Source organism: Nicotiana tomentosiformis, chromosome 11 (assembly GCF_000390325.3).
Source record: "Nicotiana tomentosiformis chromosome 11, ASM39032v3, whole genome shotgun sequence".
Classification (NCBI taxonomy): Eukaryota; Viridiplantae; Streptophyta; class Magnoliopsida; order Solanales; family Solanaceae; genus Nicotiana; species Nicotiana tomentosiformis.
In genome coordinates, this window is record NC_090822.1 from 45,292,265 (window position 1) to 45,353,212 (window position 60,948).

General features: G+C 40.0%; 3 protein-coding genes across 3 annotated transcripts; all 3 read left to right on the forward strand.

Moving 5' to 3' along the window:
- The first annotated feature begins 5,116 nt into the window (after positions 1-5,116).
- Positions 5,117-5,551, forward strand: LOC138901364 (uncharacterized). Its single transcript, XM_070189119.1, has one exon. It carries the CDS (start codon positions 5,117-5,119, stop codon positions 5,549-5,551), a length of 435 nt encoding a protein of 144 aa, XP_070045220.1.
- A 2,071-nt stretch (positions 5,552-7,622) lies between these two features.
- LOC138901365 (uncharacterized) lies at positions 7,623-8,179 on the forward strand. Its single transcript, XM_070189120.1, has 2 exons — positions 7,623-7,716; positions 7,902-8,179. The coding sequence occupies exons 1-2, from the start codon at positions 7,623-7,625 to the stop codon at positions 8,177-8,179; spliced, it is 372 nt and encodes a 123-aa protein (XP_070045221.1).
- A 28,665-nt stretch (positions 8,180-36,844) lies between these two features.
- LOC138901366 (uncharacterized) lies at positions 36,845-38,779 on the forward strand. Its single transcript, XM_070189121.1, has 2 exons — positions 36,845-36,886; positions 37,736-38,779. Exons 1-2 carry the CDS (start codon positions 36,845-36,847, stop codon positions 38,777-38,779), a joined length of 1,086 nt encoding a protein of 361 aa, XP_070045222.1.
- The last annotated feature ends 22,169 nt before the right edge of the window (positions 38,780-60,948 follow it).

The following is a 60,948-nucleotide window of genomic DNA, read 5'->3' on the forward strand; positions in this document are numbered from 1 at the left end:
TGTTTGGTTCCGGGAAGTTTTAGAGTGAATTAGAACACTTAGTTCCAAGGTTGGAAGCTTAAGTTATTAGAGCTGACCGAGATTTGACTTTTGTGTAAACGACCTCGGTTTGTGATTTGATGGTTCTAATAGGTTTGTATGGTGATTTTGGACTTATTGGGTGGAAATTGGAAAATTGAAGGTTTTGAAGATTCATAAGTTTGACCGGGAGTTGACTTTGATGTTATCAGGATCAGATTATTTTTCCGAGAGTTAGAATAGGTTCGTTATGTCATTTAGACTTGTGTGCAAAATTTGGGGTTATTCTGGGTTGGTTAGACGTGGTTCATCTTTTGAAAGTTAGAAGTATGATTAGGTTATTAAGCTTGAATTGAGATGCAATTTGTGGTTTTGATATTATTTAATGTGATTTGAGGCTTCGACTAGGTTCGTATTATATTTTGGGATTGGTTGGTGTGATTGGACGAGGTCCCGAGAGGCTCGGGAGTGTTTTGGATGAGTCTCGGATCACTTAGAGGCTTGAGGCAATCTGGTTCTGGTGTTTCCCCACCTGCGTGGTTCGGACCGCAGGTGCGAGTCCGCAGAAGAAGACATGAAGATGTAAAAGTGAAGGATGGTTGGACAGGAGAGGTTCGCAGAAGCGCGGAGGTTTGCACATCTGTGCAATAGCAGATGCGAAGTGAAGGGTGAGGATGCAGAGCAGGCCAGTTTGGAGCTATGCACAGAAGCTGACTCTTTGGCCGCACATGCGATATCACAGAAGCGGAGGGGTCTGGGAGTAAGTGATACTCGCAGAAGCGAGTATTTGGTCGCAAAAGCGACACCGCAGAAGCGGCAGATTTTGCCGCAGGTGCGAAAGCACTAGACAAAGTATATTTTATCGAGGGTTTGACTTATGTTTTCATATTTTGAGATCGGGAGCTCGGATTTGGGCAATTTTAAGCTGATTTTTACCACGTAGATTGGGATAATTTTGATTTTGGCTTTTTGTTGATCTATAGGAGAAAATGGAAATTTTGTGAGTAAATTTTGGAAAGTGAAAAATGGAGATTTGAACCTCGAATCAAAGTCTGATTTAGATGAAACTTGTATATTTGGACTCGTGTTAGAATGAGTGATCGGGATTTATGACTTTTGTCAGGTTCCGGGGTGTGGGCCCGTGTTGACCTTTTGGTTGACTTTTTGTTATTTGATAAAGATTGGAGCTTTGTTACTTGGAATCAATTTCCATAGCCGTGTTTGATGTTACTGAGTTGTTTTTACTAGATTCAAGCCGTTTGGTGTTCGATTCGAGAGGCTAGGGCTTTCTGGAGTATTGATTCTTGTGCTTTGAGGTAAGTATCTTGCCTAGATTTTGCATGATGGTATTTTTCCCATAGATTCTATGATTGCTATGTGTTGGGTATGATGCACGAACGTGGTGACGAGCGTATTTGCGTACACTATTATTATTCATGATCTGAGTAGACCTTAGGTTGTTATGCACCTTGTTTTTCTATCATGCCTTTGTGTAACATGTTCTCTCTACTTGTATGACTACTTGGGCTATTATTCAGGATAAAAATTATGTCTAGGCTATGTGTTTCTCTGTTTGAGACATGTTTGGGCTATTTTGCTCTATTGAGTCATTTTCCCTATTTGTAGCAAACGTTTTCAGTCATGACACTATATATGCGTGTTATTTTTACCATTTCTGTATACTTCTTTCATGTTATATAAAATGTTGTTGATTTCCTTACTTGAGTGCTAGGAGTTGAGTGGAATTGTGGCACATTGGTATATTTCGTGCGGTATGTTGATTTATGATATTATGAGATATTGGTATTTTTGAGTTTTGAGCGGATTGATGACTATGCTGGGGCCTTAGAACCGTATTGATATTGATATTGAGGTGACATGTACGACATGCCCCCTATTGGGCTAAGTGGTATTGATATTGAGGTCACACGTGAACCAATCCATTTGGGCTAAGTTATGATGATCGTTGACTTTTGATCCGATTAGCGCATGAGCTAGGATCCGCCCCTTCAGGGTCATGTCATAACTCATGGTCTTTTAGCCCTGTGATTGCAGGCACTTGGTATGTGCATAGTGATGGGCTTTATGCCAGGCACCCGTACAGTGCTGAAAGTGTGCTTATTTGATGATTTCATTGTCGATTCATTGATTTTGGCATTGTTACTTGTCATGCAGGCATATAGATGTATCTTTCTCATGCTAATTGAACATTTGTATCTTGAGATTGATGACATAGCTGATTTGATTGGAAAGTATGCCTATTTTTTTGTTAACGTGAATAAGTTAAACTTGTTAGTCTTGAGCTGCTTTCCCTTTATTGTTGTTATTATTATTATTATTATTATTATTATTATTATTATTATTATTATTATTATTATTATTATTATTATTATTATTATTATTATTATTACTACTACTACTACTACTACTACTATTATTATTACTACTATTATTATTATTACTACTATTATTATTAGTACTATTATTAGTATTATTATTATAACTATTATTATTATTAGCATTATATTACTATTATTATTATTATTATTATTATTATTATTATTATGATAATTATTATTATTATTATTATTATTATTATTATTATGTTTTTTGTTGTATCTGTTTTGTTGACTATTGAAAATGAGCAGCAGACTTTGCCAATCTCATTACTGTCTTCAGCCCGAGGTTAGGCTTGCTACTTACTTAATACATGGGGTCGGTTGTACTCATACTAGACTCTGCACTTTATGAGCATATCCAAGTGTTGTTGATAGAGCTGATTGTTAGAGAGTTGCACCAGGTTTCCTTTGGTGATTTCAAGGTAGCACTGATGTTTCCGTCTGCAGGCCTTGGAGTCCTTCCCATTACTTTTGTTATTACTCCCTCCGTTTCATATTATCAGTCGTGGTTACTAAAATTATTGGTCATTTTAGAAGTTCAAGACAAAATTAATTATTTTTTCTTTTTTACCCTTAGTAATAATTATCCTTGAAGACTACAAAAACCCCAATTATGACTATCTTTGTTCAAATACCAATGAAGAAAGATTAAATATTAAGACATGAATAATGGTAAAGTAGTAAAATTGCATCCTAATTGATTTTTCTTAAGGGGTGTATACAAGAGAATCATGACATATAATTTGAGACAGAGGGAGTACTATTTATGTACTTTAGACTGTATTGTATCATTATATAGACTGTTTTACTTATTTATTCGGTAGAGCTCATGTACACATTGACACTAGGTTCTCGGATGGTATTTCAGTTGTATTGCTATATTGCTTCAGTTATTTATCATATTCCTCTTTTGATACTTTTACTTATTGTAATTGAGGTTCATTTATGTATATTGGATGTTGGCTTTCCTAACAGACAGTGCTAGGTGCCGTGACATCATTTGGTGGGATTTGGGGTCGTGATAATTTGGTATCATAACACTAGGTTGTGTAGGTCTCACGAGTCATGAGCAAGTCTAGTAGAGTTTTATGGATCGGTACAGAGACGTCTGTACTTATCTTCTAGAGGCTACGAGACTATTAGGAAGCTCCACTTCCTTCATTCTTTATCATGCGAATTTGGTTTATCCTTAAGTCAGAATCTCTAGTCTTCTATTCTCTCATAGATGGTGAGGACATGATCGTCAAGTGCAGCTGGGCAGACGCTGGTACCCCAGGCTAGGGTCGTGAGAGGTCGCAGTTGATGCTGAGGTAGGGACGGAACACGCACTGCAACTAGAGCCCTTGCTCGTGCAGCTATTGCCACCAGTAGGTCCTGTTGAGGATCATGTTCAAAACTATGATGAGCCACATGTACCAACTCAAGTTCCCCAGGGCCTATTTGTTTCACCAGCTGTTAAGGATGCTTTGGTTTGTATGGTTAGGTTGTTCGAGAGTTTGTCTCAGGCGGGGGCATTTCCTACTGTACCAGATTATTCTTAGGAAGGAGGCAGAGCGCAGACTCCAGCTACACGTATCCTAGAGCAGGTGGCTCATAGTTATCATACTCCTGCAGTGTTACCAATTGGTGGAGTTCAGCCTACTATTGTCGCGCAACTTGAGGAGAGACCCGTGATGTCAGCTGATAAGCTGAAGAGGTTAGATAAGTTCACCAAGTTTCATCCTCCTCACATTAGTGGTACACCTTCAGAGGATGCTCAGGGATTCTTAGATCTTTGAAATGAGACTCTGCGCAATTTGGGATTAGTAGAGTCCAATGGAGTTGATTTCACCACCTTCCAGATGTAGGGTCCAGCCAAGAGGTGGTAGTAGGTTTATGAGATGAGTCGACAAGCATGATCACCTCCTCTTCCCTGGGCTTAGTTTTACAAGGTCTTTTTGGAGCATTTCTACCCTGCACTAGGAGAGAGGAGATGAGGAGGCAGTTTGAATACCATCAGCAGGGTTCGATGTCAATTACTGAGTATGAGATGAGGTTTATAAAGTTTTCCCATCATACTACTATTGTGGTTCCTACTGATGAGGAGCGAGTGAGGAGATTCATTGATGGTCTTCATTATGGTATTCGTATTGCTATGGCTAGAGAGGTAGAGACCGGAACTCCATTTCACCAGGCTGTGGAGATAGCGCGTCATATAGAGCGCATTCATATTGAGACCAGAGAGATGATGTAGGGTAGGGACAAGAGGTCATGAATTTTAGGTAGTTTCAGTGTTGCCTCATCTGGAGGTTGAGGTTGGTTTGGGGGAGGCCGGTCTAGCAGACCAACTTATCACTCACTGCCACCTAGTCGAGGAGCTACTATACAGTCTCCATTCAGTGCACTCCCAGCACAGGGTTCTCATCACACTCTATTTGTTCAGGGTTCATCAGTACTCGATTTTTTTGTGGATATTCTGGTTTATGGGGTCCGACTCAGGCCCCGCAGTCATTCCCAGTCAGAGGTTGCTATGAGTGTAGAGAGTTTGGACACGTCAGAAAGTATTGCCCCTATTTTTGTAGAGGTCCAGTGCAGCAGAAAGATCAGACTATGGTCCCCGCACTAGTTGCTACACCACCCGCTCAACCAGCTTGTGGTGTAGGTCATCTAGGACGTGGTCGTCCTAGAGGGGGAGCATAGTCTAGCAGGGGCTAGGCCAGATGTTATGCTTACCAGGGAGGATCGAGGTTGTTGCTTCTGATGCAGCGAGTACCAGTATTATTTCTGTGTGCCGTAGGGATGCTTCAGTATTGTTTGATCCTGGTTCCAATTATTCATATGTGTCATCATACTTTGATTCTTGTTTGGATATGCCTCATGGTTCTTTTGATGCTCATGTGCATATGTCTACACCTGTTGGTGATTTTATTGTGGTGGATCGAGTTTATTGGTCATGTGTGGTCACTATTTGTGGTTTTAAGACGAGGACAAACTTCTTATTATTGGATATGGTGGATTTCAATGTGATCTTATGTATGGATTGGTTATCCCCATACCATATTATTCTTGATTGTCACGCTAAAACTGTGACATTAGCAATGCCAGGGGTTGTCAAGATTGGAGTGGAAGGGTTCTCTTGGTTGCACTCCAAGTAGAGTGATCTCATTCTTTAAGGCTCAATACATGGTTGAGAAGGGATGCTTGGCGTATTTAGCCTTTGTCAGAGATGTTAGTGTTGATACTCCTACTATTGAATCAATTACAGCAGTGAGGAAGTTTTCGGATGTGTTTTCAGCAGACCTACCAGACATGCCACCCGAGAGGGATATTGATTTCCGCATTGATTTGGCACCAGCCATGCAACCTATATTCACTCCTCCATATCGCATGGCTCCAGTGGAGTTGAAGGAACTGAAGGAACAATTGCAAGAGTTGTTGGATAAGGGCTTCATCTGGCCTAGTTTTTCACCTTGGGGTGCGCCGGCATTGTTTGTTAAGAAGAAAGATGGATCTATGAGAATGTGTATCGACTATCAGCAATTATACAAGGTGACCATCAGGAACAAGTATCCATTACCACGCATTGATGAGTTATTCATCAGCTTCAGAGTGACAGGGTGTTCTCGAAGATTGACTAGAGATCGGGGAGTTACTAGTTGAAGATTAGGGCTTCGGACATTCCTAAGTCTGCTTTTCGGACTCATTATGGTCATTATGAGTTTTTGGTGATGTTGTTTGTGTTGACTAACGCCCTAACAGCTTTCATGCACTTGATGAATAATATGTTCCAGACTTATTTAGATTCATTTGTCATTGTGTTCATTGACAATATAGTGGTGTATTCCCGTAGTAGGGAGGAGCACGAGCAACCTTTGAGGATTATGCTTCAGACTTTGAGGGAGAAAGTTATATGCTAAGTTCTCCAAGTGAGAGTTTTGGTTAGGCTCCATGAAATTCTTAGGTCATGTTGTATCTAGTGATGGGATCAAGGAAAACCCGAAGAAGATTGAGGCAGTTCAGAGTTGGACCATATCCTCTACTACTATAGAGATCAAGAGCTTTTTAGGTTTGGTTGGTTATTACTGTCTCTTCATAGAGGGATTTTCATATATTGCAACCCCATTGGCTAAGTTGACTCAGAAGGGCGCTCCATTCAAGTGGTCAGATGAGTGTGAGGAGAGCTTTCAGAAGCTCTAGACAGCATTGACTAAAGCCTAGTGTTGGTTTTGCCTTCAGAATCAAATTCATATACAGTTTATTATGATGCTTCATGGATTGACATTGGGTGGGTGTTGATTCAAGATGGTATGATGATTGCCTACTCGTCACGCCAGTTGAAGCCCCATGAGAAAAACTACCCACTGCATGATTTGGAGTTAGTCTCTATTGTACACGCGCTCAAAATTTGGATGCATTACTTATATAGCGTGTCTTGTGTGGTGTGTATGGATCATAAGAGTCTTCATCATCTATTCAAGCAGAAGGATTTGAACTTTAGGCAACGAAAGTTGTGTGAGCTATTTAAGGACTCTATGATATCACCATCCTGTATCATCCGGGGAAAGCCAATGTGGTAGCAGATGCCTTGAATAGAAAGGCAAAGAGTATGGTGAGTTTAGCATTTATTCCGACTGGAGAGAGGCCTTCGGCTATGGATGTTCAGGATTTGGCCAACAGGTTCGTGTGCGATTGGATATGCCGGAGCCTGGCGGAGTCCTTGTTTGTGTTGTATCTCAATCTTCCTTGTTTGAGCGCATCAAAGCTCATTAGTATTATGATACCCATTTTCTTTTCCTTAAGGACACGGTGCTGCGATGTGGTACTAAGAAGATGACTATTGGTGATGATGGTGTGTTACGGCTTCAAGGCCAGATTTATGTTTCTAATATGGATAGGTTGAGAGAGTTGATTCTTGAGAAGGCTCATAGTTCACGATATTCTATTCATCCGGGTGTTGCGAAGATGTACCGCGATATGAAGCAACATTATTGGCGGAGAAGGATGAAGAAAGACATTGCTGGATATGTTGCTCTGTGGTTAAATTGTCAGCATTTCAATGAGCATCATAGACCTAGTGGGTTGCTTCATAAGATTGAGATACCAGAGTAGAAGTGGGAGCGCATCACTATGGACTTTGTTGTAGGTTTGCTACAGACATTGAGGTGATTTTGTGCTATTTGGGTCATTGTGGACAGACTGACCAAGTCGACACAATTTATTCCAGTCATGACTTTCTACACTTTGGAGCAGTTGGTTAAGAATTACATCAGGGAGTTTGTCTGCTTGCATGGTGTGCCTGTGTCTATTATCTCGGATCAAGGTACTTCATTTACTTTGCATTTTTGGAGAGTTGTTTAGGGTGAGTTGGTGCGTAGGTTGAGTTGAGTACTGAATTTCACCCTTAGATGTACGGGCAATTCGAGCGGACCATTCTAATTTTGGAGGATAAGTTGAGGGCATGTGTCATAGATTTCAGAGGCCAGTGAGATTAGTTTCTTCTATTAGCGGAGTTTGCCTATAACAACAACTATTATTCGAGCATCCGGGTGGCTATGTATGAGGCACTATATGGGAGGCACTGTCGTTCTTCGGTTGGTTGGTTTGAGCTGGGTAAGGCTAGATTATTGGGAACAGATTGGGTTCGTGAAGCTTTGGAGAAGGTGAAGTTGATTCAAGAGCGGCTATGTCCAAAACAGTCCAGGAAGAAAAGTTATGCGGATAGGAAGGTTCGTGATGTGGCCTTCATGGAGGGTAAGAATGTTCTCTCCGAGTTTTGCCTATGAAGAGCTTGATGAGATTTGGGAGGGAGGGAAAGTTGAGCTCTCGGTATATTAGTCCATTTGAGGTGCTAGAGAGAGTTGATGAAATGGCCTACATACTCGCTTTGCCACCCAGCTTAGTGGGAGTTCATCCAATGTATTATGTTTTCATGCTTCGAAAGTACTATGGGGATCTGTTACATATGTTGGATTTTAGCTTGGTGCAATTGGACAGGGATTTGACTTATGATGAGGAGCCGGTAGCCATTTTGGATAGGCAGGTTCAGAAGTTGAGGTCAAAAAATATTGCATCGGTGAAGGTTTAATAGAGAGGTCAACCTGTTGAGGAGGCGACTTGGGAGATCGAGCATGATATGCGGAGCATATATCCTCAACATTTTGATATCCAAGGTATGATTCTAAACTTGTTCGAGGATGAACGTTGTTTAAGAGGGAGAGAATGTAATGATCTGACTGGTCATTTTGTGTATTTGAGACATGTTCCCTTATTTGATGCTTCTCGTATGCTTTTTTTTTTTTTGTGTTTTGCGGGGATAGTTGGTTTGGTTTCGTGAAGTTTTGGAGTGAATTGGAATACTTAGTTCCAAGGACGGAAGCTTAAGTTATAAGAGTTGACCGAAGTTTGACTTTTGTGTAAATGGCCTTGGGTTAGTGGTTTGATGGTTCCATTACGTTCGTATGGTTATTTTGGACTTAGGCGTATGTCCGGATTTAGATTTGGGGGTTCGTAGGTTAATTTGGTTTTATTTGGCGGAAGTTGGAATTTTGAAGGTTTTTAAGGTTCATAGGTTTGAGTGGGAGTTGACTTTGATGTTATCATGGTCGGATTCTTATTCCGAGAGTTGGAATAGGTTTGTTATGTCATTTGGGACTTGTTTGCAAAATTTTGGGTTATTCTGGGTTGGTTAGATATGGTTCGGCTTGAGTTTTGAAAGTTGGAAGTATGATTAGTTTATTAAGCTTTAATTGAGGTGTGATTTGTGGTTTTGATGTTATTTTATGTGATTTGAGACCTTGAGTAGGTCTGTATTATGTTTTGGGATTGGTTAGTATGATTAGACGAGGTCTCAGATCACTTTAAGGTTTATGGTAGTCTGGTTCTGGTGTTTTTGCACCTATGTGGTTTGGACCTTAGATGCGAGTCCGCAGAAGCGGATATGAGGACGCAAAAGTGAAGGATGTTTGGACATGCGAGGTTTACATAAGCTGGGAGGTTTTTGCATCTGCGCAATCGCAGATTCAGAGTGAAGAGCGCAGATTTGGAGCAGGCCAGTTTGGAGCTATCCACAAAATCAAACTCTTAGGCCACACCTGTGATGTCGCAGAAGCGAGTATTTGGTCGCTAAAGCGACAGATTTTGCCGCATGTGTGGAAGCACTGGACATAGTATATTTATCGAGGGTTTGGCTTATTTTATCATACTTTGACACTCAGAGCTAGGATTGGGGCGATATTTGAAGCGATATTTACCACTTGAATTGGGGTAAGTATTCTCAACTCAGATTTGATTTGATTTTATGATTCCATCTTTGTTTTTGGCTTTTGGTTGATGAAATCTAAGGGAGAAAATGGGATTTTGTGAGTAAATTTTGGAAAGTGAAAAATGGAGATTTGAACCTCGAATAAAGTCAGATTTGGATAAAAATGTATATTTAGACTCGTGTTGGAATGGGTGATCGGGATTTGTGTCTTTTATCGGGTTCCAGGGTACGGGCCCGAGTTAGCGTTTTGGCTGACTTTTTTACTATTTGATGAAGATTAGAGCTTTATTATTGGAAAAAATTTCTAATGCCATGTTTGATGTATTGAGTTGTTTTAAACTAGATTCGAGTCGTTTAGAGGTTGATTCGAGAGGCAAGGACTTTTTGGAGTATTAGTTCTCACGCTTTGAGGTGAGTATCTTGCCTAGGTTTGACTTGAGGGTATTTTCCCTGTATATTCTATGCTTGCTATGTGTTGGGATGATGCATGTACGTGGTAACGAGCGTATTTGCATTCACTATGGTTATTCATCATACGGGTAGACTTTAGGCTATTATGCACCTTGTTTTGCTGTCATGACTTCATGTACTGTGTTCTCTCTACTTGTATGACTTTTTGGACTATTATTCATTGTAGAAATCATGTCTAGGCTATGTGCTTATCCGTTTGCGACATGTTTAGGTTAGTTTTCTCTATTGAGTCGTTTGCCTTATTGTAGTCATGCTTTTTCAGTCATGATATTATATCTACATGTTATTTTCACCAATTTTGTATGCTTCTTACCTTTTATCTCAGATGGTTTTTGTTTCCTTACTTGAGTACTAGAGTTGATATAATTTGTGCGGTATGTTGATTTCGGATACTATGAGATGTTGGTATTTTTGAGTTTTGAGTGGATTGATGACTGAGCTGGGGCCTTAGAGATGCATTGAGATTGATATTGAGGTGATGCGTACACCAGGCCCTCTATTGGGCTAAGTGGTATTGATATTGAGGCGACGAGTGCACCAGGCCGTTTGATACGATTAGCGCTTGGGCTAGGATCCGCCCCTCCGGAGTCAGGTGATTACCCATGGTCTTTGGGCTTTGTGAGTGCAGGCACTTGGTATGTGTTGAGTGATGGGCTTTATGCCAGGCACCCCTATAGTGTTGATAGTGTGCTTATTTTATGATTTCGCTATCGATTCGTTGATTTTGGCATTGTTACTTATCATGCAGGCATAGAGATGTATCTTCCTCGTGCTAATTGAAATTTTGTATCTTGAGATTGATGACTTACCTGAATTAATTTTAAAACATGCCTATTTTCTGTTAACGTGAATAAGTTGAACTTGTTATTCTTGAGTTGTTTTCCCTTTTTTTTTTTTATTATTATTATTATTATTATTATTATTATTATTATTATTATTATTATTATTATTATTATTATTATTATTATTATTATTATTATTATTATTATTATTATTATTATTATTATTATTATTATTATTATTATCATCATCATTATGATTATCATTATGATTATTATTATTATTATTAATATTATTATGATTATTATTATTATTATTATTATTATTATTATTATCATTATTATTATTATTATCATTATTATTATTATTATTATTATTATCATTATTATTATTATTATTATTATCATCATTATTATTATTATTATCATTATTATCATTATTATTATTATTATTATTATTATTATTATTTATTATTATTATTATTATTATTATTATTATTTATTATTATTATTATTATTATTATTATTATTACTAGTATTGTTATTGTTATTATTATTGTTATTATTATTATTATTATTATTATTATTATTATTATTATTATTATTATTATTGTTGTTGTTGTTATTATTGTTATTATTATTTTTGTTATTATTGTAATTATTATTGTTATTATTATTATTATTTATTATTATTATTATTATTATTATTATTATTATTATTATTGTTGTTGTTATTATTATTCTTATTGTTATTATTATTGTTATAATTATTATTCTTATTGTTATTATTATTATTATTATTATTATTATTATTATTATTATTATCATCATCATTATTATTATCATCATCATTATTATTATCATCATTATTATTATCAACATTATTATAATTATTATTATTATTGTTATCATTATTATTATTATCATTATCATTATTATTATTATTATTATTATTATTATTATTATTATTATTATTATTATTATTATTATTATTATTATTATTATTATTATTATTATGCAGTATCTGTTATTGTTGACTATTGAAAGTGAGTAGCGGACTTTGTCAATCTCATCACTATGTTCAATCCGAGGTTAGACTTGCTACTTATTGAGTACACGGGGTGGGTTGTACTCATACTAGACTCTGCACTTTATGTGCAAATCCAGGTGCTGCAGATTGAGCTGATTGTTAGAGAGTTGCACCGGGTTCCCTCTGGTGATTTCAAGGTAGCACTATTGTTTTCGTCTGCAAGCCATGGATTCCTTCCCATTAATTTTTTAATACTATTTATATACTTTAGAAAATATTGTATCATTATTCAGACAATTGTACTTATTTATTTGGTAGAGCTCATGTGCTCATTGACACCAGGTTCTGCGATGGTATTTCAATTGTATTGCTATATGGCTTCAGTTATTTATCATATTCCGTTTTGAGACTTTACTTATTGTTATTGAGGTTCATTTCTGTATATTGGATGTTGGATTGCCTAGTAGGAAGTCCTAGGCACCGCCACGACTTTTGGTGGGATTAGTGGTCGTGACAGATGGACCCTCAGTTCAAGAAAAGAGTAAGAAAAGGTAGTAGTAACAACAACAAGATAATAAGAAAATAAAGCTAAAGGAACAATATTTTAACGACCCGGCCAGTTGTTTTGAGTATTTTATCCTTGTTCCTCTATTTATTTCCTCCTCTATGTTCAACTGTTGTTATGTGATTCGCCAGGGTGGTTGATTTGGTTTCGGGAGAGTTTTGGAATGAATTGGGACACTTAGTCCCAAAGTTGGAAGCTTAAATTGGAAGAGTTGACCAGAGTTTGACTTTTGTGTAGACAACTCCGAAATGGAGTTTTGATGGTTCTAATAGCTTCGTATGGTGATTTTGGACTTAGGCGTATGTCCGAATATTGATTTGGAGGTCCGTAGATCATTTTTTGGCTTGAGTTGGCGAAAGTTGGAAACTTGAAGGTTTAGAAGGTTGGGAGGTTTGACCGAGAGTTTACTTTGTCGATATTAGGGTCGGATTTCGGTTCTAGAAGTTGGAATAGGTCTGTTGTGTCATTTATTACTTGTGTGCAAAATCTGAGGTCATTCGGAGTTGGTCTTATATGATTCGACATTAGTTTTAGAAGTTGGAAGTTCATTAGGCTTGAATCGATGTGTGATTCGTGGTTTTAGTGTTGTTTGATGTGATTTGAGGCTTCGAGCAAGTTCGTATTGTGTTTTAGGTCTTTTTGGTATAATTAGTTGAGGTCTCGGTGGCCTCGGGTCTGTTACGGGCGAGTTTCAGACCAATCTCTTCATGTTGGGACAGCTGATCAGGTGTCTGGTGCATGCTTCTTTGCGTTGGCGAGGAAGGGAATGCATTCGCGAAGCTTAGGAGGTCAGTACACTTAGAGAACGTGAGAGGGTGATTTTGTTCGTGTAGAAGGAAGGTCGGCTGAGGGGCACTGGAGGCCTAAGCCTTCGCGTTCACGTGGCAGGTCTCGCATTCGCGTAGTCATGTCCTAGCTGGGCATCGCGTTAGCGAAGAGTAATTTTAGCTGGAGGCGAAGCTGTGCTTCTCAAACGCGAGGCTTCTTCCGCATTCGTGAAGGGTGATCACCCGGGCAGAATATTAAAACCCAAATCGAAGGTTAGAGTTATTTTTCATATTTTGAGTTGTAGAGCTCGGTTTTGGGCAATTTTGGAGGGGATTTTCATGATTTGGATCGGGGTAAGTGTTTTTGACTCGGAAATATTTCATGATTCCATCTTTGTTTTTAGCATTTAATTAGTGAATTAAAGTAAAGAAATGGGTGATTTGTAGAAACTTTTCAAAAATGAAAAATGGAAGTTTGAAGGTCGATTTTAGGTCGGAATTGGATAATGATTGTATGGTTTAACTCGTTATTGAATGGGTGTTAGGATTTTGTAAGTTTGTCGGGTTCCGAGGTGCAACCTCGAGGTTGACTTTTTGATTTTCTTTAAAGATTGCAACTTTATTATCTAGAATAGTTTCCTATTGTTTCTATTTATAGTATTAAGTTATTTTGTCTAGATTCGAGCCGTCCAGAGTTGAATTTTCACGGAAAAGGCTTACTAGTGGGTTGATTTAGCTTGTTTGAGGTAAGTATCTTGCCTAACTTTGTGTGGGAGAAACTACCCCTTAGGAATTGGGTTGATTGTGCTATTTGTGTTATGTGAAAGCCTTGTACGCAAGGTGACGAGTGGGTACACGAGCTATATGTGGTATTTGACTGGTTTAGGCTATTTAGACTCTTTCCATACCTTTAATTGAATTGTTATAACATGTGACATCTTTCATTATTAATCTACTCTTACAATTGTTAATCTACTCTTACTTGCTTTAGTTGACGTTGTAGCACTTGTTCCACCTCTTGTTATATCTGCTCTGATATATTTTAGTAGAAGTTGTTATTTTCCTTATTCCCTTGTTACCTCTTTATTGCTAAATTACTCTTACTTGAGGTTGTTATTTCGTGGAATATCTTCTTGTTGAGTTATTGGTATTGAAGTTGTAAAAGTCGTTATCACATTGAGGTGAAGTTGTCAATTATTGAGCTATCTTTCCTTGTTGAGTATTCCTCATTCATCTTGTTGTTATTGTGATTATTGTATACATTATGATTGAGCCATGGCCTATTTGTTGTGGAAACATTAGTATTTTTGATATTTTGGCAAGTTGTAGTATATGGGCACTTGTGGTGCGAGTTGTGATTATATTGTGATATTGACACACATGCGGTAGTATAAGGATAGAGGTTGATACACACGCGGTGAGATAAGGTGGGCTTGATACGTGTGTTGCTAGTAAGGGAACTACTTGAAGCCACGCGGTGAGATAAGGTTGGCTAAAACGCGTATAGCTATTTCGGGAAAAATGATTTTCAAAACTAAATGTAAGGCTTATGCGGTGGTATAAGGAAAGATTGTGATTTAAAATGTGAAATATGGAAACGAGGCGGTACCTCGGTTGTGATTTCCTATTGTGCACACTATGTTAGGAAGGCTTATTGGTTGAATAGTTATTGTTGTTTCTTCATTGTCTTAATTGAAATTACCCATATTTATTTCCTTGATGTTTCATCATGTGTTTACTCTTTGTTACCTTTACTGCTTAAACTTTCGTTATTAGCATTATTGAACTGTTTACTTGTCATTTACTTCCTCGCTTTCCATATTTAGACTGTGCTATACTCTGTTAGTTCTCTTTTATCCTAGTGGGTTTCTTGACCTGGCCTCATTACTACTCTACCCAGGTTAGGCTTGATACTTCTTGGGTACCGTTGTGGGGTACTCATACTACGCTTCTGCACATTTTTATGCAGATCTAGGTACATCTGCTCGTGCCTGATACTAGTGATTGATTTGTTGCTTCTGGAGACTTCAAGGTATATTTGCTTAGCGTTCACATGCCTCAGTGTCACCTTTTGTTATCTTCTCATTACTGTTATTTCCTTTATCATATAGTGTTATAGTAAAGGTTTTAGAATATTCTGTAGAACTTATGACTCAGTTCCACTAGTTTTGGGAATTATGTTGTTGGCATTCTATTTTGGAAGTTAAGATGAGATTATCGATTTTATTTTATTATCTAAATCTTGATATTTATGTTAAGCTATTAATGAATGTTAGGCTTACCTAGTCTTAGAGATTGGGTGCCATCACGATATCCTAAGGTGGGGAATTGGGTTCGTGATAATTTGGTATCAAAGCTCTAAGTTCATAGGTGTTACGAGTCATAAGCAAGTTTAGTGGAGTCTTGCGGATCGATACGAGACGTCTATACATATCTTCGAGAGGCTACAGAACTTTTAGGAAAATTCCACTTCTTTGATTCCTTATGGTGCGAATTTGTTGATCTCAAAATGTGAGTTTTTGTCTTTCTATTCTCTTATAGATGGTGAGGACACGCACTGCTGGATCCGATGATCAGACACTTGCAGCCCCTTGCTAGAGTTACGAGAGGCCGGGGCTGGGGCAGAGGCCGAGGCCGAGGAGGGGCATATGGTGCAGCTAGAGTACCTACCCAAGCAGCGACCGAGGAGCCACCAATAGCTCTGGTTTGGGGGACATGCACCCGAGTCACCCGGTGTCACCCTTGCACTTCAGAAAACCTATCACAGTTTATGAGCTTGTTCGGCACTCTGGCTCAGACGGGATTGATTCCCATCGCACTAGCTACATCTCAGACCGGGGAAGGAGCCAAGAATGTAGAAAGTCAATACTCCAGAGCATGTAGGAGAAGGAGGATAGGGAGGCTAAGAAGTCTCATGGTTTTGGAGTATCTAATGGCTCCTACTTTGGGGCCAAGGTTCAGCATAGTAGAGGTCATTTTAGCCAACTAGTTTAGTCAGCACTTTAGATCTCACATAGTGCTCTAGCTAGCTATGGATTTTAGAGCACTTGCACTGGTCAATCATCCTTCAGTACACATTCTTCACGAGGTTCTTACAACGGTTATTCTATTCATCTAAGGCAAACTCACTTCCAGAAGCCACGTCCACAAAGAGGTTTTTATGAGTGTAGTGATACGAGGCATATCATGAGAGATTGTCCTAGATTTCTGATGAGTGACCTCAGTAGGGTACCTAGACTATGATTTTCGCTCCAGATGCTACACCACCTGCACAACCAGCTTGAGTTGGAGAATAGGCGGGTAGAAATCATCCTAGAAGGGAGGCTTGGCTCATTGTTATGCTATCCCTAGAAGGACTAAGGTAGTCGCATCAGATGCAGTCCTCACATGTATTGTTCAGGTCTATTATAGATATGCTTTAGTATTATTCAATATGGGTTCTACTTATTTGTATGTGTCATCCTACTTTACTTTATATTTGGATATGTCTCGTGCTTCTTTGGCTACTCCTGTTTATGTGTGTACACCCATGGGGATTCTATTGTGGTGGATCGTGTCTATTATTCTTGTGTGGTGACTACTGGGGTCTATGAGATGAAAGTTAATCTTTTGCTGCTTACTATGGTGGATTTTTATGTGATTTTGGGTATGGATTGGTTATCTATGTACCATGTTATACTTGACTGTCACGCTAAGACCGTGACGTTGGCTATACCAGGGTTTCCGAGTTTTGAATGGAGAAGTTCGCTTGGTCACATTCCTAGTAGGGTGTTTTCTTTTTTGAAGGCTCAACGGATGGTTGAGAAGGGATGCTTGAAGTACTTAGAATTTGTTAGAGATTCCAGTGCTGATACTTATATGGTTGATTCAGTCCCCGTGGTGAGAGAGTTTCCAAATGTGTTATCTGCAGACCTACTGGTCTTGCCACCCGATATGGATATTGAGTTTGGTAATGATTTGGCATCTGGAACTCAGACCATATCTATTCCACTGTATCGCATGGCTCCAGCAAAGTTGAAGGAATTAAAGGAACAGTTGCAAGAATTGTTAGATAAAAGTTTCATCAGGAAAAGTGTTTCACCTTGGGGTGCACCAATACTATTTGTGAAGAAGAAAGATGGTGCCATGAGAATGTCCATTGACTACAGGAAATTAAACAAGGTTACCATCAATAATAAGTATCCAATGTCGCACATTGATGATTTATTTGATCATCTTGAGTGTGCTAAGGTGTTTTCCAAGATTGACTTGAGATCGGGGTACCATCGGTTGAAGATTAGGGATTCGAACATTCCTAAGACGACTTTCAGGGCCCATTATGGGCATTATAAGTTCTTGGTGATGTCTTTTGGCTTGAGTAATGCCCCAGCAGCTTTCATGCATTTGATGAACAATGTGTTTTAGCTTTATGTGGTTTCTTTTGTCATTGTGTTCATTAATGATATCTTGGTATATTCCCATAGTAGGAAGGAGCACGAGCAGAATTTGCGTATGTTGCTTCAGGTTCTAAGGGAGAAGAAGTATATGACAAGTTCTCTAAGTGTGATTTCTGGTTGGATTCGGTGGTATTATTGGGCCACGTGGTGTCTGGTGATGGGATTAAGGTGGACCTGAAGAAGATTGAGATAGTTCAGAGTTGGCCCAAACCTTTGACACCCACGGAGATATGGAGTTTTCTAGGGTTGGCTGGTTACTATCATCTCTTTTGTGGAAGGTTTCATTTATATTGCAGCTCCATTGACTTAGTTGACTCAGAAGGGTGCTCCATTTAAGTAATCTAACGAACATGAGGAGAGCTTTTAGAAACTCAAGACTGCCTTGACTACAGCTCCAGTTTTGGTATTGCTTTCAGGATCAGGGTCATACACAGTTTATTCTGATGCTTCGCATGTGGGGCTTGGGTGTGTGTTGATGCAAGACGGTAGGGTTATTGCCTATGCTTCGCGTAAGTTGAAGCCCCATGAGAATAACTATCTGGTGCATGATTTGGAGTTAGCTATTGAAGGATTATGATATCACTATTTTCTATCATTCGGAGAAGGCCAATGTGGTTGCAGACGCCTTGAGTAGGAAGGCAGAGATCATGGTGAGTTTAGCCTTCATTCCAGGTGTGGAGAAACCTTTAGCTATGGATGTTTAGGCATTGGCCAATAGATTTTTGAGATTGGATATTTCGTACCCGAGCAGAATCCTTGCTTGTGATGTATCTCGGGCATCCTTGTATGAGTTTATCCTTAAGGACATGGTGTTATACGGTGATGCTAAGGAGGTGACTATCGGGGATGATGGTGTGTTGTGACTTCGAGTTGAATTTGTGTTCCTAATGGCGATGGCTTGAGAGAGTTGTTTCTTGAGGAGGCTCATAATTCGTGGTATTCCATCCATCCAAGTTCTACGAAGATGTATCATGACTTAAAGCAGCACTATCAGTGGAGGAGGATGAATGACACTGTTGGGCATGTTTCTAGGTGTTTGAAATGCCAACAGGTCAAGTATGAGCATCCAAATTTGGGTAGTTTGCTTTAGAAGATGGATATACCAGAGTGGAAATGGGAGCACACTACAATGGACATTTTGGTGGGAATTCCACGAACCTTGAGGAAGTTTGATGCCATTTGGGTCATTATGGATCGGTTGACCAAGTCAGCACATTTTATTCTGGTCATGACTTCCTACACTTCGGAGTAGTTGGAATACCCATTTCTATCATCTGAGACTGCGGCACTTCTTTTACATCACACTTTTGGAGATCCACTTAGGGTGAGCTGGACACACAGCTTGAGTTGAGTAATGCATTTCACCCTCAGACGGATGAGTTCTCCAAGCGGCCATTTAGATCTCGGAGGATATGTTGAGGGAATGCACGATTGATTTTGGAGAGCAATGGGACCAATTTCTACCTTTAGTGAAGTTTGTATATAACAACAGCTACTATTCGTGTATCCAGATGGCTTCGTATGAGTCATTATATGGAAGGCAATGTTATTCTCCGGTTAGTTAGTTCAAGCCTGGCTAGGCTAGGTTATTGGGAATAGACTTGGTTCGTGATGCTTTAGAGAAGGTGAAGTTAATTCAAGAGAGGCTTCGCACAACACAGTCTGGGCAGAAGTGTTATGCTGATAGGAGAGTCCTTTATGTGGCATTCATGTAGGGTAAGAAGGTTCTTATTTGAGTTCCACCTATGAAGTGCGTAATGAGGTTTTGGGAAGAAGGGCAATCTGAGCCCGAGGTTTATTGGTACTTTTGAGGTGTTGGTGAGAGTCGATGAGGTTTCTTATCGACATGCTTTACCTCCTATCCTTTCGGGAGTTCATCCGGTATTCAATGTTTTTATGCTCCAGAAGTATCATGAAGATAAGTCACATGTCTTGGAATAGCTGGTGGCTATTTTGTATAGGCAGGTTCGGAAGCTGAGGTTGAAAGATACTCCATCGGTGAAAGTCCAATGGAGAGGTCATCCAGTCGAGGAGGTGACTTGGGAGACTGAGCATGATATGCGGAGCAGAAACCCTCACCTTTTTGGCACTCCAAGTATGATTCTAAACTCGTTCAAGGACAAATGTTTGTTTAAGAGGGGAGAATGTAACAACCCAATCAGTCAGATTTTGTATTTAAGTCTCGTTTCCCCATTTGATGCTTCTTGTATTCTTGGTTATTGTTTTATGACTTGCGGGGATAGGTGGTTTGGTTCCGAGAAGTTTTGGAGTGAATTGGAACACTTAGTTCCTTTGTTGGAAGCTTAAGTTATAAAAGATGACCAAGATTTGGCTTTGTGTAAACGATCTCAGATTCATGTTTTGATGGTTCCAATAGGTTCGAATGGTAATTTTGGACTTAGGCGTATATTCGAATTTGGATTTGGAGGTTCTCTAGGATGTTTTGGCGCTATTTTTTGAAAGTTGGCAATTTGAAGGTTTGGAGAGTTCCTAAGTTTAACCGGGGGTTGACTTTGATGATATCGGATTTGGATATTTGTTCTGGAAGTTGAAATATGTTCTTTTTTTTTTATTTGGAACTTGTATGCCAAGTTTAGTTGTAATCGCAATTGGTTAGGCTTAAATCGGACGCTTGGTTTGAAGTTTAAAAGTTCTTAAACTTAAGAGAAGTCCAACTTGTATTTTGGATATTGATTTGTTAATGTGATGTTATCGTATGTATTTAGAGGCTTTGGATAGTGTTCATTGACTTGTTGGTATTACTGGACGGGGTCCCATATGGCTCGGGTGAATTTTGGACCACCCAGAGCATTTTGGAAGTTACAGATTTTTGCTTGTGTCAGGCCCTTCTTCGCGATCGCGCAAGGAGTATCACAATCGCGGAGGGCATTTTGGTGTTGGACAAGTTTGTTCTTCGCGTTTGCGACATTCGCATTGGGTTATGGCTGAGTGGTCTTCAGATTCCCGATAGGGAGGTCGCGTTCGCGTAGAGGTGAGGCAGCTGAGGGATTGACTAGAGCTTGGCCTTCACATTTGCGGGAGGGTGCTCGTGTTTGCGAAGACCTTGGGAGATTTTGCATCGCGTTCGCGAGGTAGGAGACGCATTCGTGAAGGGTTATTTGAGGCTGTTGCATTTTGTGCTTCACGAACACGAGGGAGTGGTTGCGTTCGCAAAGGCTATCGCTGGGCAGACACATTTAGTGTTATAATTTTGGGATTTTACCTATTCTCTTATATTTTGAACCCTAGACTTCGAGAGATGGAGATTTTGGAGTGAAATTTCACTACTACGTTGGAAGTAAGCAGTTTTCACTTGGATTTAGTTTTATATCTTGAATCTCCATGGATTTTTACACCTAAAACATTTTTAAAAGAAACATTTGGGGAGGGTTTGACTACAGCTTAAGAGACTAAAAATTTGGGATTTGGGTGTCAATCTGGACTCGGTTTTGGAATCTAATTATATATTTGAACTCGTGGGGTTATGAGTAGTCGGAATCTACCCCTTAACTCGGATTTTGACCGTGTGGGCCCGGGTTAATTTTTTTGTTTTTTGACGTTTGGAGATATGATTAAAGATCAAAGCTTTATTGTTTGAGGTTGTTTCCTATGGCTTTGTTTGACGTTATTGATCTATTTTTAGCTAGATTTGTCTGGTCGGAGGTGGTTTTTAAAAGAAAGGCAATTTTGGAGGGTTGATTTGGCCCATTTGAAGTCAGTATCTTGCCTAATCTTATGTGAGGGAATAACCCTTAGGATTGGACCTTATTTGTCTAATCGTAATGTATTTAAAATGACGTATATGCGAGTTGACGGGCGTATAGGCAGGTGCTATGCATAAAAAATTACCGTATTAGACTCTAGGCTTATTCTATACCTTAATTTGATTGTGTGCTCCCTGTGATACATGTGTAATCTTTTGTATGACTATGTGAGCGTAATCGTTCATGCTAGAGATCACGTTTTAGTATTATTATCTCCTAATTAGTCAAGATGGGCATTTGTGGAATCTTTGCTAAATTGATTTAGCCATAATCGTGTCTTATATCTTGAGCACGCATCCGCACTTTAATCTTGTTATGCTCTTTTGAACCTTATTGATGAATTGTGATATTATGTCTCTTGATGATACATTATTATCTTGAGTTTTCTTGATTATGGCACATATGGTTGGGGCGTATATTATTATTGTGATGATCTGTGGGTGTAAGAGTAGCATTCTTGTTGATTAAATATGGAGTATAAGGGAGGAATTCTTGTTGATGAAATATGTAGTATAAGGGTGGCATTCTTGATCATAAAATATGGAGTACAAGGGTGGCATACTTGTTGATAATATGTAGAGTACAAGGGTGGCATTCTTGTCGATGATCTGTGGATTATAAGAGTGGCATTCTTGATCATGAAAGTGAACTCTTTATCTCTGATCATGCATTTTACAAGATTTCACATTGCTTTTAACTTGCTACTCCATGCCTCTATTATTGATTGATAATTCTTTTGTCTAATACGATTTACTTGTGATGAGCTAATAACTCGTGTGTTGTTGAGTTGATGATACTACACCCTGTCATATTCTTGTTGCCAGTTTTTTAATATATTGTACAGGTTCTTTGACTAGTGAGTATCACAGGACTTAAACCTCGTCATTACTTCACCGAGGTTAGTCTTGATACTTATTGAGTACCTGTTGTCCCATACTCATACTTTGATATCTTTGAGAGGATTCAAGGTAGTGCTGCAAGGACGTCGCAGACCCTTGGAGTCTCTGTTTCTTCATTTCTTACTATTGTATTACTTTTAGATAGTATTGTACTTATTGAGACTCATTATGTATTCAGTTTAGAGCTCATGACTCTGTACTACTTGGTTTGAAGGTTGTATTGTCTATCGCCGTTTTGGCTTATGTTTATCACATATTCCACTATTTTTGTTAAATCAGACTTACCATATCATGTTCTGATAATTTAATATTTTTAATGTGATTGGCTTACCTAGTTTTGCAGGTTAGGTTCCTTCACGACCCTATTGGTAGGTTTCGGGTCGTGACAAAACACCCAGCTACACATAAGGGACTGTCAGGAGAATCTCCTATGCACACATGCTATGCTTCGAGGCTACGCATGCTTCAGGCTGGTTAAATGTGCTGAATTGGAAGAGAGAATAGAGAGAAAGGGTTAGAGTTTATGAATTGAAATTAAATCTTAGAGAGAAGGAGGAGCTCTTCCACTATGAATACACTTTAAGGTATGTATTTATGATACATCTATGATTGTACAACACCATTTAATACTTTATCATACATCAGTCATGGATCAAAAATCATAGGATTTTATCAAAATTTTAAGAATCTCTATAAAGAACTCAAGCTTAGGTTTTGAAGGTAAAAAGTAAAATCTCTATCCCATGTTATGAAGTATGGAATAGTTTTAGGGAATATTATGAAGTAGGAATCACTACTTGAAGATGACTAATACTAGTTCATGAATTGGGAATGTATGAACTAGAGTTCCAAGAAAGAAGAAGGTGAATAATGAAATTGTAAATCTAGTTAAGATGTTTGGTAATTCTAATGACTTTAATAGATTAATTTTTGTTAAGTGTTGAATGGTAAAATATGAATTAGGATCTAGAATTCGAGAATGGAACTGATTAAGGGCAAAATTGGACCATATGGGTGAATTGGGCTTGTTGAAGACTTGTAACCATATTGTGAGCCTTAAATGAGTATTGATGGACATCTTTGAATTTTATGACTTATATGGAATATATAATCATAGATATCAACTTATTGGTTACGTTTGGACATTCTAGTCAATGATGGCATGCCCTTAGAGAATTGAGAGCTTGCGATTGGTATTAAAGCGAGAGCGAGGTAAGTTGATTAAGGCTTACTATTCTTGAGGGGTTTCTCTAAAGGCATGGTTTAAGTCAATACGTGAGATTAATTATAAATGTGTATCCATACTTATGGAGAAATGTGGAAAAGAATTTTACCGTGGGTTTCTAAGTTGTGTTGCACATGAAGTATTATGTTATTTTATAAAAATCAAAATTTTAAAAACTTATTGTCAAAATAATACTTGAGAAAATGTTATAACTTTTATTAAAACTTAGGTATTGATGAGAGTATAATATATTTGAGTGATAAATTTAAATTTTCATGAAAATGTATGTTTTTCTGAAACTTGATAAATGGAATAACACTAGTTGTATCTTTAAAAGATTGATATTAAATTGCTAAAACTTTAATATAAAAAAAGTTATTTATTTGATTTTGTTCCAATTGTTTGGTTTTGCATATGAAAATCATGATTTGATAAAAATAGATCCTTTGAGGCTATTAGGCTATGAATCTATTTTTGATGTATTAAATATTATTAGAGTTGTATACGGGTAAAACCGGGCTCATGGCGCACCCCAGCTTCCGACAGGTTAAACAAAGCTCGAGACATGATGGGGAGGCACCAGAATCAAGGCAAGGGTCTCACCGAGTTAGAGTCCGGGAGCATGACGCCTGCCCTCGAGAATATCAGGGTCATAAACCGGGATCGGTCCACATCCCAAAACACTTTGGAGAGCATTATCAGGCAACCAAGAACGACCAACAGAAGGCCGTAATATTCGCGACCGGTCGGGTATCACGACACGTATCAATGGATAACCGGCAATCAGTTAAACATAAGATTTTTTTACCTTTTACAGAATGGTACCTAGAGTAGGATTCCCCTAATATAAAAGGGGGGTCTAACTATTCATTAAACACGTTGTAACACACATTCAAAGCAATATACTAGTATTTTCACTGTCATTGAAAGCTCTTTTTTTTGTTCATTTGTACTGGCCATTCTGAGCTCGGATCGGGGGTGAATATTTCACTAAGGTTGGAATCATCCTCCTCACGTAGTTTGAATTTACTATATCTTTATTTGTTCAATCTAACTCAATTTATCGTTTTGTATCAAATTAATCCGCGTATCCTTAAAATCACTTATAAATTGAATTGTTATCTATTTTTTAGGATAAACAGTTTGGCGCCCACTGTGGGGCTAAGGATAATAGTGGCAATTTGATATAAATTTCCCTAACGAACCCTATTTTACACTTGTTCTTTGAAGTGTCTTTAATTTCAGGCCAAAGTTCAAAATATTGAACTCCCAATCTGCACCTCTAAATGTGGATGCTGAGTCTGGTTACCACGGCAAGAACAACAATGTGGTACCCAGCAACGAGGTGCCACCTTCCGATCCCATCTGAGTTTCGGTCATGGACCCGAGCAACACTAAATCACATGCGGCCATCAATGTGAATCTGCCTACCAATCCTGAGAACAACGTCCGCGGGGGAGTCCGATCGGCAGCCCAAAATACACACGACGGTGAAGGTGATGGGATCAAATTGCAAATGATCTTTGAAATGCTACAGGCCCAACAGGCAGCTATAGCCCAGCTGCAGAACAAAAGTTGCGCCCGGGAAACAACTCACAAAAACGAACAAATCACGGAGAGATCGAGTGAAGCTGAACCTGGGACTAACCCCGAAATCATAAAAAATGCTTGAGGAACTGACAATATGGGTAGAATCGGGAGAAAATAAAATCGAAGATAACGACAAAAAGATGAAAACTTACAATTCCAGGGTCGACCAAATCCCAGAAGCCCCACCGATATTGAAGGGCCTAGATTCCAAGAAGTTTGTGCAGAAACCTTTCCCTCCGAGCGCAGCTTCGAAGCCAATCCCAAATAAGTTCCGGATGCGCGAAATTCCTAAGTACAACGGAACAACCGACCCAAATGAGCATGTGACCTCCTACACGTGCGCCATCAAAGGGAACGACTTGGAGGATGACGAGATCAAGTATGTCCTGCTGAAAAAGTTCAGGGAAACTTTGTCAAAGGGAGCTATGATATGGTTTCACAACTTACCCCCTAATTCTATTGACTCGTTTGCTATGCTTGCAGACTCCTTCGTGAAAGCACATGCCGGGGCCATCAAGGTCGAGACTAGGAAGTCAGACCTTTTCAAAGTAAAACAGAGAGATAATGAGATGCTCGGGGAATTCGTGTCCCGATTTGAAATGGAATGAATGGACTTGCCTATGGTCACAGATGATTGGGCCATTTAAGCCTTCACTCAAGGACTCAATAATCAAAGCTCATTGGCTTCACAGCAGTTGAAGCAAAATCTGATAGAATATGTGGTTGTAACTTGGGCCGACGTATGTAATCGGTATCAATCAAAAATTAGGGTCGAAGACAATCATCTTGGGGCCCCTTCCAGGTCAGTTTATCCCATCAGAGCTATTGATAGATCCAAAAGAGACATTGATCATGAACCATGATCAAATAGGGACCGGTATCAACCATACAACGGAGACCGAAGAGTTAATAGATCTGGATGAAACCCCATAAGAAGTGAAAGGACAAGCGATCGAGTTCAAAATAATCGGGGACTCATGAGCAATAGCGGTTTTGACAGGCCCATCGGGCCTAAGGAAGCGCCAAAGTTATCGGAATACACTTCAATGTCGATGTTACTGCCATCGTATCTGCAATCGGACGCATCAAAGACACCAAGTGGCTTCCAATCCGATCCGATCCCAAAGGGAACCCAACCTAATATGTAAATATCACGGCACTCATGGCCACAGAACGGAAGATTGCCGATAATTGAGAGAGGAAGTAGCCCGGTTATTCAACAACGGACATCTCCGAGAATTCCTGAGTCCCCAGGAATCTAATAAGCCGATCGAGTAGGAGGAACCTCAGCACGCCATTAACATGATCATCAGTGGGGTCGACGTCTCCCAGGGGATGATGTTAAAGCGGACCAAAGTGTCCATCACTAGAGAAAAATGGACTCGAGATTATGTGCCAGAAGGAACCTTGTATTTCAACGATGAGGACGCTGAAGGCATCATGCAACCACACAATGATGCACTAGTAATATCTGTACTCATAAATAAATTTCGAGTTAAACGCGTGTTATTTGATCTAGGTAGAGAGGCCAATATCATTAGATCGAGAGTAGTAGAGCAGCTGGGTCTGCAAGATCAGATTGTGCCAGCAGTCCGAGTTCTAAACGGATTCAATATGGCGTGCGAGACCACTAAAGGGGAGATAACACTACCGGTGAACACTGTCGGAACCATTCAGGAAGCAAAATTCTATGTCATCGAAGGAGATATGAGATACAACGCTCTATTCGGGAGGCCTTGGATTCACAACATGAGGGCAGTACCCTCGACAATGCACCAGGTGTTGAAATTCCCAATGTTAGGAGGGATTAAAACAATTTACGGAGAATAATCGATCGCAAAGGAGATGTTCGCGGTCATCGAGATGGTCTCGATATCTGCACTTTCTACACAAAAGGATCCGAGTTCGGTCGCCAAGGGAGGTACCAAATAGTAATCGCCGACACCGACACTGGCCAAACTGGAGAAGCAGGGGACGAATGAGGACGATGACTATAGAGTTCCCAGATCCTTCATAGTCCACGATGATTCCGACGCCACCAAATCAATGGTCGAAGAACTGGAACAAGTCATATTGATCGAGCACCTGCCCGATCGTAAGGTATACCTGGGCACGGTATTAAATCTCGAGCTCAGGAAAAAACTCATTAAATTCCTTATGGCTAACACAGATTGTTTCGCTTGGTCCCACCTCGACATGACAGGGATCTTGTAGGAGATAACTACCCATAAGTTGAGCTTGGATCCGAAGTTCCACCCAGTCAAACAGAAAAAGAGGCCTCAGTACGAATTCAAGAATGCATTCATCAAAGACAAGGTATCTAAACTCCTTAAAATAGGGTCCATCCGGGAGGTTAAATACCCAGATTAGTTAGTAAAGGTAGTGGTAGTCCCTAAAAAGGTAATAAATTAAGAATGTGTATAGACTATAAAGACTTGAATAAGGCATTCCCCAAGGGATCTTTTCCTCTGCCCAACATCGACTGCATGATCGATGCGATGGCCGGCCACAAGATCCTCAACTTTCTCGATGCCTATTACGGGTACAACCAAATTCGGACGGACCCGGGTGACCAGGAAAAAATGTCCTTCATCACTAAGTACGGTACCTACTGTTATAACGTAATGCCATTCGGACTAAAAAATGCTAGTGCCACTTACCAATGCCTAGGAAATCGAATGTTCAATGAACAAATAGGAAAATCAATGGAGGTTTACATTGACGATATGTTAGTTAAGTCCATGTGAGCAGAGGACCATTTGAAATATTTGTAGGAAACCTTCAACATGTTGAAGAAATACAATATAAAGCTAAACCCGGAGAAATGCTTGTTCGGAGTCGGGTCCGGAAAATTTCTCGTGTTCATGGTGTATAACTGGGGAATCGAGATCAACCACGATAAAATCTAGGCCATAGAGGACATCACCGTGGTGGACAATGTCAAGGTCGTTCAAAGGTTAACCGGGCGCATAGCCGCGTTAGGCCAATTCATTTCAAGGTCCTCCGACAAGAGCCATTGGTTCTTCTCGCTATTGAAGAAGAATAATAATTTCTCGTGGACCTCAGAGTGTCAACAAGCCTCGGAAGAACTCAAGCGGTACCTTTCAATCCCGTCTTTGCTCCATACTCCGAAGGCAGATGAACAGTTGTACATGTACATGGCGGTATCCGAGATAGCGGTAAGTGGAGTCCTAGTACGAGAAGAAGAAGGTACACAATTTCCGATCTACTATGTTAGCAGGACTCTAGGCGAGGCCGAAACTAGGTATCCTCACCTAGAAAAATTGGCGCTCGCTTTGCTAAGCGCCTCTAGGAAGTTAAAACCATATTTTCAATGCCATCCCATGTGTCGTGACTACTTACCCATTGAGGAACATAATGCATAAGCCCAAACTCTCAGAATGATTGGCCAAATAGGCCGTTGAAATCAGCGGATACGATATCGAATATCGACCCCGAACAGCCATCAAATCTCAAATATTGGCGGACTTTGTGGCCGACTTTACTCCGACCCTAATTCCTGAGATCGAGAAGGAGTTGTTGTTGAACTCGGAGACCTCCTCCAGAATCTGGACCCTCTTTACGGACGGTGCCTTGAATGCAAAGGGGTGTGGGCTTGGCATCGTGTTGAAGCCATCGACGGGTAATGTAGTTATACAATCTATTAGAACGGTAAAATGGACTAACAACGAGACAATCTATTAGAACTGTAAAATTGACTAACAATGAAGCTGAGTATGAGGCCATGATTGCAGGTCTTGAACTGGCTAAAAGCCTGGGGGCTAAGGTGATCGAAGCTAAGTGCGATTCCATCCTCGTGGTGAACTAGGTCAATGGAACATTCAAAGTCAAAGAAGAACGGATGCGAAGGTACTTGGATAAGCTACAGGTGACGTTACATCAGTTCAAGGAATGGACCTTGCAACATGTACCTCGGGATCAAAACAGCGAGGCTGATGCTCTTGCTAACTTAGGATCATCGATGGACGATGATGAATTCAACTCGGGAATGGTCGTACAACTCATGAATTCGGTAGTGGAAGAAGGTCACACCTAGATAAATTCGACAAGCTTAACCTGGGACTGGAGAAACAAATATATAGATTACCTGAAGATCGAAAAACTACCCTCGGATCCTAAAGAATTAAGAGCTATGCATACAAAGGCGTCCCGATTTAGCTTGTTCGAAGATGGTACCCTATTCAGGAGAACATTCGATGGCCCACCCGCCATATGTCTAGGAACGGGAGATACCGAGTATGTTTTGAGGGAAGTCCACAAAGGCACCTGCGAAAATCATTCGGGCACTGAATCGTTGGTTCGGAAGATAATCAAAGCCGGCTACTACTAGATTGACATGGAAAAAGACGCGAAGGAGTTTGTGCGAAAATGCGACGGATGTCAGAGGCATGCCTTGATGATTCATCAGCCTGGGGAACTACTACATTCAGTGTTGTCACCCTGGCCATTCATGAAATGGGGAATGGACATTGTCGGCCCCCTGCCATGGGCACCCGGTAAGGCTCAATTTATATTATTTATGACTGACTATTTTTCTAAATGGGTGGAAGCCCAGGCATTTGTGAAAGTCAGGGACAAGAAAGTTATTGATTACATTTGGGACAACATAATATGTCGGTTTGGAATGCCGGCCGAGATCATGTGCAACAATGGGAAGCAGTACATCGGCAGCAAAGTAAGCAAGTTTTTCGTGGACTATAGGATCAAAAAGATCCTATCAAAACCCTATCACCCTAGTGGGAACGGGCAAGCAGAGTCCACGAACAAAACCAAACTTCAAAGCCTCAAAAAGAGGTTGACCGATGCCAAAGGAAAATGGAAGGAAATTTTGCCCGAAGTCCTATGGGCATATCGTACGACCTCAAAATCCAGCACTGGAGCCACCCTATTTTTGTTGGTCTATGGTGCCGTGCCGAAGCTCTAATACTGGTCGAAGTAGGGGAACCGAGTCTCAGGTTCCGATACGCGACCGAAGCGTCAAACAACGAGGCCATGAGTACGAGCTTGGAACTGTTAGACGAGAGATGCGAGGCTGCCCTAGTTCGGTTGGCTGCCCAAAAGCAACGGATCTAGAGGTATTACAATCGAAGAGCCAACCTCCGATATTTCAATGTCAGGGACTTGGTGTTGAGGAAGGTGACACTAAATACCCAAAACCTGAATAAAGGGAAGCTAGGACCGAATTGGGAAGGTCTATATTGAGTTATCGAGATCACCGACAAAGGATCATACAAACTCGAAGCAATGAACGGTGAGCGACTACAGAACAACTAGAACATAACCCACTTGAAATGATACTAGTACTAAGGTACGACCTCATTCATTTCTTTTATTTACATACATTACGGATTGGACTAAAACTTGCAGATAATGGTCAAGGAACGATGCAACTTTTAGGCCTGAAAGCATGCGTGACACTCTTTTTCCCTTGAACCGGTTTTGTCTCAAATGGGTTGTAAGGTTTTTAATTAGGCAACAGTGGGTTGTGCTAAATTAGAATTGAAGACCGGCTATGGATCGAAGTCAAGGATCACATCGAGAGTATCCAAGCCTTCTCTATGATCGGCCTCGAATACTGGGGGCCATCACCCTCGGATAATATTTTAGCAAGGATAGAAACTTTATGCTCGAACAGTCTGGGCTCGGTGGATAGGATTTATTGTAAGGGCCAAACGGTCAAATGAACCGTGCCCATATAGACCACTCAGGCCATAGCACGAAGCTTGTACACATTTGCAACATTGTATGTTGTGCACAGAAATGAAAGAAAGTTTCTATCTTACAGATAAATATTTTGTCACTTAAAAACTACTACATTTTTGTTCCTTAAAGACATCGAGCCCAAGGGCCACCCCTATCCAGATCCAACGGATCACCCTTACTCGGGGACTGTCGTCCAAGGCAATCTCAAACGGCTCGGGCTATCGAAGCTCGGTGGCACAAAACCTATTAGACAGTGCCCGAACTTTAAAGGCTACAGCCATCCCTACTCAGGGACTGTTGTCCTGGGCAAGACCGGATGGCTCGGGTATCGAAGCCCGGGGTAATAAGCCCATTGGGCAACACCCTAACTTAAAAGGCTATGGCCGTGCTAGAACGGCTCGGAGACGTCTGAGATCCGTAACCAAAACATAAGGCCTTCAAAATTTCTAAATAGGTTCAAAGGCTACCCTCGGCAAAATTATAACCTAAAAAATTCTAAGTAAGCACTATAGGGAAAGCTTCTGGTCATTTCAAGCCCTAGTGAGTCTTAACCGAAATCACATCAAAAATGAGCCTTGTTCGAACCTCCGAACAAGACCGTATTATTGTGTGCTAAGGCATTTGAGATCTTTGCAATCGTAAAGAAAAAGCACAAAAGGAACAAACTTAAAAATTGTCAGAGGGAAAAAAGAGCCTTGTATATATACATAAATCTTTAAGAAGGCCAAACGGCCTCAACAAAAAATACCAAAGTACAAAAATGAAGAAAAATCTACAAGGCACCTAAGAAGCCTGATCTTCGCCAGAGCCCGCTTCGCCGGAGCCTGCCTCATCACCGAGGCCATCAGGGTCTTCTCCATCCTCGAATCTGCCTGAACCCTCAAAATCTTCCTCGTCCTCGGGGTACGCCAACTTCTTGGCCTCAGCCTTGAGCTTCTTAGAATTTTCGATCTCGGACGATAAATTGAAGCCCCAGGCATGAAATTCCTCGAGAGCCTCCTTCGGGACTGCCACTTTACATATTTTACAATGGCTTTCAGGTGGTATTTGGCTGCCTCGACATTAGCTTTGTACAGGGCCACTATCTCTTCAGCATCGGCCCTGGTTATTTTCGCAACTGACTTGGCTGCTTCAAGCTCCTTGGCGAGGGTATCCCGTGCAGCAACGGCCGAGCCCAGTTGAGACTGAAGGTCTTTGATTTTTTGGGACAGGGCCTCAGCTTTCTCCCTCATCGCTCGAAGTTGGGCCTCCGCCGAGGCCAGCTGCTCTCGGGCAGTCTCCTTTTCTGAAGCCAATTAGTCCATTTTGCACTTCCACTCTTCGACCATGGCCTTGACCTCATCCATCTCGCCCCGGAGTTGGTCGACCCGATCAACCTTCTGCTGGACCGGCGGATTCTAACCGTTAGTAACTATGTCTAGCTCTTCATCACTAACTTCAAATATTTTTACCTATTCCACCAGGTCGGCGTGTTCTTTCTGAGCTGCGTCTAACTCGGCTCGAAGGCTCTTGACTTCTCCTTCACTTTGCTCGTTGAGAAGCTTATACATGTCTCTCTTCTCAACAAGGTCTTTGACTTCGGCCTCAAGTTGGCTCAACTCATCCCGGTATCAGAGGAAGGTTTCATGGTGGAGCACCGAGGCCTACAAATATGAGAAGAGATATTAGAATTATCAAGAACTAAAGTTGAAAAATAAAAAAGTTGGGTAACACCTTACCCGGTTCAGCGCCTGTTATGCTTTGTTGAATAGGCATGGCACATCTACCTCATTCATTTTTGCCTAGTTTTCATCGGTTACCAGCACTGGAGGTAGCTAGCTACCTCGACGGGGATAGAAAGAACTCGGGCATCCTTCTAGGCGGTGATGATGATTGATCGCTTCCGTCCAGGATTCGTGCTCGGAGCAGAAAACCGGTTGATCAACCTCGGGTTCGGCCTGCCAACCTCTGAGAATGGACTTTTCCTCCGCACCTCTAAGTCACCTAATCCGGTGAAGTCCTCCAATGTGGATGAGTCTACACCATCAAAGAAGCATCAGAGGGGATCACCCGCTCCATGGACCCCCTCATTAGATCGCTCCTTCATCGTTCGGGATTCATCAAACATCGATTCTATGAACGAAGGCGATCCCAAAATATCTATAACGCCGGGCGGGGCAGATCTGGCATCTCGAGAGTTTTTGGCCCTCACTTCGGCATCAGCCTCACAAACTTGAGGGGAATTAGCTTCCGTTATTTCCCTCTCGGCTTCCATCCATTCCTCGAGGACAGACGTTTTGTGGGCCACAAAGAGTTTATCCTCCTCGGTCTCATCCCTGAGCCGAAGGAGTGAGTCCAAGTCAAGCACTCTAGAGCTGGAGGTTTCCTTTAGCTTACGAACCAGCCTCCTTCTCGGTACTTCTTTCTCCTAGCTCGGGGAACTCAGGGCCCTCCTCCTTTTCATCTCCCGTGCTATGGCTCCGAGCTGCCCCGAAGTAGAGAGATCAGCGGGCTGATCCTCACCCTCTACCAAGGGCTTGAGATCGATGGTCTTGGATAATCCTGCAGAAAGGGCAGAGTCAATGAGGAAATAAGTGTTGAAAAGGAACGTCTAGAACTGCTTATTCGGAGAGAAAGATCTTATCATGAGAACAGGCTTCCCAGTGGCCCTTAGAGAGCTCGCGCCATGAGTGTTCGGCATAAGGCATCTACGAACAAATGCCATTGATCCACACCTTGAGCCGAGGGATGGCGTTTGGAACTCGAGCAAGGGTTGCACCACAAAAAACATAGGTGAGAAAAGGGAAGATAAAACATAAAATTTACGCTCGGAAAGAGGTGTACTTACGTGATACATTCCACTTCTTGGGAAACGACCTCCACTCAGCGGGTATCGGGTCGGCGGTATTTACCTGGATGAAGCGTCCTTGCCAACCCCGATCCCGGTCCTCGTCGATGCTTGAGAATGGGGCTTTGCTGGCCCAACGTACAAGCTTTATCATGCCCCTCCCCCCGGAAGATTCGGGGACTGTATAAGAGGAACAGAAGATCGATGGTGAACGTGCACGAATCAATTTTATTCACAAAAAATCGAAGGAGGATCACGATCCTCCATAGTGATGGGTGAGTTTGCCCGAGGCACATGTCGTACCTCCTGCAAAAGTACAAGATGACCGCATCTACCGGGCCCAATGTAAAGGGTTAAGTGTAAGCACTTAGATATCCCTCAACATGTGTAGTGATATCGTCATCATGCCCAAGAATCACTGCGTCCTTATCCATCCAGCCATAGTCCTTTCGAACAGTAGGAAGAATGGCCTCAGTGATGGAGTAGATGTACCGAAACTCCGCCTCGCACCGGCCTTGAACAGAAGAAGGTTTTTCAACCTTGAAGTCATCATTGACCGAACATCCCCTGGGGAAGAACATTCTCAAGGGGGCTCGGGTTCTGATTCATCAGCGGCCACACTCGAAGTGGACTTCTCGAGAACGACCACATCAGGGGCGGTCTCCTCGGCCTCAGTGGTCAGCCATGAAGAAGAAGGAGCATTTGTTTTGGGAACGAATTTGGAGGTTTTGGTCATTATTACCTAGAAATGCTTGAAAAAGGTACGGGAATGGTTCAAGGTTGAAAGCTCAAATATGTTGGCTTGAATAGAAAATGGGTGAAAATATTGCAAAGTACTGAGGAATCTTGAGTAACGTAGGTAAAAATGCTAGAGTATAAAAGAGGCTACTGAATTTCTAAAGCACGAGGGTAGAGGTTTGGACGTAAAGTAAAAAATGAACAAAGTAGGGGATATTTATAGGGGGCTCGCGATGTTTCTCATCTAGGAACAGCCAACCGACGTCTGGCACGCATTTGAAGTCATAATGACATGACTGACGAGATGTTACGGGTTTTTTTTTCACTTCTGTCATGGCGTATTAAGGAAGGAATCAAAGAGCTCATGTCATTTCTCGTCAAAATTACTCTCCGACAAATGAGAGGACTATCTGTATACGGTTAAAATAGGGCTCATGGCACACCCCAACTTCCGACAGGGTAAACAAAGCTCGAGACATGATGATGAGGCACCGGAATCAAGGCAAGGGTCTCACCGAGTTAGAGTCTGGGGGCATGATGCCTGCCCTCGAGAATATCGGGGTCATAATCCAGGATCATTCCATATCCCAAAAGACTTTGGAGAGCATTTTCAGGTGATGGTAGGCTATAATCTCATGTTTTAGTCGATTATTACACTCTAATTTACTGCACTTTAATTGAGTTGGAGCTTTAATCGCTAGTGTTTTGCACTAATTGTGTGTTTTATGCCTTGTAGGAGTGATTCCAAGCTATGTAGATGTTATAGAATGAATTCAAGTAATTTGGAGCTTTGAAGTCTGAGTAAAAGCCCAAGGAATTAAGCCGGTATCATTTTCGGGGATCAACGGATGATAGTTAAGAACGAACGAAGAATCGAGTAGACATCTTGCGCAGTGTCCAGTAAAATGTATATAACATATCGCTCAAAGATCTGTTTGGGCTCTACAATATATCATTAGAAAGCTATTTATAAGGGCTACAACTTTTATGTTTTACGTCATTTTAAATTCCTAACAGAACAGTGTAAAAAGTGCACGGCAAGTGAGCAGTCGTGCAATGGCCGCGCATATGGGGTAGAACAGTGTGAAAAGTGCGCGGGCACACTTCCAGGTGCGCGGCCGCGCACGTCCAACTCCGAAAAAGTGTCCTATTTCGCATAGAAGAAGGTGTATTTGTTTGGGCCCGACCCTACTTGGTATATATACATGGAAAAATGGTGTTTTGAGGACTTTTGACCTAATTTAGACCTAAGGAACCTAAGGAGAAGAGGGAGAAGCAAGAGCACAAGGATTTCACCATTCATCCTCACTCAAGACAAGGGTTTGGATGTTTTATGTTTTCCTTTGACTTAAACTTAATTGTGATGAATTTCTCCATATCCATGGAGTAACTCTTCCTTAGGGATTGATGGATTTGGTGTTTTGAGAATTGTTTGTGGATATTAACTCTACTTTATGTATCGAAGCATTTTCTGTGTTTTTATTGTTACATATATATTCACTTGTTTATGTAATAGAAAGAGGCATAATTTGTGATATTTTGGATTATCTTATTGGTTGAATTCATTTATTCTTGTTAGTAATCAAAAGAGGCTAGTTGAATTAATGTTTAGACCTAGTTAGGAGGATAATCGAAAGAGGTTCTCCTAAGAATCAATCCACTACGAATTTTTGCATATCTTCACCAAGCTTAACTTAGTTCATATCGTAAGGTTGAGACTTAATCGATAGAGGAGTTTCTACTGAATGTTTGAACATAATAGAGTGAATTCGAGAGACTCACTTGAACCATAAAAGTGAAGTAACTAGAGTTAATTCCCAAACAAGTATCTTACACATATTCAATCAGCCCCTATTTTCTCCCTTTGATATCTTCTTGCTTACTCTTGTTGCGATTGTCATTAGCCAATAGCTTAGACTTTTAGTAAATTTTAGTTTTAAATCACACAACTCTAAATTGTTGATTATCTTGGATATCAATTAAAACTAGAAGCTACGAAAACACTGTTTAAATCCAATCCCTGTGAATATGATATTTTCTATACTATATTCGACTAGCGAGCATAATTTTGTATTGTGTTTTTAGCTCCTTAAATTTTGGCGTCGTTGCCGAGGATTGGCAATCAATAGTGTTGGAAATAGTTTGTAGTGCTAATTCAGGAATTTTTCTTTTTATTTTGTTTTTCTCTTTTTACGTTTGGTGTTCCTTCACTGTGCGCATGCTACAGGTTAGATTGGTGCATGACCCGATCTTCTGGGAAGGAATTGTTACCATACTAGCCAGAAAATTAAAAGCAACTACGACAGCTGAGGAAAGAAATAAATCTCCCCACAAAAACCAAGAAGGTTGGGCAATCCTCAACCAAAGAAGTTATGGCGGGAGATGAGGATAATGTTGATTTGGCGGCAAGAGAGGTAGCCCAACAAAGAGAAAAAACTGCACGAGATGTGGAGGAGACAACTCTTTGAAATGCACAACTTGTCTATGAGGAGGAGAGGGCTTGAAGAATTGCAAAGAATCGACCTGCGGGTGCAGACAAATTCGGAAATATAGCTCCCGGTGCTGGGAGACCAATTGGCGATTATGTTAGACTGGTCTATAACCAAGGCTTATCAAGGGTGAGACCACCTCCTGTTGCAGCAAACAATTTTGAGCTGAAGCAAGGGTTGCTTCAAACCCTTCAAAACAGATGTGTCTTTAGAGGAAAGATAAACGAAGATCTAAACAATCATCTGATGGACTTCGAGGAGATTATGAACACCTTCCAATATAATGGTGTGTCACAAGATGCAGTCTACTTAAGGGCATTTCCCTTCACTCTCAAAGACGATGCAAAGCACTGGCTTTGAAGCTTGCCTAATGGATCGATTAGAACATGGTATGAGATGACTAGAAAATTTCTTGACAAATATTTCTCATCCGCTAATACGGGCAAGTTTAGAAGGGAAATCCACAACTTCTATCAGAATGAGACTGAAATAGTGTTTGAAGCTTGGAAGTGGTTCAAAGAAATAGTGCGCAAATGTCATCATAGTGGAATAGAACTCTGGATGCAACTCTAGGATTTTTGGGATGGATTGACACCAACTTCACGCAGAACATTGAGTAACGCAGCTAGAGGTTCATTGATGAAAAAGACTCTAGAGGAGATAGTCACTATTCTAGATAAGTTATATGAGGATGCAAATCAGTGGCCCTCTGAAGTTGTTGAAAGAAGAAGTACGACTAATGTTCACCAAGTTAATGCTAACACATCTGTGTAGGTACAACTTGATGCCATGGCAAAGGACATAAGGATGCTAACTTTAGCTTCAATACACAGTGAGCCACCTGCAGCATGTGACATATCTGGAAAAGGACACCCTACTCATGAGTGTCAATCCTTGATCGAGGAAGTTAATGTTGTTGGTAATTACAACCTCAATGCAATGGGTCAGAAGAACCTCGGATTTTCATGGAGTTCACCTGGGGGTATAGCAAATATATGGCAACAAAATAACTCTAGATTTCAAGGAGCTCCTGGTTTTGTGAATCAGCACAGGCCGCAATTTCAGTCTCAACAGCCAATTCAGTATGGGTTAGAAGATCTGATGAAGTCATTCATTGTCAAGACAGATGAGAGATTAGATGCTCACGGTGCAGCTATTAAAGAACTTGGGAAAGGTTTGCGAAGTTTGGAGAGACAAGTGGGACAAATTGCAACTATATTAACTGAGAGAATCCCAGTTACTCTTCCAGCTGATACTGAAAAGAATCCCAAAGAAATGGTAAATGTTGTGAACGTGAGAAGCGGACAAGTGTTGAAAGATCCCACTCCAATTCACAAAGAAGTTGCGCCTGATAAAGAAAGTGGGAATGAGCTGAAACTTGAAGATGATGATAAAAAGACTAAGAAGAAGAAAGGCAAGAAGGAAGCTGAGAAAAAGAAAAATGAGGAAACTTCAAGAAGGGGGGAATCCAATAAAGAGAGCAAGCACATGCCTGCTTTACCTTTTCCCCAAAATCTCTATAGAGAAAAGCTGGATAAGCAGTTTGAGAGATTTTTAGATATGCTGAGACAGGTTAATGTAAATTTGCCATTCACGGAAGTTCTCTCACAAATGCAAGCTTACGCAAAGATCTTGAAGGAGATCCTTATAAAGAAGAGGAAGATAGAAGAGACCTCAGTGGTCAAACTTACAGAGCATTGCAATGCAATATTGCAAAATAAACTCCCACAAAAGTGTGGAGATCCAGGGAGTTTTACTATACCTTGCTCTTTAGGCACTCGTAACTTTGATAAATCTTTATGTGATACGGGTGCCTAAATTAATCTAATGCCTTTGTCAATTTATAGGAAAATGGAGAAGGAGATTAGAGAGATAAGGTTGGTGCCAATATCTTTGCAGCTGGCAGACCAAACGACTATAACACACGAGGGGATGCTAGAAGATGTTTTGGTGCAGGTGGATAAGTTCGTATTTCCTGTAGATTTCATAGTGGTGAATATGGAGGAGAAAAAGGAGGCCTCCTCATCCTAGGAAGACCATTTTTAGCAACGGGTAGAGCTATACTGGATATACATGATAGAAAACTCAAACTTAGAGTGGGTGAGGAAACGGTGAGTTTTGAGATGAATGTAGCAACTGGAGTGAAAAAGGAGAAGCCAGTTGCAAGTGTCGAGTGGAAGCTGAAGAGTTCAAAAGAGAAGGCTCAAGTGATTGAGAAAGATAAGTGTGGGGTGTACCCTAAGAAGGCTAAGAAGAAGTTGTCTGCATGGATGTGTGCACTAGTTCGGGCGTGTAGAATGGAGCCCGACTTCGACTCAGACCCAGACTGAAAATTCAGGGAAGTTTCCTTTACCTTATGTTTTTTAATTATGTGTCATGGGTACATGACACAACTTAAAGTGTGGGGTAGGGGGATATTTGTATGTTGTATGTATATGTATTTTAGTTTTTGTTAATTTTAGTAGTTAGATATAGAAAAAATTGAAAAACATAAAAAATTTATAAATTTTTGATTTTTCCCGATGATGGATATCATTCGACGGGTTTCTTGAGGGAATTAAAGTCGAAAGGAAAATGCAAAAATATTTTCTTTTGTAGTTAGTGTAATAATTCCCCCTTGGTTTTTCTTTGTGCCGCGATTCTTTTTCAAGGGTTTTGTTTGAACCGGGTGTAGTTAGTTTTTATTTTTGTTAGAAGTAGGAAACCTTATGCTATGATATGAAATAGAAACAATATCTCTTGACTTGATCATGCCTTGAGAATAGTGAGTGCTTTGGTTGTGACGCTTAGGCTCAGTGTTTGACTCTTGTATGAGTGCCTTAAATTGTATGATCTCAACTTTGCTTAACTGCTTTGACTAGGGTGTCTTGATGATCCAATCTTGAGTGACTTATGTGCCATGTGTGTGAGAGGTTTAGTGTATTCTGTGCATTGCATTTGATGTCTAGAACTTGCCACGTGTGTTTGCAAAGCGAAATAGTAGTTTTTTAAGTCTTGGAAGTAATTTAGGCATTTCTTTATTGAACCAGTTATCTGTTTTTACCCACCAAATTGGTATGTATCGTAGTTAACCTCGTTGAGCCAATAATCTTGTTTCTTCGGCAATCACATTACAAGCCTTACTCATTTGTTTAAATTGACCATTTTTTTTAACCATTTGCCTCTCTTGAGCACTTAAAATTGTATAAACTTTATAAAAGTTGAAGTGTGGGGTGATTGGGTTGGCTTTTGAGTGGAACTATTGAAATAAGGAGAAGGTGCACTAAATTGAAAAAGTAAGAGCCGAAAAAGAAAAATTAAAATTTATGTAGTTGTATGATGAAAATTGATCTTTGATAAGTGGTAACTCTTGATGTATTTGTGCTTAAAGAAGTTGGGAGTTAATGTATATTGATGTGAAGGTGGAGTATTGGTTTGACATAAGTGTGGGCTTTTGAATGAAATTGTATGTATTAAAGTGCTTAGGGAGGTGAAGTCACTCTTATATCTAAATGTATCCTACCCGTCCCGCAACCTACATTATAACCAATTAAAGTCCTACTTGATCCTTGACTGAATGAGCTTGAATTAGTAGAGTAATACACTACGGGAAAGCCTATAGTTCATCTTTCGTGGCATATGAATGTTTTTCCCGAGAGTGAGTGAATTATTTCTATCTTGAGTTCCTAATTGTTCTTAATTTTTATAGTGTATGGAACTACTCTCTTTTGTTGTGTGAGGACACTTGATTCATGAAGGAAAGGTAATGTCGTTGACCTCTATGTTAGAGTAAGTGAGTAAGTTATGAATAATGCGTGGTGCTTGTGAGTCAATTCTTGAGGTGAAGATGTTACACTATTGTGCTTAGTCTATTTTAAATATTCTTGGTATGATAAGTTATGAGAGTTGTTTAAAAAGGTCGTGTCATTATGAAGTGTAGTTTGATTACTCGAGGAGGTGAAATGGCTTATGTGTGGGGTATTGATGGTAGGAGGCTATAATCTCATGTTTTAGTCGATTATTACACTCTAATTTACTGTACTTTAATTGAGTTGGAGCTTTAATCGCTAGTGTTTTGCACTAATTGTGTGGTTTATGCCTTGTAGGAGTGATTCCGAGCTATGTAGATGTTATGGAATGAATTCAAGTGATTTGGAGCTTTGAAGTTTGAGTAAAAGCCCAAGGATTTAAGCCGTGATTGTGTTCGGGGATCAACAGATGATAGTTAAGAATGAACAAAGAATCGAGCAGTCATCTTGTGCAGTATCCGGTAAAATGTACATAACCTTTTGCTCAGAGATCTGTTTGGGCTCCACAATATATCATTGGAAAGTGATGTAAAAGGGCTACAACTTTTATGTTTTAAGTCGTTTCAAATTCCCAACGGAACATTTTCGGTTGAAGTATTGAAGCATTTTCGGTGTTTTTATTGTTGCATATATATTCACTTGTTTATGTAATCAAAAGAGGCATAATTTGTGATGTTTTGCATTATCTTATTGGTTGAATTCATTGATTCTTGTTAGTAATCGAAATAGGCTAGTTGAATTAATGTTTATACCTAGTTAGGAGGATAATCGAAAGAGGTTCTCCTAAAGATCAATCCACTACGAATTCTTACATATCTTCACCAAGCTTAACTTAGTTCATATCGTAATGTTGAGACTTAATCGAGAGAGGAGTTTCTACTGAATGTTTGAACATAATAGAGTGAATTTGAGAGACTCACTTGAACCATAAAAGTGAAGTAACTAGAGTTAATTACCAAACAAGTATCTTACACCTATCCAATCAACCTCTATTTTCTCCCTTTAATATCTTCTTGCTTACTCTTGTTGCGATTGTCATTAGCCAATAGCTTAGACTTTTAGTAAATTTTAGTTTTAAATCACACAACTCTCAATTGTTGATCATTTTGGATAGCAATTAAAACTAGAAGCTACGAAAACACTGTTTAAACCCAATCCCTGTGGATACGATATTTTTTATACTATATTCGACTAGCGAGCATAATTTTGTATTATGTTTTTAGCTCGTCATGAGGAAACCAAGCACGATCATTCGAAGGCCGTAATATCCGCGACCGGCCGGGCATCACAGCATGGATCTCGTCACGTATCAATGAAGAACCGATAATCAGTTAAATAGAAGATTTTTTACCTTTTACAGAATTGTACCTTGAGTAGGATTCCCCTACTATATAAAGGGTGGTCTAACTATTCATTAAACATATTTTAACACACATTCCAAAGAAATATACTACTATTTTTATTGTCATAGAAAGCTCTTTTTCTTGTTCTTCTGTACTGACCATTGTGAGCCTGGATCGAGGGTGAATATTTCAATAAGGTTGGAATCATCCTCCTCACGTGGTTTGAATTTACTATATCTTTATTTGTTCAATCTAACTCAATTTATCATTTTGTATCAAATTAATCCGCGTATCCTTGAAACCACTTACAAATTTAATTGGTATCCGTTTTTTAGGGTAAACAGGAGTTACTAGTGGAGTCCATCAAGATTGATCGAATATTGAGTTTATTACCATAGAACTACACATACCGGTGTAAAGATATATTTCAAGGCTATGACGAGATTTTTGGGATAAAGTTCCCTATTGTAACTGCAAACGATCATTACTTACGGTAAATTAAGTCGACTAGTACAGCACTATGGGAAGTCGCCCGATCAAACATGGTCAAATACTTATTGCTAGGTTGATCACATATTGGTTGTTTATTATGCCTGTGTTGATACAATACTCCTCATAAAGACAAAAGAGGATTTTTCTTATGTTTAGGCCTAAGAAGACAAAGGTGATTCTAATGACTTATTGCAATTAAATGGCTTTTATGATTTTTAATAAAATCGTAGATTGATATAAATGCTTTAAAGGTTTATATCATAGTTTACATTTCACTTGTCTTTTCATTAAAAATGATGAAAAATATGAATTAATAAAACTGCTTGACTCTTGTGGGATGTGCTCATGCGCCTCCAACTCTTTCTGTGGGTCAGACAACTTCCTTAGGTCAGCAGATATCATATTGATCTCTACTGCTCCCGCAAACGATGATGTCTCGATTCCCATTGGAATTGGAATTATCCACAGCAGATCCGAAAGCTTTAGAATTTGTCAGAGAATGATGGACTTCTTACTGCTTTATATTAAACATTGGTTGTATTATATTTGTAAAGTCTTATCCCAAGAACTTGAGTAGAAAGAGTCTATAATACTTATTGTGTAGTGTGATGATGTACTCAGTCCTCCCGTGTCTCCTCTCATGTCATGCTTACTTTACATATTTTAGAACGACTCTTTTACTAAGGTATATGGTGAGACACCACTTCTATTATGTGGTAGCTATCAAGTTGTATCTTATTTTCTTTTAGTTCGGAATTATCCCAAGTATTTAGTTCTATTCTTTGATAGAGGTTCCATAGATAGTTGTGTTAGATGGTATGATAGAATTGTACATGACATACATGAAGTAATATTTATTTTATATCGATTTTATTATTCTTATGAAATGCTTCATGTATGATTTTGAATATAAAAAATATTTCATTATTTGATTTGAAAATATATATAATTTTCAAAGGCCATTCGCAATTAATTAATCATGCATATGATTAAGGTATATTATACGGGTTGCTTCACTTGGGTCGGATAGTATATGGGGTGTTGTCACGAGAATTTGGGTCGTGACAAATCCATAATGAAAATAAAGATAAAAAAGTCAAGAGAAAGATAACTGATATCATTTGAACCAAATAGAGATATTAATATTAGTAAGAAAAATAAATAGTTAACGAGTCATAATAAAACTAGCTAAATAGGAGATATTAACCTAACTTTGTTCCAATAGATTATAATAGAATACAAAAAATGAGGACAACATTTCATTCATTGTAAATCAATTTTGAGTTTGGGCTCCTCTTGTTATTTTTATTCCCTGTTTCTTTTAATATTTATATTTTCAAATTGCATATTTTATTTCATTAAGGCCTTTGTCAAGCCTCAAAGGCCAGTGAGCTTATTTAGGTCAGACTAAAAAGCCTCATTCTTAAGTGGACTCCAAAATTTTAGCCTAACAATATCAAATTAATATGCTATGTCAGGCCAGTCTAATGGGCCAAGCCCATATAGACCTTCTTATTCAGGAGTTCAAATCTATGCTTAGGTTTCCATTTGGAGTTCATTTAGGTATTCAAATTATCATATTAGTAATTCTATATCTTCGGCTTAAAATCCTCAAATTTCATCGTTAAAATCAATATTTACAAGTTAATAATTAATGAATAATAATTATATAATATTAAAATATTGTTGAGAATATTTGTTTTTGGTAATTAACTTTTTATTATTTACCAAAATGTCTATTTACAAGCAATATCTCAAAAACCTGAAGTTGGACAAATGGCCCCAAGCTTCATGTAACTCATCTCACCACCTCTCTTTCCTTGTTACATGGCTTGGACTTTAATCTATTCAGTGTTCTATACAGCCTTGGCTTCATACATCCTCTACAATGCACCTCTTGGATTATCATCCTAGTAATATATGTACTAGTTCTCTTCTTTTGTTGAAAAATTCTATAATTCCTTTCCAGCCAAATATGATATACAACGGCTGTTAAGGTAGTCCTATAAATCTCTTCTTGGGCATGCCTCCCATTTGCGTGTGTAATAGCCTAAGAAATCTCCTCTTCCAATTCCTGCTCTTGTCTGGTCATCCCTTTCCATGAGATTACCTTCTGCCACACATTAGTTGAGTATGTGAATTCGAAAAACAGGTGTTAGTGGCTTTCTAGAGCATCTTCACATAGTGAGCATGTTTGGGACGTTATAACACCCCACTTGCTCAGTCTATCTCTGGTATACAGCCTGCTCTGGAGTGCTAGATACATGATGAACATCCACTTTGGACATCCTTGGTTATTACATGTAAGTCGCCTCTAAGTTACTTTAGGGAAATCACTACGAAGCTTGTTATATACCTCCCTTATAAAATAGTTTTCAGCATGTAAGACCTATCTTTTGTTGACCCCTGCTTCGTTCAAATACTTTGCAGCTTGCAGCGCCTTCTTAATTAGCCAAGAAGCTTGATTTCCTGTTATTTCCCAAGGCACTTTCCCTTTTATATAGTAAGCATGAATCCACAAAATCCACAATCTCTCCTTCTTTTGGCAGATGTTCCATAGGTGTTTCAGGAGAGAAGCCTTATTTCATATGAGTACATCTATAATATTTGGGCCTCCTGCAGATTTTGGAAGACATAAATTGTCCCACGCCACCATAGCCTTCTTCTTTGTATCAACCTCCCATGTCCAGAGAAACCTTTTACAAATATCTTCAATCTTATGTAGCACTATTTTTGGCAGGGGGGAAATTTGAGCCCAGAATGATTGTATGTCTATCAACACACTTTTAATTAGTTGTAATCTCCCTGCATATGACAGAAATTTGGTAGTCTAATTGGTCACCCTTCCTATCATCTTGTCCAGCATAGGTTGGCATTGCCTAACTGATAGCTTCTTAGAGCTTAAAGGAACTCCTAGGTACCTAAAAGGTAGTGAACCAATAGAGAATCCCAAGTCTTGGATAATTTCTTGTTGGGTTTCCAGTGATACTCCCCCAAAGTATATGCTGCTTTTAGTCTGGTTTGCAATGAGTCCTGATACCTCAGAGAACTGCTGAAAGCAACAATATAGCATCTTTACTGAAATTGCATCACCCCTACAAAATAGAAGCATATCGTCTACAAAACTAAGTTGCACTATGTGGAGCCTCTCACATCGAGGGTGGAAGTTAAAATCTGGCTTCTCTTTCAGGGTCTTCAAAATACCTGTTTCAAAGTAGTCCAATACTGTAGTTGTTACATTGTCACCTATAGTAGGCCATGCCTTCTTAAAAAAGTATAAGTCAAATCCATCTCCTCCTTGTGCCTTCATGTCATCTATTTCATTCAGAGCTTGCATTACATCTTCCTTAGTGAATAATTTTATTACCTGAAGTTGTTGGCTCCTGTTAAGTCTGATCCCATGTTGTAGAACACCAGGGTGCATAACAGGTAAATTGGTAGAGGAAGACCCCAACAACTTCTTATAGAAACCCATTATTTCCTTCTATATCTCCTCAGCATTGTTGATCATTTCACCATTCTATGCTGTGAGTATTCTAATATGATTTTGTGCCTTCCTTTCATATTGGCAAATAAATATGCAGTGTTTGAATCCCCCAATTTGATGTTCTGCACCCTTGATTTCTAGTTATATATGCTTTCTTCAATGAGGATGCATTTTTCTAGTTGTATTCTGAGACTCTTTCCTTCTCAAATTGTTCTGTACTCACATTAGTATCCCTCATTTGGCTCTACAGGTCTTTCAGATCATCTCTGAGCTTGTGTATCATCTCAGTAACATTTGTGAATTCACTGGTATTAAGAGTTTTCATTGCTTTTCTAGTTGCCTTTAAATTCATCCATATGTCGTGCCCCTTTTTCTCGTAAAATCGGGTTTTGACATGTGACAACTCTTTGAAATGGGTATTAAAAGAGAAGAGTCGCCACCTAACAATTTTTAGGTGTGTTAGGGAACCTATTTGTAAATAACTTTGTTTAATTAGTCTATGTCACCAAAGATCGGGTGAGGGCTAAGATTACCTCGAAGAGAAGGTGTTAGGTACACTTCGAGGTCCACAACTATGGGTCCTGGCCGAAATTTACGCTATATGGGATTATTGGATTATAATTGTCCTATGTGATCATGTAAGTGAAGGAAGACAAGGAATTCAAATGTTCAACTACAATGTAAATAAGTGTAAAGCAAATCGCACATGTGAAAGAATTAAACTTTATATAAATGATCAGTACAGGTCTTAGAGGTTACAGGATACAACCTAATGATTCTAAGTTTAAAGAAACAAGGCGCGAACAATAAACATTAAAGGAAGGGGGGTCCTAAGTTTTTTAGCCTAAATGATCGCCCTGTACAACATAAATAATACTTCGCAACTCCCTTAAGGTAGGGGTTGCTCATATTATTTAGCGGGCACACACTATCATCTCCTGCTACCCAATTACTATGTAAAAGTTGTTTACCTAAAGCTCTCTAGTTCAATTCTAAGTCGTGTCCTATGCGTGCACTACCCGTCCCATGCCTATGGCCCAGGAGGCTTTGGACCTACCATTTAGGGTTGTTCTAGGCTTACTTAGGGTGCTCAAATGATAAAACTAGGCGCACATTCAAAATATATAGAACTACACATGAAATCACTAAACGGCTTAAGTTAGCCACCATACATAAGCAACAAATGCACGCAGGCAGATTTTGCATTAGGCAGTAGACAAATTCAGAAATTAAGGCGCATTAGAGTCATTAAGTCCTATAGACATAGCTTCTATGTGATCCCAGTTCAAGACGTCCTACAAGCATTGCTGTTTTTTTTATTATCGAATTGGCAGATTGCAGGTATTATTAACCTATAGACATGATCTCTAAGTTGTTTGTGCAATGGGGGCAATAAAACTATTTGAAAACTCTGAATTACCAACGTTTGATTTTATTGGCATGCGTTCTAAGCGAGTAACAGTATCCTATAGGCAGGTTCTCTATAGTTGGTATTTCAATGCAGATTCATCATGCATATCCCTATAGATATGTTATCTAGACGGGCAGCGTAATAAGAGCAACAGAAACAGATGATTGATTAACTAGTTAAAGCCCTATAGATATGGTATCTAGATGAGCATTAGCAAAGGCATGTATTATTGCATCCTATAGGCATACTATCTAGTAATCATATTGCAATTACACAACTAAGCAAGTAGATATTGACATTCGACTCTTATAGGCCTACTGTCTAATAGCGCATAACAGTAAAGCAAGTGGCAAATGAAACATTTATATCCTATAGGCATGCCATCTAACAACACATAAAAATAGAGCATATTGAGCGAGTGAAGCATTTAGATACTATAGGCATATTTTCTACCCTTTCATGCGAGAACTAAAGTATCCCAGCCCCCATTATTATTAATCCCCAATCGTTTGTTATTACAAGTTATTACAGGCCCAAACGAAAGAATACAACATGACAGATTATAGACTGAACAAATACAAGCCTAATGAAGCAATTACAAGCCCAATGCAAAAATAACTCAGGAATGTCCCTAGGTCTTCAATAGTCTTACTCATTGCACGACAGCCGACTCAAAACACAGTCTTACCAAAGTAATCTGAGTTCAGTGCCCAAACCTAACATGTATGGCCCAACACCAAGCCCAAATGCATGACTCACTTACCTAACTAGATGCCAATTTTAACACAAATGACAGACTACAGATGGAGCAAACTTGAAGTCTATATACTTGACTCTTAAAACAGCAACTCTTAGCAAAGCATGTGGGCAAAATCACATAAGGCATTCACAAAACCTACACAAGGTTGGTTCATGCTTGTATTTTTAGGGGTAAAATTACACTAACAGGAGTAACAATCATATGGTGAAAAGATACTTCAGGTAAAGTTCCATCGCAAAGTATAGTCCAAAATTAACCTAAAGGATTTTAACCATGAGATTTTAACATGAGGATCTAAATATAATCATAGACAGGGACAAATGAAATAGTAGTCTTCACATGGGAGTTTCTAGCATGAGAGCCTAGTGAAAATATGATCACAAACCACATAACAAACAGGCTAGTAGCATGGTCTATAATAGTTGACAAGCAATCACTTAGTTGAACATGGGAAACTTAGCATGCTAAGTATCAGTTATGGCAGAAAGGGTTCAAAACAATACCAAAACTCATGGTATATCAATTTTAGATTAACAGGACACGCAAGTACTGGGGCTTGATATATAGGATATATGCAAAGTATTTCAGCCTAAAGTCTTGGGCAATATTAGAGAGCACGGGATTGAAAACAGAAAATCAGAGAACACATATTAAGTAGCAAGAAAGCATGTTTGGCATAGAAACATGATCAAGTATTAGCTTTAGGAAATGTCAAGTTGCACATGAATGATTCAATATGGATTAGAACACACTATTGGCATGAATTGGTTTATCAAAAGAGTTTAGAACAAGGCAAAGAAGTAAGCTCATGGCAAGCAGCACATGTAAGCACTCAGGTAAAACACACTAGCCTAAACAAGCTTAAAAGAGTCAAAAATCATTCATATTGAACACATAGAATAAACATAAATCAGAGTTGGAATTTTAGGCAAGTTCAAATGCTAGAAAAAGTTCAAAGTCATGAAACAACTTCAGAGAAAATAAGGCTGCAAACAGAGGTGGCATAGTAATATATTGATTCACAAAAATTTCAGTGGCATGAGTGTGCAGAGCATGAACACAAACAAAAGGGGAAGAAACTGCGAAGACGAAAGAACTTACTAGTTACCAATTGACGAACAAATAAACAAGAAGAACAGTTTTAGCAGGACTTCAAAAATCAGTAGAGTAGCGAAACCCAAAATCTCAGGGCGTCAGAGTTCCCAAGGGTTTCAGATGAACCCCGAACAGTGCTCACACTAAGAAAGGTCAATTAGTCAAATTTCGGTGGCCTTGGCTTTCAGCCGGCCAAGAGCCAAGAGTTCAAAAAGTATAGAAGAATGAGAGTTGAGAGAATATTAGTAGTGATAAGAGTAGTTAAGTCTTAGAAGGGGAACGGGGAAGGGGGTTTATATAGCGACAGTATTGAACGAATAAATAAGGAAACGCAGTTAATCAAACACAAACAAGGAAAGAAAAGCATGTAAAATCGATTTAGAATCAATTTAGGAGAAAAATCGGGCAAACCCTAGTTCCAGACGGAGAACAAAATAGTCGAAGAATCTCACTGAATCGGACCCACATACCCTGGTAGTGAATGTATCAAGTAAAGAACATTAAGATAGTACAAAATCTGAGCTAAACGAGTACCCAATGATTCTACTTCTATAAATAACTGAGTATCAAACACTGTAACGTCGAGAAAATGGTAAGAACCACCATGTGTGCAAAAAGGACAGGGAACATGGAAGATTTTCCATGTCATATCGGTTTAGGGACTGAGATTTGAATGGAGATGGCTAGGGTTTCTCTTAGAGAGAAGGAGAGGATGCGTGTTTTTTAGGGCGACGGTCTTAGGGAAAATGGTAGGGTTTCGGATGGGTTTGGTTAATTAAAGAGGGTTAGGTGTGTCACGCCCCGAACCTAGGAGCGAGACAAGCACCCGGTGCCTCACCTAACCTGGCGTACCAAATTGCGACTAAGGGACTCTGAACACATAATGTCATACTTTGGCCATGGGGCCACCTTGCAAGACAATTTGCGAAGCAAAATATAAAACTGAATGGAAACTAGCGCTAACTAAACATCAATATAAAGCTAGGCTGAAAAGGCCATCATAGCTACTACAGCTGACAAACCACCAAATTATACATACCAGGCCTACAAACCCAACATACTGCACTAACCAACAGGATATGTCTACAAGCCTCTACTGATAGATGTACTATGATCGGAACAGGGCCCCGACCTACCCATAACATATATACAGATATACATAAGATATACACAACACTCTAGACCTGGCAACTCCGAAAGGCGTGGAGCTTACCGATCAGGCTGAACTCAGGAAACACTTACTGAGGAGATCTACTCGTCTGTCTATCTGAACCTGCATGCATGAAATGCAGCGTCCCCGAAAAAGGGACGTCAGTACGAAATAATGTACCGAGTATGTAAGGCAATAACATAACTGAAAATCGAAACTGAACTGATAATATAATAACTGGAAGTAACTGGGAGTCAAAGATGATCTGGAGATATACTTACCTGCTGATACTGACTCAACTCCTTCAATGTAGTAAGTAAAATAATTGTACGGCCTTATAAGGCTCGGTATATATAACTGTTGTGCCATAGTAGGCTCGCTCATAGGCGCTCGGCCATACTAGGCTATGTATCTCGACCATGCTGGGCTCGCTCATAGGCGCTCGGCCACAGTAGGCTCGGTATATAACTTTCCATCTGATCAGAGGTTGCCCAATAGGGGCCTGCCCATCGATTATAGCTCGATGGTAATGAAAATACTGTAATACTATATATATATAGGCTTGTTGCTCTCTTGACTGGAAGAAGACAATACTAAATTGAATATAGAATCTCGATAAGGAATAATATTGTAACTTATGAGACTAGAATAGTGTGAATAAATTCATGAATATGAACTTCTCTTTTTGTCTCATTACTAACACATGTAGCTACGAGATCATGCCAAAATGAAGGAAGGCTTAGCCTTAACATACCTTATCACAATCTTTCCAATCACCAAGTTGAACTCACCTCTTTGCACCTTAATCTACAAGAACGATAATAATACTATCGTTAAGTTACGAAAGGTACAACTATCGCACAACGAACGACAAACTTATTTTGTATTAAAACGGGCAGCATCTCCCCTATAATCCTTACTTCCTCCAAATTCAAGATAACACCAACAATACAAGAACAGAACAATAACAACATATATACATCATTTTCCAGCCCTATATACACCATCAAATACTACAAAACAGCCCAACACACCCCAATCTCTTCGTACACAAAACGACCACCGTAGTAGTGTCAAACGACCCAAAAATGTTATGACGAACGACCAGCCAACCACCCTACATTTATATGGTGTTTATAAACCCCCTTCCTCCTCCAAAACTCCACAAAATAGTAGTAAAACACGCAGCCCACTAGCAACACAAAACAGTCCACAAAACAGTCCGATACAAGTGAATAACTCGAACTCACGGCTTCCGATCACCGTCCCGTGAGTTCTTACAAGTATAGAACGACTTACCATGAATTTACAAAAGAAAAATTGGATGAAAGAGAGAAGTAAACTCACCTTATTTTTTGGATAACTCAGCTCTTATCTTGGTTCTTCAAACTCTAGGTTTTACCTCCAATTGGAACTTGAAAGGGAGAGAAAATCAATTAGGGTTTGTGGGAAATTTTTGGGAGGATTCTTTGCAGAGCTTATGTCTGGTTATTATGCTCTATTTTAAGTCTAATATATGAAGAAAATAGGCCCTTAAAAGGCCTCTTTGGATGACCCGAAATGGCCCATTTTTGGGCTTTCATTTAAGCAAGTAGATGACACACCTACTTGTCACCTAGCAGCTTGCGCAGTATCGCACAAATGCCCATATCTTTCTACTCCAATGTCGTATTGACAAAAAGTTTAATGCGTTGGAAAATAGACTCATAGATCTTTAATTTGATGGGTGGAACACCCCATAACTCTAAGTATATTGGGAGAAAATCGCAGTTACATTTGACCCAAAATTTCAGTAAAACTTATGAGTGTAACTTGTGATGACTTTCATCGACTTTTGTTCCACAACTCGCTTGACATTAAAACATAACACACGGATGTCATACGACTAATATAAATCATAACATAATCTCATTATCATGTTAATCACCCTAGTCTCACCCCAAAGGTACATGTTATAACATTCCCAACTTGTCAACTTTCGACGAAACATTATTTTATTTAATTGCTTTAGCTTCTGAACTATCCAACCCTCTTTGTACTTGTTGTTCATGATCTTCAATATTTGTAACCTCAGAGGTAACATGATTAACTTACTTTATATACTTTTAAATAGTATCTCATTTTTGGTCCTACATTAGTTTGCTTACGACGCATTTTTACGTACGAAAATATAGGGTGTAACATCACTCCCCCCTTGGGAACATTCGTCCTCGAATGTTTACTCTTAGAGACTTTGGAAAATTTTGCCAAAGTATCCTTCGTACACTAGGTTAAAACCAACCTGCACGTAGCCAGAAACATACTATGCATGCCACATATGGCCAATCTTTATAAATAGCAGCAATTTGCCTCACCGACCGTAAATCATAAATATTGAAAGTGAAAAATAAAAGCTTACCTGATGACCTGCTAGCCTACATAGAGCTATGTTGTAGCGTCCCATCTCGAACCATATCTTCAGTTTGAAATAGGTGGGGGTATTTAGACTTCATTTCTTCCTCTGATTCCCACGTCATCTCTTCTACATTCTTGCTCCTCCATAAAACCTTTACGGAAGCTACCTCCTTATTTCGTAGATTGCGGATTTGTCGGTCTAGGATGGCAACTGGAATTTCCTTGTATGACAAGTCCTCTGTAATCTGTACATCATCCGTGGGCACCACTCGGGTAGGATCGCCAATGCACTTCCGTAGCATAGATACGTGAAAAACCGGATGGACAGACTCCAATTCTGAGGGCAACTCTAACTCATAAGCTACTTGGCACACTCTCCGAATGATCCTATAAGGCCCAATATACCGTGGGCTAAGCTTGCCTTTCTTGCCAAACCTCATCACGCCCTTCATAGGTGATACCTTTAAGAATACCCAGTCATTAATCCTGAACTCTAAGTCTCATCGCCGCACGTCAGAATATGACTTTTGACGACTCTGAGCTGTCAACAGTCGCTCCCGGATAAGCTTTACTTTCTCTATGGCCTATTGAACCAGGTATGGCCCATATAACCTAGATTCCCCAACATCAAACCACCCTATAGGAGATCTGCACTTACGCCCATACAAAGCCTCGTACGGAGCCATCTGGATACTGGAGTGGTAACTGTTATTATATGCAAACTCGATAAGAGGTAGATGTTCATCCCAACTTCTTTTAAAATCCAACATACATACTCGTAACATATCCTCGAGCGTCTGAATTGTGCGCTCGGCTTGTCCATCAGTCTGTGGATGAAAAGCTATGTTGAGATTCATCTGAGTCCCTAGACCTCTCTGAAATGACCTCCAAAAATGTACTGTAAACTAAGCCCCACGGTCAGATATAATAGAAACTGGTACTCCGTGTAGCCGCACTATCTCCTTAATATATAACTTTGCATAATCTTCTGCTGTATATGTAGATCTGACCGGTAGGAAGTGAGCTGATTTCGTGAGCCTATCGACTATCACCCATATGGAATCGAACTTATGATTAGAACGAGGTAAACCCGTGATAAAGTCCATGTTTATCGCCTCCCATTTCCATGTCGGGATCTCTATAGTCTGCATTAGCCCTCCGGGCTTCTGGTGCTCTACCTTCACTTGCTAGCAACTAGTACATTGGGCGACAAACTCAGCAATGTTCTTCTTCATATCGTTCCACCAGTACACATCCTTAATGTCATGATACATCTTCGTCGACCCAGGATGGATGGAATACCATGAATAATGTGCCTCTGACATAATCCTGTCTCGTAGCCCTGCTACATCTGGAACACACAAACGACCCCTATATCTGAGAACCCCATCTCCCTTTAGCTCTAACAGTGGCTTCTTCTGCTGCGGAACTCGCTCTCTCAGCTCGACCAACTCTGGGTCCTCGTACTGCCTTTCCTTGACTTCAGCTATGAGGGATGATTTTGTAGTGGTTTGGAGTACAACTCCACCATCCTCGGAATCTACTAACCGAACCCCCAATGAAGCCAATTGATGAATCTCTCTAGCTAATTGTCTTTTCTCGGGCTCTACATGTGCTAAGCTACCCATAGATCGGCGACTTAAGGCATCTGCTACAACATTAGCTTTCCCTGGATGGTAGAGAATGTTAACATCATAATCTTTCAATAACTCAAGCCATCGCCTCTGTCGCAAATTCAACTCTTTCTGCTTGAAGATATATTGTAGGCTTTTATGATCAGTAAATACATCAACATGAACACCATATAAATAATGCTGCCATATCTTAAGTGCATGGACAACCGCAGCTAACTCGAGGTCGTGGGTCGGATAATTCCTCTCGTGCTTCCTCAACTGCCTTGAAGCATACGCAATTACCTTCCCATGTTGCATCAGGACACATCCTAACCCGACACCTGATGCATCACAATACACGGCATAACCCTCTAGACCCTCTGGAAGTGTTAGAACTGGAGCTGAGGTCAACCTATTCTTAAGCTCTTGGAAACTCCGCTCGCAAGCCTCTGTCCATTGAAACTTAGTTTCTTTCTGTGTCAACTTCGTCAATGGTGCCGAAAGGGAAGAAAAACCCTCTACGAACCTCCGATAGTATCCTGCTAAGCCTAGAAAGCTACGAACCTCTGTCGGAGTGGTAGGTCTAGGCCAAGATTTCACGGCCTCAATCTTCTGAGTGTCCACCTTTATCCCTTCATCTGATACAATATGCCCCAAGAATGCTACAGACTTCAACCAGAACTCACATTTAGAAAACTTAGCATACAACTTACGATCACGGAGGGTTTGGAGTACCGCTCGCAGGTGGTCCGCATGCTCATCCTCTGAACGGGAATAAACCAAAATATCATCAATAAATACTATCACGAACAGATCTAAAAATGGTCGGAATAGGCTATTCATCAAGTCCATAAATACAGCGGGTGCATTAGTCAACCCGAAGGACATGACAAGGAACTCGAAGTGGCCATATCGGGTCCTGAAGGCTGTCTTCGGAATATCTTTTTCCCGAACTCTGACCTGGTGGTACCCCGACCTCAAATCTATCTTTGAAAAGCATCTAGCCCCCTGCAACTGATCAAACAAGTCATCGATCCTTGGAAGTGGATACTTATTCTTAATAGTTACCTTGTTCAGCTGCCTATAATCGATACACATCCTCAGCGAGCCGTCTTTCTTCCGCACAAATAGTACCGGTGCACCCCAAGGTGAGGTACTGGGCCTGATGTAACCTTTCTCCAGCAAATCTTTTAACTGCTCCTTCAACTCCTTCAATTCGGCAGGTGCCATTCTATACGGAGGGGAGGATATTGGTTGAGTTCCTGGAAGCAAATCGATGCTAAAATCAATCTCTCGCTCTGGAGGAATACCTGGAAGCTCATCTGGAAACACATCTGCATACTCTTTGACTACGAGAATAGACTGAAGTGTAGGTATCTCAGCATCTGCATCTCTAACTCGCACAATATGATAAATGCACCCTTTTGCGATCATTTTCCTCGCCTTCAGATAGGAAATAAACCTACCTCTGGGTGTTGGTGTATTACCTACCCATTCAAGGACTGGCTCACCCGGAAAATGAAATCTGGCTGCCTTTGCTCGGCAATCAACTGTGGCATAGCAAGCTGCCAACCAGTCCATGCCCATGATAGCATCAAAATCCATCATCTCTAGCTCAACTAGGTCAGCTGAGGTCTGACGACTACAAATTGTCACCGTACAACCTCGGTAAACCCGTCTAGCAATAATCGATTCTCCGACCGGTGTAGATACCGCAAAAGGATCACTTAGTATTTCAGGCACTATACCAAACTTCCTCGCGACAAATGGGGTAATATACGATAAAGTAGATCCTGGGTCTATCAAAGCATAAGCATCGTGAGAGCAAATGGTTAATATACCTGTCACAACGTCTGGTGAAGACTCCTGGTCCTGTCGACCCGCTAAAGCATAGATACGGTTCTGATTACCACCTGAACTGGAACCTCTACCTCTTCCTCGACCTCTACCAGCCGAAGACTGAGACTCGCGCCCTGAAGGATGCACGGACATAGATGATCCTATTGCTGAACTCGCTGGTTGTGCCATTCCCCCAGAATCTCTATTTGGGCAATCTCGCATCATATGCCCCGGACGCCCACATGTATAACAAGCATCAGAACCTGCTCGGCATTGGCCCAAGTGTCCTCTACCACATATGTCACACCGCGGAGGAAATGACCATGTCTGCGCAGAACCTCGCTGTCGCTGCAAACCCGACGCCCGTGAGCTCTCACCTGGTCCTGACTGAGTATAGCGGTCATACCTGTAACCCTGTAACTGAGGTGGCGGAGGCCTAGGTGGCCGTCCAAAGTACTGGGTCCTATAACTACCCTGAGATTGCTCCTGAGACCTGGGAAATCTCATCCTCTTACGTTGCCCTTGCTCAGCCCTCTCTGTACCCTGCTGCCGACGCCTACCCCTTTCTATATTCTGGGCGAATGCCTGAATCCGGGAGATATCCATACTATCCTGCAATGCAGCGGTGGCACATGCCTCGGTTAACTCTGGGGCTAACCCTGCTATAAACCTGTGAATCCTGTCCCGCATAGTAGCAACTATGGATGGTGCATATCTGGCCAATGAGTCAAAACGGAGACTATACTCTCGAACACTCATATTACCCTGCTTAAGGGCTAGAAACTGATCGACTCGAGCCTGTCGGATCTCCCGTGGTAAGTACTGGTCAAGGAAGGCATCTGAAAAATTCTCCCAAATAGCTGGAGGTGCATCACGTCCCTTGGACCTCTCCCATCCCTTATACCAAAGGATGGCTATATCTCGGAGTCGAAAAGCTGCTAGCTCAACTGCCTCTTTCTCCGTGGCATGCATAACACGAAAGATCCTATGAAGCTGATCTATGAAATCCTGCGGGTCCTCCCTCTGATCTGTCCCCGTGAACTCTGGGGGACTCAAAGCAATAAACTCTCAGACCCTTGAACTCCCAGACCCCTCAGAAGTTCCTGCACTAGCTGATGCCCTAGCCTGTTGCTGGGTAGCTACCAACTGTGTCAACAAATGCACCGCACTCCTTAAGTCCCGATCTGATGGAAGTGGAGGGGGAACTGGATGTGCGGTTTCCCTAGGAATCTCCGTAGTTGGTGGAGGAGCCGGTAATGGCTGAGTAGGGGTCTCACCTTGAGCCTCAGACTGGGCCCCATCTACTGGGGGTACCCTGCTGGTCCCCTCACCTACTACTGTATCTCTCCTCTGGCTAGCCGTAGTCTTCCTAGTCACCGTCATCTGTGCATGCAAACACCAACACATAAGTTTAATTCAAATTTCCTATAACTCAGTTCTATAGCACGATTTAGATTTCAAAGAAGGGTAACCAACTCCTAAATGCCCTGTAGTGCCCTGCTTATATAATGTGGTGCACAACACATCTATAAACAAGACTCTACTAGACACAGCTTGTAGACTCCCTAGGATAGAACTGCTCTGATACCAAGTTTGTCACGCCCGAACCTAGGAGCGAGACAAGCACCCGGTGCCTCACCTAACCTGGCGTACCAAATTGCGACTAAGGGACTCTGAACACATAATGTCATACTTTGGCCATGGGGCCACCTTGCAAGATAATTTGCGAAGCAAAATATAAAACTGAATGGAAACTAGCGCTAACTAAACATCAATATAAAGCTAGGCTGAAAAGGCCGTCATAGCTACTACAGCTGACAAACCACCAAATTATACATACCAGGCCTACAAACCCAATATACTGCACTAACCAACAGGATATGTCTACAAACCTCTACTGATAGATGTACTATGATCGGAACAGGGCCCCGACCTACCCATAACATATATACAGATATACATAAGATGTACACAACACTCTAGACCTGGCAACTCCGAAAGGCGTGGAGCTTACCGATCAGGCTGAACTCGGGAAACACCTACTGAGGAGATCTACTCGTCTGTCTATCTGAACCTGCATGCATGAAATGCAGCGTCCCCGGAAAAGGGACGTCAGTACGAAATAATGTACCGAGTATGTAAGGCAATAACATAACTGAAAATCGAAACTGAACTGATAATATAATAACTGGAAGTAACTGGGAGTCAAAGATGATCTGGAGATATACTTACCTGCTGATACTGACTCAACTCCTTCAATGTAGTAAGTAAAATAATTGTACGGCCTTATAAGGCTCGGTATATATAACTGTTGTGCCATAGTAGGCTCGCTCATAGGCACTCGGCCATACTAGGCTATGTATCTCGACCATGCTGGGCTCGCTCATAGGCGCTCGGCCACAGTAGGCTCGGTATATAACTTTCCATCTGATCAGAGGTTGCCCAATAGGGGCCTGCCCATCGATTATAGCTCGATGGTAATGAAAATACTGTAATACTATATATATATAGGCTTGTTGCTCTCTTGACTGGAAGAAGACAATACTAAATTGAATATAGAATCTCGATAAGGAATAATATTGTAACTTATGAGACTAGAATAGTGTGAATAAATTCATGAATATGAACTTCTCTTTTTGTCTCATTACTAACACATGTAGCTACGAGATCATGCCAAAATGAAGGAAGGCTTAGCCTTAACATACCTTATCACAATCTTTCCAATCACCAAGTTGAACTCACCTCTTTGCACCTTAATCTACAAGAACGATAATAATACTATCGTTAAGTTACGAAAGGTACAACTATCGCACAATGAACGACAAACTTATTTTGTATTAAAACGGGCAGCATCTCCCCTATAATCCTTACTTCCTCCAAATTCAAGATAACACCAACAATACAAGAACAGAACAATAACAATATATATACATCATTTTCCAGCCCTATATACACCATCGAATACTACAAAACAGCCCAACACACCCCAATCTCTTCGTACACAAAACGACCACCGTAGTAGTGTCAAACGACCCGAAAATGTTATGACGAACGACCAGCCAACCACCCTACATTTATATGGTGTTTATGAACCCCCTTCCTCCTCCAAAACTCCACAAAATAGTAGTAAAACACGCAGCCCAACAGCAACACAAAACAGTCCACAAAACAGTCCGCTACAAGTGAATAACTCGAACTCACGGCTTCCGATCACCGTCCCGTGAGTTCTTACAAGTATAGAACGACTTACCATGAATTTACAGAAGAAAAATTGGATGAAAGAGAGAAGTAAACTCACCTTATTTGTTGGATAACTCAGCTCTTATCTTGGTTCTTCAAACTCTAGGTTTTACCTCCAATTGGAACTTGAAAGGGAGAGAAAATCAATTAGGGTTTGTGGGAAATTTTTGGGAGGATTCTTTGCAGAGCTTATGTCTGGTTATTATGCTCTATTTTAAGTCTAATATATGAAGAAAATAGGCCCTTAAAAGGCCTCTTTGGACGACCCGAAATGGCCCATTTTTGGGCTTTCATTTAAGCAAGTAGGTGACACACCTACTTGTCACCTAGCAGCTTGCGCAGTATCGCACAAATGCCCATATCTTTCTACTCCAATATCGTATTGACAAACAGTTTAATGCGTTGGAAATTAGACTCATAGATCTTTAATTTGATGGGTGGAACACCCCATAACTCTAAGTATATTGGGAGAAAATCGCAGTTACATTTGACCCAAAATTTCAGTAAAACTTATGAGTGTAACTTGTGATGACTTTCATCGACTTTTGTTCCACAACTCGCTTGACATTAAAACATAACACACGGATGTCATACGACTAATATAAATCATAACATAATCTCATTATCATGTTAATCACCCTAGTCTCACCCCAAAGGTACATGTTATAACATTCCCAACTTGTCAACTTTCGACGAAACATTATTTTATTTAATTGCTTTAGCTTCTGAACTATCCAACCCTCTTTGTACTTGTTGTTCATGATCTTCAATATTTGTAACCTCAGAGGTAACATGATTAACTTACTTTATATACTTTTAAATATTATCTCATTTTTGGTCCTACATTAGTTTGCTTACGACGCATTTTTACGTACGAAAATATAGGGTGTAACAAGGTGAGTGAGGGCCGTTGATAACTAAGATTAAAGGCTGAGATGAAAAGAAGAGCGGGGTGGGTCAACAGGAGCGGGTCGCGACCAGGTTTATTAAAAGGGCCGTTTGGTTAGGGATTGGGGTTATTGGGCAAAGGATTTTGGGCGTTTGGGCCATGGAATTGATCCGGAATTTTGCCTATTTTGGGCCAACTTTTAAAATACCCAAATTTAATTAAAAATAAATTGTTAAAACATCTAATAAATGGTAAACATATTATTTATGCTGTGAAAATGCTTGAAAATAATAACTCAATATTATAAAAATATAAAATACTATTTTGGCATAAATATATAATAAACGCAGTTATTTATAGGATATAGGCTATTATTGCAATAATTATGTAAATATCTCAAAAATATAAATATAATTATATGAAATGAAGTAAAATCTTATAAAACATACATGTAGATATAAATAATAAATTTTGATGATTAAATCA

Bases quoted from the DNA above. Each gene is read 5' to 3' on its own strand.
- LOC138901364 (XM_070189119.1), top strand. From the start codon at position 5,117: ATGTTATGCTTACCAGGGAGGATCGAGGTTGTTGCTTCTGATGCAGCG.
- LOC138901365 (XM_070189120.1), top strand. From the start codon at position 7,623: ATGACTTTCTACACTTTGGAGCAGTTGGTTAAGAATTACATCAGGGAG. The intron at 7,717-7,901 runs GTACTTCATTTA...TTCTTCTATTAG, and splicing joins GTCTATTATCTCGGATCAAG to CGGAGTTTGCCTATAACAAC.
- LOC138901366 (XM_070189121.1), top strand. From the start codon at position 36,845: ATGGCGGGAGATGAGGATAATGTTGATTTGGCGGCAAGAGAG. The intron at 36,887-37,735 runs GTAGCCCAACAA...ACATCTGTGTAG, and splicing joins TTGATTTGGCGGCAAGAGAG to GTACAACTTGATGCCATGGC.